Source organism: Eubalaena glacialis, chromosome 2 (genome assembly GCF_028564815.1).
Source record: "Eubalaena glacialis isolate mEubGla1 chromosome 2, mEubGla1.1.hap2.+ XY, whole genome shotgun sequence".
NCBI lineage: Eukaryota > Metazoa > Chordata > Mammalia > Artiodactyla > Balaenidae > Eubalaena > Eubalaena glacialis.
In genome coordinates, this window is record NC_083717.1 from 122,496,771 (window position 1) to 122,568,859 (window position 72,089).

A 72,089-nucleotide genomic window follows, 5' to 3' on the forward strand; every position below is an offset into this window, starting at 1 on the left:
TGGAGCAACTTCCATTTCTGCCACCTTTGCCGTTGGTGCATGGCCCTCAATGAGCTGGTGATGGATAGAGTCTGGCTACTGCTTCCCCTACAAGTGCCTCCTCACCCCCAGGAAGCTGGAGAACGGACACCGGAACAGCGTGGCAGAAGAACTTGACATTTCCATGGACTTCTTGCCCCAAAGGACTTGCTTCTATCTTTCAGATCTCTTCCAAATGCATCTAATATTTGAAATCTAATTCCCATCCAGCCCCCTGGTTGCACTAGAGACTAGAAAATGTAGTTTTTAGCTTTTTGCCTTTACAGTATAAAAAGACACACTGAAGGAAATCCAGAAGGTAATTAGCTAGTACCCAGATAGGAAGATAGCAGATTCACGTGGACCAGGGATTGAGATCAGGTTGTTCATCAGCTAAAGATGTAGAGTAGAGTGGTTACCAGGAGTACAGAGGTGAGAGAAGCAGTCAACAGAGATGAAACAAACAGCTTTGGGAAACTGAGTGGCACAAAGTTATGAGCTTAAGTAAAGGGTACAGTGAAAAGCTGTCACAATTCAAACAAGGAGGACCGTCAAAGACGGGTAGACCCAGCAACAGAAATGGAAATTGAACACAGCCACTTTTGGAGTTGTGGGCTTCTAGTGCTTGCCTTGTCCAGAGCCTCAACTTACCTCAAGTAGGCAGGCCTAAGGCTGCAGATGGACATAGGCTCATTTGGCTGGAACAGGGAAGGGGGAAAGGCAGAGAGTAAAGCAACCTGGACACCAAGTACCAGATCCCACTTGACCCTCGGAACCTCTCTGCCCCTCCCTGCCCACACTCCCCCCCAACACTGGCCAGACTAAGTTGGTACCTACAGACATCTCCATCTCTCCTACTTTCTGCAGCGCTTTCTTCAGGTTTCAAACTCTTAAATATCCTATACTGAGGTCTGCATAATTATATAAAAGCGGTGTAACTATGTTTTGAGTATACTGGGAGAAGGTGCTAAAAACAGGATTATATGTGAGCCTGACTCTGTGATAAAACTCCCTTATTAATATATTTATTTTAAGGAATCAATTTTATTTATTTATTTATTTTTGGTTGTGTTGGGTCTTCATTGCTGCACGTGGGCCCTCTCGAGTTGTGGTGAGCGGGGGCCACTCTTCATTGTGGTGCGCGGGCCTCCCACTGCGGTGGCTTCTCTTGTTGAGGAGCACGGGCTCTAGGCGCACGAGCTTCAGTAGTTGTGGCACGCAGGCTCAGTAGTTGTGGCTCACAGGCTCTAGAGCGCAGAATCAGCAGCTGTGGCACACGGGCTTAGTTGCTCCGAGGCATGTGGGATCCCCCGGACCAGGGATCGAACCCGTGTCCCCTGCATTGGCAGGCAGATTTCCAACTACTGTGCCACCAGGGAAATCCCTCCTTATTAATATTAACTACTTACTTATTAATGAAAACAAAATACTAAGCCCCTTTAAGAAGCATAATTATGTAAACATTTCCAAAGCAGTGGAAATAATTTATACCAACTGCAAAATAATAGTAAGCATTACAATGAAAACAGGAGATAATAAGAAAAAGAATACATATATACACATAGAGGTACACATATATAAGTACATGTCTGCACACACATACTTACACATATACACAGAAATCATCTTAAACTAAGACAAAGAAGAACAACCAAAAAAACCCCCCAAACCTCATATAACGTGAACTCTTTGCACTTAAAAGGTAAAAAGTAGCAAGCAGTACTCACAAGCTAAAAATTACTTCCTTGGCAAAATAAGGTCTTTTGTGAAAGGAGTTTTTCAGCAGACACATTTTGACAATTGACACCCCATGAACACCATTTGTTAAAAACATTTTTTTGCTGTAATTTGATGAAGCAGGAAGTGGAAATCGATAGGACGTTGCCAAATGCGTTCTTTGCCGATGCCCCGTCTTTCTCTCCTTTGCTATTGTTCTGTAGTAGATAAGAGATAGGAGGAGCCCAGAACACAATATATGGATTTTTTTTCAAACTAACACAGCAAAGGAAGCTACAGAACACTTTTAACTCCAGAAATGTTTTCAGCACCATGTTGCAGATTTGCTATGTAGCAGGACAGGCTGATTTCAAGCCCAAAGGTGGGTTGGGAGTTTATATGATCCCCCAGAACTTTAGGGAGAACCTTCCTCACTGGAGCACTCATCCCTACCTCTCAGCACTGCTGGTTTCCATGACAACCAGGCCAGTGTCTAGTTCAGTTTTGCAAATACTTCCCAAAGCTCATTAGGCCTAAAATCTTCTTTATAGCCTCTCAGATCTGCCTTATTTCATCCAACTTTCCTATGGCATCCACTCACTTTAATCTTCCTCAACTTGTGAGGTGAGAAATGCAAGATTCTATAGCAACAAATTTACCTAATAGCCATACAGAGACAGATATTAGAGAAAACCAAGGAAAAGAAGCTAAAGTAGTGCCCAGGTTACCTTCATGCCAGCTGCCTGATTGTCACTCGATTTCTCATCTTGTTTTAGACTCTGGGGTAATGGTCGTGTGCATATTTGCTTGGCTCTTCTGAGCCGATGTGCTCCAAGAGGATAAAATAAAAGTGATGATGCAACACAGTAGCAGGAACACTGTTCTAGGAGTAAAGACCTGAGCTCTGACCTTGAGTTTCTGTCTCAGTGGCCTTGAACTACTCTGGAAGTAAAAATGGGTTAGAGGATCTCTGGAGAAACTTCCTAGTTTTATCATTTTATGAGCTAGTGTGAGCAGGACAAGTCTTCCCACCTTCAAATAAATTGGTGTTTCCCTAATCAAATATTCTTCCTGCAGGGTGGTGATTAAACAGGCCAATCCTAATCTTGACTCAAGAATAAGACAGAAAAAACAATCTGTTACTGTTTAGAGAGAGAACTTCTAAGTATTCCTTCAAAAGGGCCCATTTTGTTCCACAGTTCATGGAGCAGGAATGGAAATTTTAGGGACATCTCTAAAGCTACAGTATTTCTCTTTCATTAAGTCTGTGCTCAGACACATGCTGGCATTCACCTGACAGCTTTATCACTGATTTAAATGTTTCAAAATCATTCTACATTAACTAAACTGTTCATGAAAAATCTTACCAGAAAACATTCTGTAAAACAAAGCTATATTAAGGAGTAGTTGGTCCAAAGTAAAGATATGTTTATTTCTTCTGCAATTCTGCTCATCCCAACATGTCAGACATCCTAATTATCTTCAGCCACCCACCAAACTCAACCCAAAGGCTAATCTAGCAAATGAACCCCCTGAGGGTTATTTATATGTGACCCTCATTTATAAATGACATTGGTCATTTATATATGAAACAATGCATGTTTGTCATAGCAATGTTATAAGATCATTTTCTTAATATCACATCAGATATTTAATTTTCTTACAGAAACTCCATGTGAGTGAGAGTTTCATAGTAGACCTGATAGAGATTACACCTGAGGGGTCTGGAGGAAAAAGTGTTATGGTGAAGGAAATTGCAGTTTTGAGGATGCTGGGTCCCTGGTGGGGTAGGAGGAGGTCTTCTTACTGAGTGCTATTTGTCCCAACTAGTTATGGTGAAGTCCTGATTTTTATTTTCCTTGGAGTTAAGGAAACTTGATTTTTTTAAATTTTGTGATTTCTGATTTCCCAGTTGCAGTGTATTGTATCAGGAGATACTATGAAACCAGTCAAATCATTCGTATGTGTTTTGTAAAATCTGCTAACTATGGGTGCTTGCAGGATATTGTCTCAGGAAGGCCTGGACCAGTCCCTTTTTCTAAATCTAGGCAACCCACACCTATTGATAGAGTTAATTTGATTGGATTAAAATTTGAGTCCCATGCCATCTTGAATGAGCCATGTTCAGATGCTTCTGTATAGTGTTGCATTTCACCATGGAAATGTTAGGTCACTGAGAGGGAATAAATGTCAGTAGATATAGAAAAAATATGGCCTTTGGAATCTTGGTGATAAATGGACATGTTTTCATTTTCTTAAGGTTTCCTGTGTTGCCTGAGAAGCAGGAGTTATTTTTGTATGGAAGATTAAGGATTTGGCTGAATGCTTTGCTTTTTCACTGTACTGGGTCCTAAGAACAGTCATTTCATTATATTTAACTCAGTTACTGTAGGCTTGGCATAAAACACAGTCATACATACACACACAAACACCTAAAAATACAAAGCCTGCAGAGCATTGTTCCAAAGTAAAATGAGATCTTTAAAAAATAAGCTGAAGGCTCAATAACTAATCAGTTTTCAAACAACTGCATTAATCCAGGAAAGAAGCCTTTTTATCCCTAATGTCCCCAAAGGACTTGCAGTGTTCAACATTCTGTCACCATCTTGCAGACCTTTGCCTTGGAAGGTACTTCCACAGTATTACTCAACATATTTGGAGAAAATTCAGGAAGAGGCTTATACATCAAAGTGCAGGAAAGCCAACTTAAGCTTTAGAATAAATACTCCAATCTCTTATCTTTTCATATTAGTTATTTGCTCTAATCCTTGCAAAGCAACCTCTAATAGTGAGGGGAGGGGCTGGGAAAAGAGGAGGAAGGGAAACTACTGGGTTTGAATATCTGATTGAAAACGAACAAAAATGAAAATTCCAACATTCTTAAAATGTGAATTGGAGCGTGCGAGTATGAAGAGGGAGAAGGGAAAAGTGTTCAAAATCTTTATAGTCTTCTTATCATAAAAACATATCCCCCCAGTGAGAATAATTTTTCACCAGGATTTACTGTAATTTAACTGGTGAGTTCTGATTACCATCCGGGAGAAATAGAAACTAAATCCTTGTCATTACACGCTCATGTTCGTGAGATAGAGAAACAAATAGTATCTACCACCTAAATTTGATTTTTCTTTTTGGTACGGATTAAATTTGGTTACTATATGTAAATTGTTTAGAATAGTACCTGGTGCATTGTAAGTCTTGTGTAAGAGTTTGCTATTACGATCATTATATCTAGTAATAATGGTAAGTAACATTTAACAGTCCCTTAATACAGGGTTTCTTAGCCGCGGCACTACTGACGTTTGGGGATGGATAATTGTTTATTGTGAGGGCTGTCAGGTGCATGGCAGCATATTTAGCAGCACCCCTGGCTTCTACCCTTGGATGTCGGTGGTCCCTCTACCCCATCCAGTTGTAACAACCAAAGAAGTCTCCAAACTGCCAGATGTCTCTAGAGGAGCAAAGTCATGCTCATTTGGGAAACCCTACCTTAATTTATCCCTGGCACTAAACCCGGTGCCTTATTTGTGTTACGCATTGAATAGGTACTATTTTCACCCCCATTTTATAGATGCAGTGAAACGTTAGGTAATTGCCAGAGTCACACAGCCAAACATGCTAACGCCAGGATTCACATTTTTCACTCTGACATTACCCACTACATTATAATGTGTGTGAAGCTCTTAGCAGAGAAAATTACAATAATGATTTATTATTATTTCCAAGGTAGTTTCTTTTTGTCATCTGGGATATTGGTGATGCAGTTAGTTGATTTCTAGAAAGAAAATACTTTTCATGCCCTGCCTCTTGTTACCATGAGATTCAACTAAAATACTGGTAAAATAATGATATGGATATATTAGAGTTCCTCCAGTTTCCTGTTTATTTCAGCTGTCAAAATAATGTCTTTTCATCACAATTAAACAAACACTAATTGTGCATCTAAAGATATGAGACACTGTCCTACAAATATCTTTAAAAAACTGAGAAAGACTGGTTCTCCTGTGAGAGTTTGTCTTTCCCCCATCTTTGTCTGTAACTAAGGAGCCTGCATGTTAGGATAGTGGGCCCCTTCCTCCTGGGAGCACCTGTCCCAGGCCAGGGCAGTGAGTCTGCCACCTGGGAATTTAAACCTTAGGATACCAGCGAGACTGTGTTCTCCCTCTTCTGGGGATGAAGGTGAGAGATAGAATCTTTGGGAGTTAGCGGTGGTAAGGCTTCCACCATGTGGAGAGAGGCAAGCTGCAGTGATGGATACCCTGATACTCAGAGAGAAGCAAAGATGAGAGACAGAGTCTTGGAAGTCTTTAAATACCTGGCTTCTGTTGTTTCTGAGGCTGAGCTGTACTTCTGAGCCCCATGTATCTGGATTGTTCAGCCCATCCTTTGATACATGTGCCAGTGAGGTTCTTTGGACTGCTAGAAAAAATAGCCTGTCCTTTACAACCAAGAGACTCAATTAATATTGCACCTATGGTCAAGAAGCTTACAAGACTTGAGAGATATTTGGTGGCACAGATCATGGAGGCCTGTGCATGCCTACCACCTTCAGGACCTTTCATGGAGATTTGATAACTCTTGAAGCATTACGAAGGCTGGATTGATGAGGTCATATATTGGGAACTAGGAGACCTCTTGGGAGCTACCTCAGACGTTCAGGGAGAAAGAAATGGGCTCTCAAAGTACAGATAAGATGAAGAAGAACTGAGATAAATCAGAGAAGAGCAGAAGATGTTGAATAAGAATCTCAAAGTACATAGTGTGATACAGGAATCAGAGAGTCGATGTTAATAACTGTGTTCCTTTGGGAACTTGGGGGTAACTTAGAAGCCAGCAAATCCTAGCCTGGCTGTAAGTAACTAGGGAGGCTTTATTATCCCTGGTTAGACAGAGAGCCACAATGGAGATGAGCAATGCATTTATTCACTCAACAAATGTTTACTAAGAGCTTACCACCTGTGGATGCTTTTCTAGGTGCTTGGAAAGATTAGAGGACCAGAAAGACAAAAATCTATGTCTCCTGGTCCTTCCATTCTAACAGGAGAGGCGGACAACATGTGCAGACTTGGAAGTGTCAGGGAATGAGGTTGGGGAAATTTGCAGTTTAAAATCAGAGAGGGCCCTTTGAAAAGATAACATGTGTTTGTCTCAGAGATGCATTTTAAACCAAGACTTACGTAGACATCAGGAAACCTCTATCCTCAGCATAGAATTTACAATTTTCTCACAATTTCGTCCTTCTCTAAACATAGCAGAACCACCCATTTTTATGTCTAAAAGGGAGAGAGATGCATGATGGGTACAGATGGGGTGTATTAGCTCACTACTGCAATCTTTGCCCTTAGTCCTGGAAGATCTCCATCTTCTTCCTGTGGCTTCCTGCCAACTGTCATAAGCACGGAAGGTATGCTTCTTTATCATCTGTCCTAGAACATGGGACTGCTCTCAGATTTAGGGTCAGTAGGTACATGTAACTAGAATTACATAGATCCCACATGACTAGCAGGAGAAAGGGAAAAGGCATTAAAAGACAATGCTGTAACCCAGGCTGTCACCCAGTATGTTGGTTTAATACATGTAAAATGCAGGCAGGAGCTTAGGTATTGCTGTAGACCAGTACTGCCTGACGGAACTCTCTACCATGATGGAAATGTTTCTCTCTGTGCTGTGCAATATAGTAGCCACCATTCGCAAGCAATTGAGAACTTGAAATATGACTAGAATGACAAAGAAACTATACTTTAATTTAATTTAAGTAGCCACATGTGGCTAATGACTACTGGATTTGACCAGTAGCCTGGGCCCTTGATTTTTACACAAAGAGTCCAGAATATCCTCTGAATCCTAACTGAAGCCACTGTAATATCATTAGCTATTCATTTTAAAATGAAAATTTCTAGAAGCTGAATTATACTTTTAGGGAAGCATCTCTCAGGAGAAATGGCTCTAAAGTTATCCTTCTGGATTGAGTGTCAAGAGAGAAATTGTGTCCCCCAGTTTATGCAGCTGCTAGAAAAGGAGGCATGTTTAGCAGTTTTACTAACAGCAAAATTGCACTCTCTCCAGAACCCATTCCACAGAGCAAATAGGTTCTTGGTTCCACTTCTGGTGAGGCCAAGCTATGCCCCTTCTCGGGGTTCCTATCTAGAGAGTCACCAAGTGGGAGAGGTATATGTGGATGGCTGCAAAGCAGGGTCTGTCTTTTTTCTTCTCCTGTTAAGCTGCCAAAGGCATCTCCCTGTGCTTACAATAGATTCCCCTACCTCCTCTCTCCTCTCTCCTCTTCCTCCAGGAGAGATAATTGGACTGTGTGATTTCCATTAAATGTAATGTAACACATGCAGATGAAACACAATAGCACAATGCATTAAGATAGAATCTCTTGGAAAAAAATGGTCTGGGTGTTTTTCCATTTGTTAAAATTAGCTACCCAATTATTTTTGTTTTGCACAATTAAATGCGAAGATTTCATTTACTCTTTTTAAAGGTTAGTTGCATTCCATACTCTTGTGAACAAATGATCTTGTTTTTATAAGAGAAACATTGCAATCATTTTGTTGTTGTTTTGCCATATGTGTGTATATGTAATACATCTGTGTATATATATTTGAAGAATATATGCAGATATTCACATACTCACCAACAGACCACATAGTGGTGCTCTAAACCTGCCAAAATCACACAGAAGAGCTTTGCAATTGTTAGGTGAAAATGCAGTGAGCCTGACTGCAGTTAGAATTCTCTCTGAAATGGACTACTGATAAGTTTCCTTTAAAAATATGTCTTCCAGCATTCATCATTTTGCAAGATAGATCCTTTGTACACACTCTAAAGTGACGAGTTGAACAAACAGCACTAAAGGAGAAAAAGCCATTTGAGAAAGCCCTGTCTCATCCATAAACCTGAAATAACCATTTCTTTTTCCTTCCATAATTATCATATTATTAGGTTTTAATTAGGTTCATGCCACAGCTCAGTGGCTAGGTTAAGAATCACATGCTCTGGACAAAAGGCAAAATGAGTTCAACAGTATCTATTTCAGGCACCTCATTTAATCAATCTCCTTGTCCCATCTCCAAGCACTTTTGGCTGACAGTTGTATTTGGTCGGCTGTGAAACAGTTCAGAAGGTCAAGGTCAGAGTGTTCTAGTACCAACATATGCTATCAGGAACTAAACAGTTGGCTTTATTCTTTGAAGATGTTTGGGTTTTACCAGTTAGATGGAGGAAACAAGAACAGTGAATTCTGTAACACAGCACACATGAAAAAGTGCAGTGTGATAAAAACAACATTGTTTTTTCAGCCAGACTGAATTGTGCTGGGGACTACTGTATGTTCAAAGCCAATTGTCTTTTCTTTCATGACTGGCCTTAGCTATGACACTACATCCCTGCGGGGCACTATAATTCACATGTAATTTAATTTTGTTTAGAATCGTGGGAATGTATGATTGGGGATGACTAGAGTAAACACTCTCTTTGCTTTCTTCTGGTGATTCAGGAAAAGTGTGGAAATTGTACTTCGGTAGGCATTTAGAAAAGATTTTGTCTTATATTTAGGTTATTTACAAATCAGATGGTCTATGTATCAGTTGTCTATTGTCATGTTAAGGGCTGTGTAACAAATAACAACAAAACCTGGTGGCTTAAACAGTAAGCATTTCTTTATCTCATGAATATGCAGGTCTGCTGGGTGGGTCCTCTGGTTTTAGATAGGTTTAACTCATCTCAGTTGGGCTCCTTCCTGTGACTGTAGTTAGATGCAAGTCAGCTGGGTGCAGGCTGTTTAGGATGGGACAGCTGAGATATCCTCCACGTGGTCTCACATCCTCCAGTAGGCTGGTCCAGGCTTGTCCTCCTGGCAGGAGCTGGGTTCCTAGAGAGGGGGAGAGCAGAAGTATCCTAGGCCCCCTGGAGACATATGCTCAGAGCTTGCACATTGTCACTTCTGCCACATTCTGTTCACCAGAACAAGTCACAAGGCAGCCCAGATTCAAGGGATGGGAAATAGACTTCACCTCTTGATGGAAGGAGAATCAGGGCCATTCAATCAGGAGAATCATTCATTTTGTGATGAATCTACCATAATATGTGTATTTTTACAAAGGTAATAGAACTGAACTCTAAAAATATATTAGTAACAAGCTTGTGAGAAGTCTAACTTAGTTTGAGATTTAAACCCTGCCCACTGCTATCAGAGCATGTGGGGTACGTAAGAAATAAAGATGAGTAATCTAAAGGAAAACAATTGTAAAACTTCACTTGTTTATGACATTGATCACCTCAATTATTGAACTAGAGCAATGTTTGTCCATCTTATGGAAAAGCCTGAATGAACTTTTTGGCCATCCCAATACACTGTATTTCATACCATCCACAGGCTAGCTCAGAACTCCAGTGAAACCAATCAAAGTGTTGTCCATTGAAGATAAGAATCTATAATACATGATTAATTAAACCTGTATAGTCATAATAATGGCTATTTCTTTGTGATTTGGAAAAAATACAAACAGAAAACCATTAAGCTAGAATATTTGCAATGAGATCCTTCCTGAAGAAATTTTTAGAATCCTGTTGCATCAAGCTTTATGTAACACAGAGATTCACATCATAACCCTCGTTAGCCTGTGTGGCAGGTGTTAGTCGTGTTTACCAGTGGATAGAGTTCATTATTGTATTCATTTCCCTTCTGTTCTGAACATAAAACCATTCAAATTGCAACACAGGAGCAAAAAACAAAACAGACAGTCATTGACGTCTCCAGCAAATCTTTGTTCTTGTTATTAGATCACAATTCTTCATATACAAGCTGCTGGAGGCTGGTGGGTACATGTGTGAGCTTCTACTTTTTTGCTGTAATTGTGGGATGTCTAAAATGAAGACAAATGCTGGGATGATCCCTTTGGTCATTGGTTTTCAAAATCGGTAGCACATTAGAACCATTGGAGAATCTTTTAAAATACTATCTTTTCCTCACCCAAGGTAAACTCAGTCTGAATCTCTGGTGAGGAGGGCCCAGGCATCAGTATTTTTAACAATTTCCCGGGTGATTCTAATGTTTAGCTAAGGTTGAGAACCACACTTTAAGTGAATGATCAAAGGATGCGGTGTTAATTTGATTCAAGATTCAAGTCTACTCTTGTACCCGTTGCTTTATTCTTGTCCTTTATTTAAGTCTGTAAATGCACAATGTTGCTTGAACATCTGTATTAAAAGTTAAAAACTAAATCAATTGTCTTTATGTATATACAATTGATTATTTTTATCTGGATCCTTAGGTCTTTGGAGACAGATGTCTAAGTATATCTAGTGTCTCTGGCAACTTATGAGTTCTTATTGGGAAGAAATAGGAAGATTTGCTGACAACCTCGTTTCAAGCATAAGTAAAATCCCAAGTTATGGTTTTGACTACATAGACCTAGTCTGTTAGGCCTGAAGGTAGTGCAAGTTCTCCCTTATTACTACTCAACAATCCTGAGGAAAGATGAGAAAAACACACCCAACATCAAAATCTTCTTTCTCAGCAGCCTAAGACCGAAGATGAAAAAAGACCAGAAAGCTGGAGGAAACGTTTACCCTCCTTTTCTTTGTTTTATTATTAAAAGTTTACTTTGAGTCTCCTTTCTGTCTCAATCTACATGGAATGAAAGAAGGAAAAATGGGTCAGTAGAGGTTTCATTGTCATTGTCCAAAGTTATGAGAGAGAAAACTAGGCTTAACCACATGAGAGCTCCCTGAGCTGGAAAGATGCACGGTCTTTTCCCTTCCAAGTAGCTGGGGATAGACTAAAATCCACTGCTCAGGTATGGTATTGAATGAACCAGACAGTGTATTCTTGCAGCCTCCTTGTCTAACAGATTTATTCATCAGACACTTAAGTCTCATAAACAGGGACTATCCGAGGATTGCCGCTCCTTCTCAACCACTGGTCATTTCTGACTTGTTCAATATATGATGCATATCAATGGAAATGGTAGTTAATGGAACAATTATTGTATGCCCTGGACTAAGCCTGTGCTAGGTACTTTTTCATAAAGTATCTCATTTAATTCTTACAGCAGTCCTGTAAAATAGGTACTGTTATTATCCACCTTTTGGAGATACTGAAATGAACAATTAAGTTCAAATAACTCTCCCAAGGTTATTTAACAACTCATGTATCTGGTGAGTATGTTGGGTAACTGAATCTGTATTATTTAAAATCATTATATAGTGTATCAGGTATGCAAATAGAAAGTCGATTCTGTCTAAAATCCAAGAAAACTTGGGCTGGTGTTGTGACTTCTTTAACATGTATTATGGCAGTGAATGTGTTATAGATACACTCATACACACACACACACAATTACGCCACAGTTCCTTATCCTTATAGATACACACATACACACACACACACACACACAATTATGCCACTACTTCCTTCCCTATGACCAGAAAAGTTAAGTGAAATTGCATTTTTATACACTGTCACCTCTCCATTATCTTTGTTCTCTCCAACAACAAACTATTTTTCGTCAGCTGAGTTCTGTTCCTTCTGCTGTCTTTGCCTTCCAGAACTGAGAGGATTGAGAAAAGTTGCTTTAAATATATGCTGTAAAACTTCCAAGTCTATTTCCAGACTTATAAGCATTGAAGAAGTTTGGGTAGTTAATTTGGTTTGGTACCTTCTTTTTGTCTTTAAGCAAAACTGGTCTCCCGTGAGATGCTCTATCTCCGTTTCCCCCGTAGTTCCAATACAGTGAGGAATTCCTTTTAGTGAATTATACTTTTTCTCAATTCTAAGAAAGGCTCTTGTTTCTGGATCCCCTGTGGTTTCACTTAGGCCAGGTTGGATGGCCCACCATGCTAAGTTGAACTTTCTGGAACAGAATTCGCTCAATAAGCTGTCATCTCTCTGAAATTTTGGATGTGTTTTCAAAACAGCACATGTGTATTTTGGGAGCCAATTTTTGAAAGGTCAAAACATTGCATTTTCAAAATCTGGACTAGATTTTTGTTTCCACACACTTGTTCTGGCACATTTAGTTATCTGTAAGGGTAGGCAAAGAGGTTAGCCATCTCTCATTAAATTGCATATATATATATATATATATGTATATGTGTACATATATATATACACATATATGTATATATGCCAAGATATGTCTAGAATATAGAACATAAACGTTTTAGAAGGAAAAATATCAAACCAAATTGTGCAATAGCCAATCTATTGGATATTTACAGTTGGAATTTATTTACAGTTGGAATACAACTAGGCTCTGCTAGTGAGAACTCGTTGGTACACATAGCCTGGTGGAGCAGGAGCTAAGGTTGTTATCTATGAACAGCTGTTGGATTGACTGCATATCATGCCAAGTTTGGTTTTCTTCAACAGTCAGAATGTAGTTGCTATATTGTACTGTAAGCTACTTTAACTTGACTACACTAAGATCTATTAAAGAAAATGATTATATCAACATGCATCATTTGGAACAACAGAAATGAAGCTACTGTATTAGAACGTTTTCTTACAATCAGTGTTTCTCAATTTGCCTCGACATTTACTTTCAATAAGTGTCTAGCTTTACCTCGGCATTTATCTAGCAACAGCGAACTATTATTTTATGACAGTGTTCCAGCCCAATGACATTATCTCTCATATGGATATTTTGAAAAATACGTGCGGTAATGAGAAGCATATTAGGAAGAGGCAAAAATAAAGGAAATAGCTAGGTAAATGATAGTATTATTAAGATTCATATTCAGTAAGATAAAAACAAAGTAAAAACATGAAATGTATTTTGAAATTTATACCGATAACTTTGCCCAAATGGCCCTCAATACCTCTTATTTAGGTCAAATATTTTCTTGTATTTCTCCTTCCTTCTATATTTCTCTTATCTGCCAACAATGAGAGCTGTGGGAGTTTTGATTAAAATCCTTAAACATTTTATGATGAAATCCTGAGAATTTATACTTCATCTCATACTAGGTACATTGTACCAGAGTATATACATGTATAACTATTTATTTATCCTTGGGGAAAGGACCAAAAGCTGGCTCGTTTCAAATACGCAAATCTGTAATAGCTTCAAGGGTCAGTCAACTGGAAAGAAGATTCTAGCCTTTGCTCATGGATGGTGACACCTAGAGGGTATTAATAGTAGGGTTACCTTTGCTTATTCCATCCCTCTGGCCAATTTTGTCTTTAAAAAAAAAATCTATTATATTTTTCTGTTTTTTTGAGAGTGATAGTTTTCCTTTATCATAAACAAAGCACATACACAGTAGATTCTGAAGAGATGTGGGTTCTAATCCACATTCTACTACTCCTGCTAATCACCTATGGAATTTTTGGACAAGGCACTGCAACTATTTGGGTTTGATTTTCCTCATCTATCAAATGGAGAACCTTAGTCAACTTGATACCTTAAGTCTTTCCAGTGTTATCACGCTATTAAAACATCATCAAAACACCAAAATTATAGTAAGTCAAAAACACCAACATTCTGGTAACCTAAATTGTTGTTTGCATGACCTTCCTTGAATTCTATTAGTTTTCAAAATATAAATCTGTGCATTCACTCATTCAATCCTACTGCTGGAGTCAGACCAAAGTATTTTTGCTACCCAAGTTTTCACTTTCCATCTCCCATGTAAATGAACTATCTGTATAGGGCATTGTTTTCCTCCGAGGGTCATATCCCAGGTTTTGGTGGTCAGGTTGCTGTGTTCTGTATCTTGTGAATTTGATAGCTAGGTGTGTCTCCTCCTGAGCAGTAATAACGCTTTATCGTAGATAAGTGGCACTCCATGTTTGAGGAAGAGAATCAAGCCCAGGATTTTTGAGACCCTCTCATTTTTCATGCAGATGCTTGATCATTGCTCTTGGCTGAGATAATCTGCCAAGTTGAAATAACAGGGCAGGTAATATTGATGGGGCTATGATATGATTAATATCACCCAAAGTATCATCATAAAGTAAAGAGAAAGAACCATGCTGAGTTAAGTCAAACTTTTCATATGTATTCCTTTTAGAATACACTTTGAACCTTGGGCTTTTTTTTTATTAGAGGGGAATCTTTTACCAGATGACTTGACCATGACTCATTAAGAAACTTTGGTGGAAATATTACTTGAGTCAGTGGAAATAATATGAATAGAAGTCTTGTTTTTTTTGAATGGAAGTATTTTGTTAAATGAGAAGCATTTCTAGAAGGATCTCCTTTATTAGAATTAAAAAAACCCATTCTTAAGTAATAAAGATAACTTAAGCAGGGTAAATAGAATCAATTAATTCTCCTTTTATTAAGGCAAAATAATGCATCATTCTGCACTCCTGTCTCTGAGCATCTAATTCCATTGTATTTTTGTTATCAAACACATTTATTGAATTGTATACCTTTATAGTTTCACAATTTATCTCAAGATAAAAACAATTGGAATATATTAATTAGAGAGAGACCAAAGTAGTGTTTAATTGTAAAAGAAAATTGAATTTACCCTGATTTCAAATCTCCTATTTGCTTTATAATCACCAACAGAACAGTTCTGTAAAATCATTCTGTGGCTAATGACTTTGGGGGAAGTGTAAGGTGAATCACCTAATAGCCTCATTAGCTCAAATCACTGGTTAAAGCTACCCCATGTTCAGATCCTAAGGCTTTCAGTACCTTACACACTAATCTTAAAAGTCATAGTTTCCCATAAGTCCCCAAATACGGTCTTAAATGTGATTCAGTTCATTTCTTTTAGATAACTTGTTAACCATAGTCAAATCAAGAATTATCTCTTTTGGATTGAGCAATGTTATTAAGATCAAAGGAAAAAACTAGTCATAACTCATCATATTGACCCACTAACTAATCCATATGTGTGATATCATCCAGCATCTAAAGCTGTTGAGAGAAGAGCACAGGCAACCTGCTGGTAAGCAATTTTGTTCTATCTGACTCAATTTGGCAAATATTTATTATAAGTATTTTCAGGGCTATAAGAGATAGAAAGATATATAAATTCTAGAACCTATCCTCTAAGAATCTGTAATCAATTTGAAGGGATATTATCAGTATATGTGTGTATTTATATATATATATATAAAATGGTAATTCAAAGTAAAAATATAAATGCTATAAGAGTGGTAAAATATGAAACAAGAGTTCTGAGGAAGGAATAATGCCTTTAAGTTGGATGGGTCAGAAAAATTTCAGGTACTAATAGGATATGATAGGCAGAAGTGGGGGAATAACATTAGCAATGGCAAAAGTGGTGTGGATCGAACGTGGGGAGCAGATTGTAATTCCACTTTGGCAATCGTCTAGAGCAGGGGTCGGCAAACATTGTCCATAAAGGGCCAGATAGTAAATGTTTTGGGATTTGTGGGGCATATGATCTCTGTCATCACTACTCAACTCTGCCTGTGTGACATGAAAGCAGCCGTAGACAATACATAGAGATAAGAGTGTACATGTTAGTAGTAGACATAGACAGTAGTATTGAAGGCTAAGTTTGGAGCTAACAATACATAAGTGAATGAGTTTGGCTGTATTTCAATAAAACTTGATTTACAAAAGTGATGGTCTGGATTTGGCCTGTGGAGTGGGCTGTATGTAGTTGGTCTTTGCCTATTTTAGAGGCTTAAACTATGTGGCAGTGGGAGATAAAATAATATGACCCATATTGCTAAGCCATATTGCTTAAATCTCCTGGTGAGGAATTTGTGCCTAAGTCAGTGGTAAATAGAGAACCCTTGTTAGTTATTGAGTAAGCAGAACAAAACAAACACAAACAAAAAGCTAACATTTATTTCATGCTAATTATATACTAGGTACTGTGATATTTACTCCCTAAAGATGGAATTTGAGACAAAGTTGACTGGCTAGTGGGGGGATTTTCCTTGAGTTAAGGCATCCTTCTAAGGACCCCTTATATCAGAACATGAGCAAAAGCCTTATATGCTGGTACTAAAGACTATTTCTAAATCTGCCCAGAGGACCTTGTAACTCATTAACACAAAACAAATCAATTAAATGAGCATTTGTGATATTCTACTGTGTGCCAGATAATGGACTGAATGCTGTGTATGCAGAGATGAATAAAGCATTAGTCCACGCTTCCATGGAGCTCACAGTCTAGTAGAGTATAAAGATATGTAAATAAATTATTATAGTTCTAATGGACATATAGCAGGATGTATAATCTAAAACTGTACTAATTATAAGTGAGTGATTCTATTTAAGGAAGTCAAGAAAAACATCACAGAAGAAGTAATATGTAAGATGGGTGTTGAAGAATATTTAAGCATATGTCTCCAGAGAAAAAATGAGACTATTCCAGGAGAGGATACAAAACCACCAAGGTGTTAAAGCAGATTAAACATGGCTACTAGTTCACTGCATGTCTTAATTTAATGTAAATAATTTTAACTAGGCATAACATTGTTAACTAGGTAATGAAAGGCAAGAAAATAAAAAGAACAATAACTTATTACAGAGGCAGTAATCAGAGCAACCAAGGCTAGGGGAACAATGGGAAGAAATTGGAATTACTAAAACCTAGAAGTCTGGAGAAGAAGCTGTGTGGGACTGGGGCTCAGACATCTGAGGAAGGGGAGCTAGGTGCCTGGTACTGGTGTCTCTGAGGGGCCCACTATGAGGCTGGTTCTGCAAATGATAGAAAAATTGCAAACAGAATTCAGTTGCTTATATGGGAAGAAACGGCTACTTCTGGGCCAAAGAAGCGTTACTAGGATAATGTTCACGGTAACAGGAAGTAAACAGGAAGCACACAGGAAACAGGAAGGAATTATTCCTTTTTTCCTTCTCTAGCCTTGCAGCCTCCATCTCTCAAAAATAGGGAGATGTTAGCAATGCAGAAATGCTATTTGCAGAGCCCCAGCCTCAGCATCACAAAGCCAAGTATAGAGAAGGGCGGGTCTGGGGCTGAGAGACAAAAGTGTAGTAACTGGCACTTTCAGTATATCTAGCATATAAGGTATGTATTTGAAAATTAGGCAGGATATGTAGTTTCATACCAAGTGAGGGGGTCTGTTCTTTGTTCTGTAGGCAATGTAAGCCACCCAACAATGGATGGAAGAATTAGTGTACAGCATCATTCCTGGTTTTATAGCGCAGTGTATTCTCAGTCCTGGCAAAAGCTTGCTTAGTGTTGCTTAGTGTTGTCTTCAGAATGGTTTGGTAATGGTAACGAATGTTCTGTATGTTCTTAAACAGTTACCACTAATAAGTGGTGCCAGTGCTTGGCATAACAATGGCTTACTCATATGTTTTGGAGCTATTAGTGACTATTGTATTAAATTTGTTTTTACTAAGGGAGATCCACTGCTGACTCAGTGGAGTATATATGTGTGTGTGTGTGTGTGTATACAGCTTTTTCCAATTCAGCCTTTGTTCTTCTCTGTGTAAATTGAAGCTATTTTTAGCTTATCTGTTTTAGAAAATTGAGCTGAGCATTCTCTGTGCAGGGTGCTAAATGCTCAGGTTAGGCTGTGAATTCTCTAGACCAGGCAGATGAATTATAAGAACAAAGGAAAGGAGAGGTGAGAAAGTCACGGGCAGGAGAGCTGGGCATATCAGAGATGTGTGGTCAGTAAGTGCCCAAAAGGATGAACACCTTTGTTTGTCTTCTCTGGAAATGTTATGCTGCTGGACCAAGAAAGACTGAAACATTGAAAAGTGTTCAGAATTGAGCAGAGATATTATGCTGGACCAAGAAAGACTAAAAAAGACTTAAAAGAGTAAAGAGTGAGGAGTGGGGGATTTCAAGGGGAACTGTTCTACTTAATTCAGTGCATAGGGATAAATCCCATTCTCACTCATTAACTTGAGTTTTTAATACCTTAAGGTCTTCATATAATTTTAATAGGGGCATTTAAAATGTGATGGGCTAGAGGAAGATTGAAACTAATAAGTAAATTCAGAATTGTTAACATAGACACACTGATGGGCTTCCTTAGTCTCAAATGTTTGCCTTATTCTTTTCTGTGACAAATCTTTAAAAATAATTATTAATGCTTCCAAATAATTTTAAAAGAACTAAAAAACTGAAGCAAAATTATTTCTTCAGTATAGAATATTTTTCTATGCCTAGTGTGTCATCATTTAATGGACTTGATATTAATAAATTATTGCAATAGAATCTAATAACATTGGATTCTTATGTGACAGAAACAAATTTTCATTGAAAGTGAGAACATATATTATGATCAGAGACAGGGGGCTTGAATTGAAGATCACCACTCCATTAAAATAAAAAATAATGAAAATTATACTAGAAAAGAAAAATATGTCAGGTGGAAGCATGCTATAAAGTATAGATTGTCAAAAATTTTTTCTATTAACTCGTCACGTGACTATGGATTTAATATGTCAACATTTACCCCTAAAAAATACATTATATCTTGTTGGGCGATCTGTCTTGGAATTACAAGTAATTTGGCTTGCTTTGATTTGAAGTCTTTGATAATAAGCCATAGATTTCTTATAGACCAATAAATACCCCAAACTACAAACCCTCATTAAAATACACAGGTAATAACTACAATATTATGCTATATATATAGTATGAGAGGCTAGTGGATAAGAGACACCACTAGCCTGTGGAATTTAGTAAACTTATAAGAAGCAGTATAGCTGGAACCTAGGAGGCATTTGTCCATAATGTTTGTACCCTCTTTGAGAGACAGACCCAAAGCCAGGTGGGATAGTGAAGCAGAAGCTTCCAGGAAGCTCCAGGAAGCTCTGGGTGAGGACTGGAACGTCTGTGATGCGGTGGGTCTGCACCTCCATGGGGGCTTCACAGCTGTTTCAGTGCAAGCATTCCCATTCCTGATGCTCTTCCCTTGGTGCTGTGGTCTGAAGGTTTGTGTCCCTCTCCCAAGTTCATATGTTGAAATCCCAATGCCCAATGTGATGGTACGAGGAGGTAGGGCTTTGAGAGGTGCTTAGGTCATGAGGGTAGGACTCTCCTGAATAGGATTAGTGACCTTATAAAAGAGACCTCACAGAGTTCCCTCAACCCTTCCACCATGTGAGGATACAATAAGAAGTCTACAGTCTGGAAGAGGGTCCTCCTTGGACCCTGTTGGCATTCTGATCTCGGACTTCCAGCCTCCAGAACTGTGAGAAATAAATTTCTGTTGTTTATAAGCTGCCCAGTCTGTGGTGTACTTTTATAGTAGCCCCAATGGACTAAGACAGTTGGGTTTACTGCTGTACAGAGGCAGAATTATTCACCTACCATGAAAAGCAAGACTGGTTAAATAATTGATGGACCCAGTGCAAAATGAAAATGGGGACCCCTTGCTCAAAAATGATTAAGAATTTGAAAATGATGACCACAGAGCATTAAATCAGGCATGGGGTCATTCTAAGTATGGAAATCTGTGAAACTGCACTGGTCACACGCCCATGAAGCCAGCCCTACTGGAGATGGAGTTAGGATTTGTTCTTTCATTTCATTAATTCACTCATTTTGCTAGCATACACTTAGCATCTACTATGTTGTGGCTTTGTGATCAGTGCTAGGGGTACGGCAGGGAACAAAACAGACAAGTGCTGTTCTTAGGAAATTTGTGTTTTGTGTATGTGGTTGTAGATATTGGGAAGATTTGGCAATGGGGTTCTGGTCTTTCTCTAAACAGTTCCAAATCATCTTTCAGAAGTCTTGAGACTAGCAGAGTCAACATAGGGTCAAAAATTTGTGGCATTATTTTGTATGTAAATAATATTGTCTGCTACAGCATTTATTCCTCTATGGTCATTGTAGAAATCTGTCATCCTAGCAAAAGAAAAATTCTAAACCCTTTCTAGTCTCTTGAGCCCATCTAACTTTACTTACTTACACATTTGATGTCTGATCATAGGTTCCTTTCTTTCATCTAGAATCCCTTCTGCAGGCTAGAATCAGAAATAGAACACATTCATTTGAGTTTGAGTTCTCAGGTCCCTAGAAATATTAACAGAATTGATCAATCAACAGGGATTTCTGAGTACCTGTTCTGTGTCAGGCACAGAGGACAAGATCGGAACCACAGAAAGGGTAACACTCACTCATGTTGTAAGTAAGGCAGTAATACCCTTATTGAGTATTGACCCTGTGCCATGCTTGGTCATAAATGTTGTCACCTACATTCACATGTTCAATCTTCAATCCAGTGAGATAGCTGGTATTACTAACGATCAGAGAGAAAAATAACTTCTCAAGTTAAGACAACTAACAAGTGTCAAAGTGGCATATACCTAAATGTTAAGTGGAACATCTTTTTGAACTAGCTTAATTGGGAAGATCTTCAGGTATGAGGTGCCACTGGCATGGAAGGATGTCTCCTTCCCTTGCCCCCTTGTCTGAGAACTGCCTGCACCCCTCCCCAATCCCAATGTGTGGGACCATGTTTGTGGTAGGAGATTCCATGTGCCTTCCATGACCTTAGTTGTTTGAACTAAATGTTATACCTGGATCCATTAGATGCTCTCTTGGGTGCCTAAAATCTGGACTCAATTTAATTATCCTTTGTTCTCTGGGAAGTAATGTAAATAAGGCCTAGGACTTTCTTGTTTGCTTTTGCGCATTTGGAAGCAGAAAAGTCAGTCTGAGGTAGGGACAGAGAAGAAGGGGAGAGTTAGAGCCTTGTTAAGACAGAAAGGAAGAGGGAAGGCGAGAAATAGCAAGACAGAGACAGACACACAAACACACATAGACACACAGGAAAGCGTAGAAAAGACAGAGATACATGTAGACTCACATTGCACTGAGGAACAGAAAGATTGAGACAGAGAGAGAGACAAAGAAAAAGACACAGAGAAAGGAAAAGGAGAGAGAGAGAGAGAGAGAGAGATTGAGAGACTAAGAAACAGAAGTGCCCTTTTCACTGATACAGACCATATGTGACTCTATTGTCAGCTATCTGGATGATGACCAGGATAAGATTCCACTACAGAACCAAGGAGTTGTTTATTTCTCTGTTCTTTTAACCCCACAACCCATCACTCCTACTTTCCAATCTTTTGGATTCATTTTACACTAATGATGTAGCAGTGCATTCTTTTTCTTCTTTCCATATTTTTTCTGTTCCTAGATAAACCTGCACAGCTGGTATTTATTTGGGTTTCCTTTTATAGCTTGAAAAATATTTAGGCATGTTTACCACAAGTGGGAATCTGGAAGCAGTTTATGTATACATACATATTGGCACATTTCTGTTTTGAAACAGGTTGATAATAAACACATTCATTTTTAAAATATCAGCTGATTAATAGACTATAGCAGTTAACAGTAAGTCCTTTCTTTCCGTCAGGCTCTTCCTGCTTCCAGCTCCCAGTCTTTGAAAACTAATGCTGGTTTTTGAAAGAAACATTTAGGAGGATGTGATTAAGAAATCAAATGCTGAATATCTCTGCAAACTCTTTAGTTTCTATGGAAATAACCAAGTAAAATTTAATTCCCTTATCAGGCACTAAAAGCTTAAAATGATTCCTATTAAATTGACAAATGCAGTAGCGGGTGCCTCTTATCAGAGGAGAGCATCGTCCTGTTGCCGTTTCATTGTTGGAATCTCTCTGCTTTGCTTTATGAGTGCATTCCCTGGAATCCGGGGATAGAGCTCTTTGTCACTCTTCATGGCCTGGAGTATGGGCCGTGGCTCCTTACCTGGTGGAATGCTGCCAGTACAGCTTCCTTTACGACTGAAAAATTGATTGACGTAGTTCTCAGAACAGTGGTGTGAGAATTCAGACTAATTTTGCATCATCATGTGTCATTTGTGGGGACCTTACATTTACTCCTTGCTTAGTAAATATTTTGTTGTGTCATTGTTGGGCATGCTCTGGTTTGGTCTGTGGGTCTGATTTATACTAAATATATCACCCAAACTTTTCAGAGGGATCCAGTGAAAAGATCGAGGGTCTCTGGAACAGCAGGAAGGTTACCAGCTCTACAGGGAACCCAACGTTGTTGTGGTCTAGAGGAAACCCTGGAAGTCAGGGCATCACATCTCGAAACAAACTGAAGTTACTGTCTGTGGGTAATAACTCCAAAGTCAGGTGAACTATCTCTAAGTAGGTAATCAAAGGATAAATCCAAATAGCTCCAAGGAGAAATGGAGAACAGAGACACAATTAGACAGTTGACTCTTGAACAACACAAGTTTGAACTACAACTATCCACTTATAAGTGGATTTTTTTCTATAAATTCTACAGTACTCCACTTGGTTGAATCCGAGGATGCAGAACTGCGGATACAGAGGGCCAACTATGGGACTTGAGCATCCTCAGATTTTGCAGTCCTTGGCAGGCCCTGGAACCAATCCCCCAGGGATGCTGATGGACGACTGTATATGGCCTTGATCTGAAGGTTCAAGTGTCTCAGAAGAGTTCTTCACATCTAATCCCAAACAGCCCTTCTGGATCCATTACTGTGTGTTATGCTATAGTCTGTGGATTTCAAGAGTTGATAATGTGCATTGGATAACCTTGAATGCACTACGTATTTGGGATCTGTTATACTTCCAGCTAGAGTTATGTTTCTAGAATTTGTCTTTCCCTCTTTTTAATTATTAGAACCACTATATTTTAGAATAAAAGCCAGTTTCATAAATTATATCTCCCTTCTCAATTGATACAAAACATTTGTTTAAAATGTTCAGAATCCACCTGTTTCTGGTGATCTTTTTCTTTTTGTTTTTTTGGTTTTTTGTTTTTAAATTTTTGGCTGCTTTGAGTCTTCGTTGCTGCACGCGGGCTTTCTCTAGTTGCAGCCAGCAGGGGCTACTCTTCGTTGCGGTGCATGGGCTTCTCACTGAGGTGGCTTCTCTTGTTGCGGTGCATGGGCTTCAGTAGTTGTGGCGTGCGGGCTTCAGTAGTTGCAGCACATGGGCTTCAGTAGTTGCTGCACATGGGCTCAGTAGTTGTGGCTCATGGGCTCTAGAGCGCAGGCTCAGTAGTTGTGGCGCACGGGCTTAGTTGCTCCACAGCATGTGGGGTCTTCCCGGACCAAGGATCGAACCCATGTCCCCTGCATTGGTAGGCAGATTCTTAACCACTGTGCCACCAGGGAAGTCCTTTTTCTTGTTTTAGACATCATAGTGTCTCCTCCCTAACCAGTGGCATGGGCGCACTCAAAAGTAATGTGAAGCATAAATAAAACCTGTGTTTATAAAGTCAGATGTGATGAAGAAAGGGAGAGGTACACTGATCAGAGAAAGCCTGGTCACACCACTTTTACAGGTGTCGGTAAGTATTACAATTAACGATTTTTAAAAGTGGAAGAGGACAATATTTCCTGTGTGACAACACTATCATCACTTCCTGTCTCCATACGTTTATCCATGCTCTTACCTCTGTCTAAAATTCTCATCCCCATTTGATCGCCCTGTTGACGTCTGTTCATTCTACAAACCTGTATCAATTGTTACTTCCTCTGTGAAGCTTTACCTAAACTCTCTAGAAAGTGGTTGTCACTCTCTTCTGGGATCAGCAACCGCTTACGTACAGTGTGATACAAATTATTTAGGCACCGTGGTGATCATTTTACTCCTTGAAGTCAGTGAATGTTCTTTAATCATCTTTGCTGCATCAGCACCTATAACAGTGGGTCCCAAGGTAGTTGCTCAATATATATTTATTGAATAAATACAAAAGGAATTCACTAAATAAATTATGATGTGGACGTTATAGAAAACTTCACAGGTATTGGGAATCGTGGGGGATATATTTCTAATATAATATCAAGCGATGACTGCAGGTTATAAAACAGTATTTGCAACATGATACAGAATATGTTCATGTATACATATATATGGACAGAAAAAGATCCTAGAAAGATATAACTACACTAAAATATTGCAGTATTCATTTCTTGGTGGTGGTGTTACAGATAATTTCTTTATTTTGTAATTTCTACACTGAGTGTGCATTTTGTAACCTAGGAAAAAGTTAATTATGAGAAGAAACTCGAGCCATTTAAAAGCTTCCTCTGACTCTCTTGACAGAAGTTCCTTCCATGCTCTTACTCAGTTGTCATTTTTAATCCCATGTAGCATTTTTCTTTTCTTGATGGGCTAGTATTTGGGTATGGGGACTGCCATTACTGGCCTAGAAGCCAGTTGTACAAATAAATATCCACTCTGAATTCTCTCTAGTTTACAAATGGTTCTGAACATAAACATAAATTAGGATGGAACATATGGGTATCCTGCTGACGAGCCCAGTTTCAGTTGAAATAAAACAAGTGAAGGCACAGAAGAGAGGGAGATGAGGGGGTCATGGCATCACTCAGGTATTTTAATGCTTCTTTGATATTTTAGTTTTCAACTTTCCAATGGAAAAAAATCCTAAAATTAAAAGCAACAGTCTCCACCCTTCTATTTTGTGCTCTTGCTTTGACTGTTGTTGTTTTTATAAAAATTGCATTCTCGCCTTTTCAGAGAAGGATTAATACCTGCAAATCTCGTTATTGTGCAATTGTCCCCTGGTGGTTACTTTGTTTGCACATTGTAATTATGGATAGCATTAATTGTTCATGAAACTACCATTTTTTCTATTTTTGCATTTATTTCAAATACGCATTATAACTTCTCCATCTGCTGTACAGTGACTCCATCACACGGCGGCATGACGATGCATTTATCTTTTGCACTGCCCTGCACAGGGTTGGTGCAATTTGTAAAGAATTCATATTATTATTTTGGAACAGAGCTAAGTGTTGGGTTCAGTGTAAATCTCCTCAAAGCACTTCTTGCCATAATAGCAATATTTTTTTCCAGAGATGCCATAATTCTGGGTTGCATTTGTTGCTTCCTTTGGCAACCAAATGTCCCATCATTGCAAATTGATGGCAGTAAAATTGACCTTTATTATGGCCTTTTTATTCGCTTAACTCGGAAGGATTTACAGCATTATATTTTGTTACCACATTGACTGTTAATGGGAACGATAAAAGAACGACTGAATTCTACATATCCTTTTTATTTTCTAATGGCCTTGGCATTATTTACCAACTAGACTTTCAGATTTTAAGATTTCTCTCTTGGACGATACAGGAAGGGTTTTGTAAAACCAAACCTTCTTCCTTATGTGAGATGCACATTTCGCTACATACTGTCAAAATAATTAAATGCTTGTTGTAAATTTGGGCACTTAAAATGACAAAACCATTGCATGTAGAATAATGGAAGAAACAAAAAATTCTGAAGAAAAAACCCCAGACACCTACAAGGTAATTCAAACTGCTTCATCTGTAAATAATGAGAATTTAATGAGGCTTATATCCCCAAATCTCTCTTTTCTAAGTGCATAATGCATTTATTGTCATATTAAATGTCTTTCCCATGGCATCCTTAGGATATTGTTTCCTGAGGAAAGGTTACATTCTTTGGCCTGAAAAGTGATGGCCTGTGGAGGCCCAGCCTGGGGATGCTCAGGACTCCTTTCAAAAGGAAAGGAAGATTCTCTGGATTTGAAAGCCTCAGCTGTGAGGGCTGGGTCTTCACGTGTGGTTATCAGAGAAAAGGAGGATAATTGTTCTCGGAGGCATGGGAGTGATGTGAAGACCTGGGTAGGATTTGCTGCCTCAGTTCCTTGCAGCTGGTTAGAGATGGCTAGAGAGGCCTCAGCATGAGAAGTTGTTGACCATAGACAGGGGGGAAAAAGTGCAGATTTAGTCCACAGGCTCTGTCTCTGCTAATAAATCTGAGTTTCTGTCAACTTGCTGCCATTTTAACCAGTAACTATTTCTCCAGTTTCCAAAGAGGCAAATGTTTTAAAAACTATCTTCTTTCTCTCTTTCTCTTTCTTTTCTACAATGGCATTTCATTGACTGAATCTTTTAGTTTTAAAATAGAATCTGAAATACTACTAGATTGATCCTTGTTTATGCCTTTTAATGGGTCTTTAGATATTTCATGTTATGCACTTTAGTTTTTAATTTAATTTTTTAGTTTGGAAATAGTAAAACATGTGCATAGCTTAAAAAAAAAAAACTGGCCTGAACTCTTCAAAAAGTCAGTGTTATAAAAATTTTGTAAAAGCCTCAAAACTCAAACAAAAACAAACACAAAAATCCAAGTATATAATACTAAAAAGTATCAAAACGATGTAACAGGAGAAATGCTGAGAAGCATGACTCTCATCTCTACCCCTTCTATCTCATTTTCCAGCCCCACACACCTGAGAGATAATTAATAGTTCATATTTGTTCATGTATATGTACCCTAGTTAATTTAACTAGCTCCAGACTGAAAAACACTGGGCAATTTCCAAATGTTTGATTACAACCAATATTGCAGGAAATAGTTTTGTGTATACATTATTTGTCATGTGTGCTACTGTATCTGTAGGATGAATTCCCAGGATTAGAATTGCTGAGTCAAATGCTAAATGTATTTATCATTTTGTTAAATATGCCTCCAAAATACCCTCCGTAGGGCATTCCCACGAATAATGCAGGAGAATGCCCTTTTCCCTATAGCCTTGCCAATGAAGCATCTTGTCAAAATGTTGGTTTTGCAAAATTGACAGGTAAAACTGATATACCAGGGTATTTGTAATTTGTATCCTCTTAGTATGAATGAGGTTGGGCATATTTTTATACTTGTAAGGTTCATTTACATTGTCTTTTTTTGTTTTTGTTAATTGTCTGTTCATAATCCCTGCCCATATTTCTACTAGGTTGTTCCATTTCGTACTGACTTCTAGGGTCTCTTTAAATATTGGGAATATTATCCCTTTTAATATCATGTGAGTTGTTCGCATTTTTCCACATTTATCATTTGACATTTGTCTTTGCTTGTAGTGCTTTTTGTTTGTTTTGCCAAGCAGAAGTTTTTAATTTCTGTGTTGAAATTTAACTGATTTTCCTTGTGTTCCTTATAATTTAGACTTAATTTCTTAGCTGGTATTTTTTTTTTTTTCCTATTTCTATCTTGAGGTCTGTTTGTTTATTTCATATCTTCCTGTTGGCGGAGGTTTAATTCCTGATATCTTGTATCTTTTACAATTCCAATAACTTCCTTAAGATTTTTCTTAATTCATATTCATAACTTTCATCTTCTCTTTGACAAAATTTTTCTAGTGAGTTTTCATCCTTAGGAATATTGTTTTGCTCTTTTCCATACTTTTATTTATATGGAATACGTGCCTTTCTTAATAGTCATTGTTTTCCTGGATTACCAAGAGAAGGGTTCTGTGGTGTGGGAGTGCCCAGGTACTTTGAGGGTTTACACCTCAGGGAGTCTACTTCTATTGCTCCAGAGATAAGAAAAGGGCTCTCCTTAATTTATGGAGAGAGGACGACTTGCAAAATCTCCTCCATCTCCCTCCCCGCCTTTTGGAGGCTGTACAGGATAGAGGATCAGAGCATAGAATCTGGAGCCAGACTTCCTGGGTTGAGTACTGGTCCTGTCGCTGATTAGCTGATGATCTTGGGCAAACTTGTGCCTCAGTTTTCTCATCAGTAAAACGGGAATAGAAAGAGAACCTGAATCTTAAGATTACTGAGATTAAATGAGCTAATACATGTAAGTGCTTAGACCAGTGCCCAGCACATAGCGTTTGCACTTGCTCTGCAATGGCGAGAAAATGCAAATGAGTCCAGTGGTTTCCTTCTGCCCTGCGTTTGCTCTCACTGACCACAGCACCTCTGCCTGCTTCAGGAGAGCCCAGGGCTTCCTTGCTTCTTCACACTCTCATAGGATACAGCCCTTGCCCACCAAAGGGAGCATCCACTTTTAGAAGGTATTTTGGGAGGTTCTCTCAGGGATCTGCCCTCAGTGGGTTTCCCTGGACATATCCTGGATCGTCTTTCTCTCTTTCCCTCACTGAGAGTGCCCTGTGCCACCTCAGTTCTGCTCACAGCAGCTTCTCTCAGGAGAGACCCTCTCCTCTGAGACACGTCATTGGCTGGAACATTCTGACCTCTACCATCACTAGACTCCCTCCAAACACCTTATTTTTCCCCTAGAGCACACGCGTAACTTCTGGCATAGGCTTGATGGTCAGATAAAACTTGAGCAATACCAACTCACGACCTGGAGTTTGTGGGTATTATCTGAACCCCAGGTTCACTGAAAATTTGTGGGTTTCTCCATTATCTTTGTTTCTCTGGATGATTTCCAAGAAGTAGTGGGAGATTCCAGACTAAGCTTCCACTATCTTCCTACTGGAACTGGTGTGTGTTGGTTGGTTCTCCCCCCACCCCATGACGCCCCCAGGTATTTCTTTCAAGAACCTGGATTGGAGTTTTGATTTGGGGCATTTACCACAGCATCCAACATAGTGTAAGAGGAATGCGTGATCGAGTGAAAGAATTTCCATGAAAAGTTCTGACTGAGAGCACGACCTCCTCCAGGTTCAGATCTTCTACAGCACAGGCTTCTGAGGGGCTACTGGGTGTCTGGGCTCCCCAACGCTTTGCAAGGCGTCCTCTCTTCCCTTCATGCTGCGGGAAGCCCTCTCCCCATGTGGCTTCACAGAGCCCCAGGACCACTGCAGAGCAAGAACTCATGACCTGGAAGTGACAAGAAATTTTCTATCTCTGTGATTTATTCCAGTTTTGGGAAGGAGGGACTGCCAGGGCATCGACTCCTCTGGGAATTCAATGGGTTTCACAGCAGTATTTGCATTTTTCATTTGTCTTTTGTCTCCATCTAAGATTTTTGTCCATTTACATTGAGCTAGGCACTGGGCTGCAAGGGTGAATGCTTTACGTCACTAACTAATGTTCTCTTCACAGCCGTCCTCTGAGAGTTGGCTATGATTATATCCATTTTATAGATAAGGAAAGTGGCATGCAGAAATTCATACTCCTTTCCAAAGACATATGACTTACATAGCAAAACTGGGATTTCATCTTTGACAGTCTGACTCTTGAGGTCTGTGGTCAACAAATGTTTTATCCTTCGGTATCATTTTGACACTTAAGGGAACCTCGGACTGCATAAATAGTGTCGAAATTGCACTTTATATTAAGCAAGTGGATAGGAGGGCAAATAGGATTCTAGAAATCTCAAGAAAGCTCCGTTTGGGTTAACAGTAGCTGAGGCAAATGTCACTTGGTGTGTAGTCAGGAAAGATGGGTTGGCAGTGGACCCAGCCTCAGTAATAATAATAATTAATAGGTTGTAAGGGCTTAACTATATGCCTGGTAGTTTTCTAAGCGTTCATGCATTTACTAACTTCACCCTGACGATACTTGTAAGGGATGGGCTGTGTTATTATGGCCTCATCAGATGAGAAATCTGAGGGCAGGGGGAGCAAGTACCTTGCCCAAGGACACGTGGTGGTAAGTGGCAGAGCTCAGAAAACAACCCAGACGGTAGGGATCTGGAGCACACGTGAGCCTTGCCCTGTGAGGGCGGGTGAACATGAATAAGCCCCTGAACCCAGTGGTCTTCATCCACCCATTGTGGACTGTTACTGATCAAGAGATCTGATTCACAGCCTTGATTGGAACAAAACCACTCTCCATGTCTCAGAAGAGAATTATGAACACTTAGAAAATCACAACCTAGAAATGTGTATATTTTTATAGAACATGAAGTAATTCTCAGGGGAAGAGTAAGACCATGATTTCAACTGGAGTTGTTTAGGAACTGCTTTCATTTAAGAGCATCTTCACCTTTCAAAAAGAGTTACGTGTACAAATAGTAGAGACACAGCCACTTATGGCACGATACATTATATACAAATATTTTTATCATCCTCATATGTCCATAACCTTTTCCTCTAAAGCATCTTCTCAGGCTTTCAACCGTTAATGATTTTCTGTTTCCACAGCAATCATTTCAAAAAACAATATGCTTCCAGGAGGTGAGGTCAAGGAATATTAGTTTATTTTTACTTCAGTCTTTTATCCTTTGTTGGTTTAGTTTATAGTGATTTGTCCACAATAACAACATGTGTGACTTGGAGAATATCTAAGGAAGAAAAGAACCTGAAGACGGTTAATTACTAAAACAACCTGTTTCTTTTCACACTGAAGAAAGAATTGTCACGCAGCGCAGGATGGCAGAGATTAAAAAAAAAAAAGTATGAAAGCTGAACACATCTGTTTCTTTGTTTGCTTTAAGAATAGAAGCCTCTCTTTTTTTTTTTTCCTGTTGATTTCACAAGGTAAGGCACTGAAGGAGTAGACCCAGAGAGGCTTCATAAAGTAGTTCAAAATTCAACACGTTTTCTCCCCCTCCACTATTGTCCTGTTCTCTATTCAGCCTGCAACAATTAGAAAGAGCCTTTTGTGTTATGAGCACTCAAGTTGGCCTTTGTAGATCTACCCAAGAAATATGGACTCTGTCCTAGAAGGTTTACAATCTAAAGCTGTAGAAAGTTATACTCAACTAACTGAAATGTAAAAAATTCAGAATATCTTCTATAAGTTCTAAACAGAAACAACCATCTTGACATGAAATTAAATTGGCTGATTTAAGCTCAACACGTATATATATTTATGTATATCTGTATGTATGTATGTTGTTATATATTATTAAATTGTCAAGGGCATTCTATAGCCTATGGATACAGGGCAAATCAATTCTGGGAAAAATATCATAACACTTGCATCATCACGTTTAATTTTTTAAACTACATTAGTGTAACAGTTGCAATATTGTTGTTATCTTTGACTGTGGCTGATAGAGTGTAAGCGAGGGTATATTTAATAAGCAGTATTTCAGGTAAACTGAGGGTGAAGTTAAATACTGAATTTTTTATATATTTCATTTTCATCTCAGAATATTTTCTGTAAATTATCCCTTTTTATCAGCAACCCTGTCGTGATGTTTAGATAGGTATTGATAAGCTTTTCTAATTTAAGTATATAGCACATTTAGAAAATTACTGGAGGATTCCAATTGGCTATTGACTAGTAGAGCCATCTATCTATTCACACCTCTGACTTTCAACCACATTGTTTATACATAGACACATAGAGTCCTCTCCCTTCTCCTTTTCAGTACCTTTCTTGTCTCCATGCCAATCCAGAGTACCCATCCAAAGATAACTAACAAAAACATTTGAGGAAAATCTAATCAACAGACCAACTCTAGGCTTACTCAGATAGTGGGGTATTAGGTACTACAGATATTACAGAGAAAATATTTGTAGTCTTTTTCTGCTAAAATATACCTAAACAAACAAAAGTAGTTGGAGAAACAGTACGCTTTGCAGATGAACAGGAACCAGTAATTCAGTATAAAGCTACAAAGTGCCGGCTGTGGTGTAGATAAGGTGTGGGTGGGATCTGCTCAGAGGAGGGCCAAGGCGCTGTGACTAGGGGATGAAAAGGCCAGGGAGAGCTGCTCAGAGAAAGAGGGGCTCACCCTGGGTTCCGAAGGAAGAATGGGATTTAAATGAGAATTATTTTCACTTCATTTAGGCAGAAGATTAATTTATGATTTATACTTGTAGACTCTTTCATCTCAGTACAATTCTCAGTGCTTTAAATGTTCATTTTCATTCTCTGTCCAGCCACACCAGCCTCCAAACTATATTGAATCAAAAGAAAGTTTCAATCTTTGTGCTCTTGCATTATTGAACACTCTGAATATTCCCCAGGCCTGCTCTTTCTGCAAACACTTTCCTACCATAGGCAACTGTCTGAGAAAATCTGCTTGTATGCAGTAGATTGCTGTTATTCATTATTCATTACAACATTATTTAGTTGAACAACCTACCAGAGAAAAAACTTGGTTCTGTAGGGGGAAATGTACAAACTCAGAGAAGTAAATTATTTTACTCTAAATGCTTTAAAAAGAGCAAGCTTTATGGTCCTCATTATTTGGTCTGTGCTGAGGAAAACAAGTTTTCTCCAATGGAAAGTAAGCCATAAAGGACAGAAGCTATGTGATCCAATGTATTCAATAGAGGTTGCAGATATAGCTCTGCCAGCAACGCACTAAATGAATAAAGATCATTAAAATGTTTACAATCCTTAATCAAATAATAAGCATTTATTAAGTAGCTACTTTGTGCCTAGGACTTTTCTTTTTTTTTTAAATTTATTTATTTTTGGCTGTGTTGGGTCTTCGTTTCTGTGCGAGGGCTTTCTCTAGTTGCGGCGAGCAGGGGCCACTCTTCATCACGATGCGCAGGCCTCTCACTATCGCGGCCTCTCTTGTTGCAGAGCACAGGCTCCAGACGCGCAGGCTCAGTAGTTGTGGCTCACGGGCCCAGTTGCTCCGCGGCATGTGGGATCCTCCCAGACCAGGACTCAAACCCGTGTCCCCTGCATTGGCAGGCGGATTCTCAACCACTGCACCACCAGGGAAGCCCATGTGCCTAGGACTTTTAATTTCAGGAAACACATTTTACCAGCCTGGTTGTCATAGTGAGATGACTCTTACATTCCTTAGCATGTTGGGGTGAATGGACTTCTTTGTGATGACCGTCCCTGCAAACTTGCTGTAGCTTGTTTTTCCTTACATCAGGAAGAAATCTTGAGCTTTTCTAGTTACTCTATGGTAATAAAATGTCCAATTCGGTCTGTTACTCAAACTCTAAGCCATCATCCAAAATAAGATGTCTCCCTTCCCTCAGCTCTCTACTCCTTACCCTATCTTCTCTTCCACTTCCTATGGTCCCTCTGAGTTGGGGCCTTGGGAGGTCCACTATTCTCTAGGATGACGCAGTCTGACTCGCGGGAAATTCACCATCCTTTGCGTTGACCACTCAGGATGAGCAGGTCATCCCAAAGCAGCTGCTTTTCTTTGATCTGACATCAGAGCATCTTGAATGTGTCAATACCAGTTCCTGTGTTCCTCAAAGACCAGAGGACCCACTAAAGAGCTCTGAGTAGTTCTCTCAAAATATCCTTCACTTGCCTTAAGAGCTCCCCCTTTACCTTGCCACACGGTAGGGGACAGGGCTTCATGAAACACTCACAATTCTTCCCACAGACATCTCTTCTACCAGCCTTTTAGCTTCCCTTGAAAACATTTTATCTTCTATTATATAGCCCAATTGTAGGTAATGAACTGATGGTTAGAATTAATTTCAACTCTTTTAGCATGTATTTTATAGGTGAGCTAGTACCTCAATTAGGATTTAGGTTGGGGGGATATGCTTTATTATTCTTGGTCTTGGGACAAAAGAACACACAGTTTGCATTTTTCCTCTTAAATAAATGGATACTATCTTAATAGCTAACTCTTTATGGTTCTTTGTTAATGAGATGGGGCGTAACCACGAAGATATTTTGCACCAAAGTTCACTTTTGACCTTAAAACAATTACTTAAGTGTTGTCTGACTTAAATATGTTAGGCAGTTTCCCACTAGTACAAAGAGACGTATAGACTATATTGGCTGTGAAAAGCATCTATCTGTCAGTAATTTATTACCCAGCAGATATTTTTGAAAAAACAAACTCATTGTGTCATGTTAAAGTGACATATTAACAATTATTAAGAAATTAACGGTTTTGAAAGAATTTGCTGCTGTGGAAAGAACGCTCTGAATATGAGTTTTTTTCATTTATGCTTTCATTCTTACTTTATATTCAGGTTATACAATATTTTGTCAAAAGCAATATGCATGCCATATATAATAATTTTCATATCTGTTCACTTAAATATTTAAAAATGGAATTTTCTAACTGGTTCTGAAAATCTTCCAAAGAAATAGATTTTTGTGTGTGTCTGAACACCTTTGTTAAAAATGCTGTATCTTATTAGTTTTCCAGTACAGCTGAGTGACATCAGGGAAGATGAAAATTTACAAGCTGAATTTCACAAATACGAAATTGGCGGAGGGGATTGAAAAGTGATTGTCATGATTCAGTAAGCATAGCCAAAGGTGGCCCTGTCTTGGCTCTATGTGTTTTCGTGAGGTTAAACATTCAATTAGAGTGAATTTCGAATCAGAGTTTCAAATCACTGTCTCCTAAAATGTTAAACAAATATTTTCAAATTAATAAAATATTGAATCACATATTTTCACTAAAATATTATTATTAATGGTAATTTTTAAGTGGCTGCAAAGAGTTTTTTGAACTGACAATGAAATAACATTTAAGATTAAAATAACTGTATATTATTATTTTTAAAGCTTTTTAATGCTTTTACATTGGTGTATTATTAGTACAACCATGTAAAAAATAAATATACAACAAATAAAGGTATATGCAAGCATGGGGTATGTCCCCCACGTTCATTAATGTGGTAGGTAATAAGGCAACATTTGGAGAGCCGTGGTCTTCATTAGCTGCAGAGACTGCTCTGAAATGTAAGCATGTTCACCCCGTGTCACTCTTGATTTCTCATTCTTTGTGGTTCTCCACTCCTTCCAGGATGGATTCCAACTCTTTAGCAGGGCACACTGGGACTTTTCGTGGTCTGACTTTTGCTTATTTACTCCACTGTTGTCTCCGGCCATGTTCTCCCTGTCCCCTTCCTTGCAGATACACTAAGCTATTTGTAGGTCCCTAAATGGACAATATGCTCTCATATCTCTAGTCTCCACAGTTTTGCAAATGTTGCCACCTCAGCCTAGAACTCACATCTGTACCTTATCACTCTTTTCTCCCTCACACCCCAGACTCTTTCTGTGTCTGATTAACTTTGACACATTCCTCAAGATGTGCCTCACATAACATATGTGCTGTGTCTCTATACCTCTGGAAGCTTGGCTGCGTATATCAATATTTTATAATAATAATAATAAAACATTTGCTGAGTATTTACTATGGGCCAGGTACTTGACATAAGTTGGTTCATAAGCCTCACAATAGCTCTAAGGAAAAAAAAAAAATTATTATTAACCCCATTTCACAGATGGGGAAACTGAGGCCCAGAGGGGATAAATAACTTACTCAAGGAAATACTGATATTAAATGGCAGAAATGGGGATTAAATTGGACAGTTTAACTGTAGAATCATGCCTTTATAAATCTAAATGTAGTGGGCTGAATACTGTCCCTAAAAAGATATTGCCCAAGCCCTAACCCTTTGTAGCTGTGAATGTGACCTTATTTGGAAATAGGGTCTTTGCAGATATAATTAATATAAAGATCTTATACCATCGTGAATTATCGTTACCATCCTGGATTATTGTGGGCCACAAACCTAATGGTGGATGTCCTTAGACAAAAATGAAGACATTGAGAGATAGAAGGGAGACCATGTGAGGAGAGAGGCAGAGATTGGAGTTATGCTGACATAAGGCAGGGTATGCCAGGAGTTATCAGAAGCTGGAAAAAGCAAGGAAAAATATTCCCCTGGAGTCTTTGGAGGGAGCATGGCCCTGCCAACACCTTGATTTTGGACATCTGGCCTCCATAATTCTGAAAGAATAAATTTCTGTTGCTTTAAGCCACTAAGTTTGTAGTAATTTGTTATGGTAACCCCAGGAAACCAATAGACCAATCTATTTTGCTTTTTAAAGCCATTCAGTGAATAGTTTTGAATGAATGAATGCATTTATTGAATGTCTGTTGTGTTCCAGGCACTGTGGTGAACACTGGGAATAGGAAGATTATTAAAACCTACTTGCTTGTCTTCAAATATCTCACTATCTCGTGTATTCAAAGTCTTTCTCTGTACATTGTTTCTCTCCTGGTTGAGCTCTGCGTTACCTTTTGCCTTGTCCAATACAAGGACCTGCTAACAACTCTCTTTTTCTTCTCTTCCAATTACCTTCAATATTTCTGCCAGAGTACCCTTTCTAAAAATATTTAAACTCTGTAGGAAAAAATTCTCCTAAAATATTTAAATTCTATCATTTCTTTCCACTCTTCAGAAAATAAAGTCTAAACTTGTTAGCATATCATTCAAAGCCTCCTTCATCTGGATGTTTCCATGACCTCTCTCCAGGCTCCCTTTAGTGTAACCACATGGATCTAGTGCTCATCTGGTCCAAGCCACCTTCACCTTGGACCTGGATCACAGTTGCCTCCTAACGGGCCTCTTGCTGCGTGAAGACATTAATTCAGAGCCTGTTACTCCCCTGCTTGAAACCTGCCAGTGGTTTGTCATCTCACTCAAAGTAAAGCCCCAGTCCTTTTCATGACCTGTAAGCTCCTTCTCCCACATGATCCCTTAGACCCTCTGCTCCCTGGCCTCCTGAGAGGTCATGAAAGTACTAGAGACAGTCCTACCTTGGGGCCTTTTCACTTGCTGTCTCATTGCCCATATTGATTTTCTTGAGAAAGCCCCCTGGTAACTTCCTCGTGTCCTTAGGGTCTTTACTTAAATTCACCATCTCAGAGAGGTTCCCCTGGCCTCTGCATCCCCATGACATTTTATGTCCTCCTTCTCTGCTCATTTTTTTTTTTTCATAGCACTTACCACTATCTAATATACTATGGGTTTTCCTTATTAATTATACTTGTTGTCTGTCTCTCCTATAAAAATGTCAGCTCCATAAGGGAAGGGTTTGTGCCTGTCTTGTTCATAGTTGTCTCCCCAGAAGAGGGCCTGGCACATGACAGGGCACAATGCCTACTTATTGAATGACTTATGTACTTGATATTTTGAATAGATCAAGGTTCATCGTACCTCAGAGAATACCTCAGCACAGCTCTGTGAACGAAAGCAGAATGGATTGAAAGAGGAAAGGGCTGAGTCTTAGAAATGGAAGCCCCCCGGGACTGGTCTAGTTCTGCTGGGATGGACTTGATCTAGAGGCTGAGGAGGTTGAGACTGATGGATAGCATTCTTCGCCCAAGCATCTGCCAAGAAACAATTGGGGGGAGTCCTGGTAGGTCCTGATGTCTGCAGAAGCATAGCAGCGGTATTCAGAGGTGGAAGACACATACAGGCAGTTGGCATCAGGGAAATCTGTCGGTAGGGGGCAGTATTCACTTCATTAGGCTGGGGCTTGGGCAACTCCTCAGGCTGTAGGTGGAGGGGAGAAAAAGAGAAGGCAGAACACGAATTCTGAAGGGTCTCTGTAACTGTGGTCTGGCTGGATGACTGGCTGATGACAAACCTAAGCATTAGGAATGCATTAGGAATTCTGTTCTAAAGTCTGGGATACTTTGAGGGGAATAGGTTCAAGGTGAAGTTCTGTTTTCATCCATGAGGGAGTAAGGTCGGAACTCATAGGAAAGAAATTTGAATGATGGGTTCCAGTATGGGAAGCTCAATTCTTCTAAACACCTTTGACCTAAATCCCAGAGGTTATTGGATTAAGATGAAAAGTGTGCCATGAGAGGAAGGTTGGCAATCAGAGGGCAGACACGTCCCTGGCCCTTGCCTTGCTCTGCTTCTTTGTCAGCAGTGCTTTCTTGATCATTCTGTTTCTAACTAACTAAAGTGCGTGTGACCAAGGAAGGTCAAATCAGACTCACGGCTATATTTTGGTTTGTCAAGACAGTTTTAAAATTGACTTTGAAATCTTTTCCATGCGTCATTGATGGTACAGTTTGCTGCCAGCTCTAGCCCTCTAGTGTTCCTCAGATTTTTGTTACCTGGCTGGCCCTCAAGGCATTTCTTTCTGCTACCTCTAATTGTTTTCCTTACCCTCCAAGGGCCAGCCCAAGCCTTTTCTGACGTCCTTCCCCTCACAATTAATTGCTCTCATTACATATTATTGTGACTTTATTTCGCACATTGTGTTTTTCTTTGCCTTATGAATACCTGTTTACATATACATCTTCTGCTTAAGATTGAAAACTTGAGGCCAGAAACTAAGTCTGAGTCATTGTGTGCTGCTTCAGTGTCTAATAGAACATCTTGAACTTAGAAATGTTCAATAAATATTTCAATTGGATTTATTACTCAGAGTAAACTTTGCACATCCTGGAAAACAAGAATTCTTCAGAAAGTCACAGGTTTATCCAGTTTTGCATCACATTTGTTATTTATGTCACCATTAAAGTTAATCACAGAGAAAAAGATCAGTTTGCAAATGCTCAACCCAGTCTGCCTGCTTCATGATTCAGATAACTGGATCATGCTGGTTAAAGTCAAATGATTAAGCTAATTGGATTGAGTGACCACTTCTCAAGTGAGCAATCCCTTTCTCTCCAGCAATCTTTAAATAGCTGATGCAATCAGTTGTGTATACATACAAATAATTGCAGCATCACGTGACTTCAAAATGAAACTATATTTTGGGATTTGTGTAGATACAGTTCTAGATTTCTTTGTTATTTTCTATTTTTTAAGGGGGTTGGAGTAGGGATGAAAGAGAAGGGTATATTGGCAAAAAAACTGGAAGCTTTGTCCTGGTCCTGGATATCTGCTAACCTGGTGCTGGAATGAGTACAAGCGAGGTTTTGGGGAAAAAAAAAAAAAAAAAAAAGAAATCTCTCTGCTTTGATAACAAGGTAAACCTGTAAATCAGAAGAAATGCCCAAGGGGCAGCTTTGATCTGCTTTCTGCTTTTAAACTGGGTGGGGATGACGTGGGTTGTGTTCCTGAGCCCTGCACCTGCAGCTGCCCTGTTCTCTAAATCTAGTCTTTTAAACTCATATTGTTCTGGTGACAACTAAATGAGTCACGGTATTAACAGCAAGAGTTACACGGAGGCAGAGACTAACTTATTAGTTAATAGGATGGGAACAATGGGAGGTGTCAGATAGTTACCACCTTCTAGATCCTTCAAGCTTAATTGAACCATTAGTGACTCCTTTCCACCCCCCACCCCCACTGGCTACTTTAAGGGGAAAAAACCCACCTTTATAAATGTGAAGTCACACTGTCACCTCCCAAAGTGTCAGCACATAATATTTTACATGACAAACTCTCAATTACTCATCCAAAGAATGGATATATTTCAAGCATTTTTGTTTTGGGGATGAATCACACATTTTCCTGATGCAAGTTTTCCTATTAAGTTTGGCTTAGACTGGTAACAAACTCGAATTCCCTGAGCTCCCCACCACTGATGATGGTAGAAGACAATCTGAATATCATGTGCTAGGTGGCAGGGGAACCAGCCTGGCTTAACATAATACGGCGATCCCGTATTAAGGGATAGGCAGTTGACTTGTTTGTGTGTGTGTGTGTGTGTGTGTGTGTGTGTGTGTGCATTTCCTATTCATGTGTGCTATGGTTAGCTACTAATCTTTTTTCCTGCTAATGTGTTTCATTACTGTGTGTTTCTGTACAAGGTTTGGTATGAGAGCCTTCTTTATTCCGTGGAGGAAAACTGTAGCTGTTCATTTAATTGACCTCTTGAAACATAATTTTTTCTTTCCTGGCGAAAGCAGAAAAGGATAATGTTATTCCATTTCACTTATTTCCTTTGGATTTATTGGCTCCCTTTTCTGTCCTCAGGGATCTGCCTGAAATCTAGGCAACTGTAGTTGTTACAAGGCTTTGGGGAGAGATCAGCAGTGGCAATGGCGATAATCATGCAGTAAATAAAAGTACATTTTGCCTTTCACGTAGATTTTTGATTTGCTGTGTATGAATAAAGGTTTGAAGTACGAGCCAGGATGGAAATCAATTTCAGAGGTGACAGCAGCTGCTGGGTCTTTTATTGTTCTGGGTGTTCATTCCATGTCTTTTGTACCAAAATGTGTCTAAAATTAATTGAGATAATACTACAAAAATGTGCCTTTTGAGGGTGAGGGGAATCCTCAGACTTAGAAGCTGTAATAGCTCTTAAAGACTTTCCGATCCAACTACAAATGAGCTTAAAATGATACTCAACATAGTTTCCCAAAGTTACGCAGATTAGTGAGAATGTCAGGGCTCCACTGGATGTCTTGACACCGAGTATGGTTCTAGTTCTATTTCCCCAAGACCATGTTTCGATATCCTGCTGTATTTCCCCTCAAGGAGAAATACACAAAGCCCCAAAGTGGGTCACCTTTGAATAAGCAGATATCAGAAGGTTGAAATGAACCGTGTGATGCCAGGAAACAAGGGGTGAGCTCAGAGGACCAATCCTGCACACCCTATCCTTCCTTCACCCCCGTCACTGTATCCACCAGCATTTACCATCTCTCTATGGGGCTGGGTTATGTGCTTTCTCTATGTAATAGGGAATTGGTCCCTGTTCTCATGAAGCTTCCCTGAGGATGAAGATGGGAATACCAAGGGTCTCGCCTTTCCCCAGAGGGAGTGGAGATGCTACTGGCCTTTCAAATCTGGGGGTCCTACATCTGCCCTTTCTGTGGCCATATTTTCTGCTTTGTAATCTTCTATGCCTATGGCATTAACATTTAAAAAAAAAATTCACTTCTAAGAGTTTTAGAGATAGAATCTGGAAGGTTTGCAAACCTTCTCCTTCGGGACTGCTTATTCTGCCCACTTCCCTAACTCTTTTGGCTGGTGTAGCCATTTGACTTTTCTGTTGGGCAGGTAGTAGTAATTTGAGGGGTCCCTAATTAGATTCCAGCAGCTCAATTCCCTGGTTCATTTACCCTGAACCACCTTCAAATTGAATTGGTTTTTTCTCACCGCCAACCCAAGCAGGAGTGGATCCTGGGGAATTACGGAGAAATAACAGCCTTCTTCTCCCCTTCCCCAGCTTCTGACTCACTCGCCTGCCCTTTTGTTCCTCTCTTCCATTATGCCTTCACAACCGCATGCCCTGTGCCTTCTGCTTAAGCTGTCTGAGCTCGTTGCCTCCATGAACCATCGTGATGTACAACACGTACAGTCCCAGGGCCAGATGAATGGTTTTCCATTAGAAATACACTGTGCCATCTGGGGCACCTGGGAAGATAATGCCACAAAGACGCCCCCATCTTTCAGACACTCGGAAGGGAAGATTTGTACCACTCTGCCCAGCTCGCCTTGACTACTGCAAATATAACGTGCTGCTCCTCAGTTCCGAAATCTGCATTTTCTCTCCCTTCCTCTTTCTCCGCAGTATCTCAGGGCACGGCGTGGCTTGGGGAGGGTGGTCTTAGAATGCGATTCTGTGATTCTGTGAGCACCGAAAGGTAACACACAATGACAGTGCGAACTGTCGACACAGATAAAAGGAGTCCCTCCGTGAAAGCAATCAGGTGAAATGCTTGCTTTTAAAAAGGGGCTTAAAGAACAAGAAGACTGTTTGGTTTTAAAAGAGCCAGGCCCTTCACTGGGCCACAAAATGAGCGCTCGCTTATTTTGGCATGTTTGTTATTTCTTCTGTGATTGAAAGTGATTGGTGGGGAGAAATCTTGGTTGTAACACAAGCCTCCTTAGCTGATTTCTTTTGTGTGTGTGTGTGCGTGCCTGTGTGCACCTCTCTTTTTTTAAAGCCTGTTAAGACAATGCAGTTGCCTTTTAAAAAAAAAAGTCCTGATTTGTATTCTGCATGAGGTACAGTCTTCATTGCAGTAGATACATAAAATCTATCTTCACTTTCACCACCTGTCACCTGAGAATTTTCGAATGATCTAGCTTTGAGATTGCAGGAAGCAGCCTTTTTGATTCTCATCTTGGCTCGCTACCTTCTCCACCCACCGCAACCCTTGCTTTGTCATTGGCACTGCATCTACAGTGAACTCCAGTCCATTTTTATTCCTTTGTCAAATGCTTTTATTCATGGGAAACTGAAGGCACATGTTTACTAGGGGATAGAAATAGAAACACCATAAAAACCAGTTTGATAGATGATCTAGCCTATTCTTCACCCTTCCCTGTTGTTTTATTGATTTACAGAACACAAAGACTAATCCGAATTTACATTGCTTGTGTTTCCCCTGATCTCAGAGGACTTGTTCCCCTTTGCTCAGATTAACCAAGCCAATTTTGTCTTTGTATCCAGTAGCCTCTGTGACAGTCGAATAGCCCGTCAACTAATCAACGTATGCGGCAAAAACTAATTTTACTTTAAACAAACATCCGAACATGGTGTTGACACAATTAAATGATTTCTGCATTCTACCATATATCTGACACACACCCCAGGGAGCAGGTAAGAGCTCCGGCTGAAATCATGCACACGCGCTCCTGCATCAAATTAAATATTTTCCCCTTAATCCTACCACCAGCAGCTGTTAGGTACCATGGCTTATTGCATATGGCCTACATAATGAGACTGATCCAGGCGGTTCCGGCTTCTCCACTGAATGCTGAGTAGCTCTCTTCCCCCCAAGGACATGAAGAGTTACTGCTATTGAAAGAAGTTCCCATGCCGATGAAGTGTCTGGGCATACATGTTTGGAGATGAGCGAAGAAAGCATTTAAAACCGGAGCTTCTACCTTGATTAAAATAAAAGGGATTGGCGTTCTGCAAGGACTTGAATGAAACTGGCAAAGTCCCCAGAGTTATGGCAGGATGAAGAGGAAGACAGGGTAGGTACGGCAAGAGAGGAAATCTTTACTGTCTTCGAAACCTGTCAAAAAATTAGGTCAACATGATTTTGTATTTTAATGAAATAACTTAAGGGTAAGCCTGAGACTTGGAGGCCGCTAAGATTTTTATGCTAGAGTGGCTTGTCATGCTTGACGTAATGTCTGTCTCCGTATGAGAGGTAGCGAAGCTAATGTTCTCCATGGCTAATCGGCCTTTAGCTGCTCCTGTCCTTTTAAATTCTCAGTAGCTGGAACATCAATACGGAAGTGCCTGTCTCTCACAGTCTAAACACGGGGCAGGCTGCACATCATCATTTCAATTGTCAAAACAGATGAAAGGATTTCTGATACTCCAATTAAACTAACCTGGAAAAATCATTTTAAAATATGCTCCATCAAATAACCTGAATGTTAAAACACCAGAACCTTCCAACCGTTTCCTCCGCGGCATCATTAGCATCCCGCCGCCCTCCTCCCCAACACAGTCCTTATCTGATCTGATTACTTTTAGAATGAATTTGGTTTTGAACATGAAAGCTGAGGAAGCTAAATTGGAAGAATAATGGCTCGGCATTTTATGCCATTGGGTTGAAATTGCAGGCGTAGGAGTCAGGCCTGTTCTTCCGACTCGTGCTTGGCTATTTCTCCTTTAATTTACCGAACTTGAAATGGATTGCCGGTTCCAAATTACACTACACTTAAGGGACTTGCAAAGAATGCTTGTGATTTAGGATCTTACATTATTGCCTTGATGAAAAATTATGCAGACACACTCACAGCCCTACAAGAAAACTGCTTCTTGTAAAACAAGAGTATTTGACAAACACCAGGAAGCTGAAGATGTTAAAACACGTTCTAAGCTCCTTTTCTTATTAATCAAGAGGGGGGTCCTGTGTTAATGGCAACCTGAGGTATTGAATGGGAAAGAATCAGTGCAAGAGGGTATATAATAGAGGATCAAGGTGGTCAGAAGGAGTAGCATGGTCTGGATGACTATATTAAAATTCTCTCATTTGAAGCCACATAGATTAAGGCATAATTTCTCAATACCAGGATTGCAATTGCATTCAAGTGCCCAAAGTAACTTTCATTACAACCAACACTAGTATCTCCAAGTGGAAGGGGCACCGTTAATGAATGAGCAATACTCATCTTTATCAGTATTACTTGCTTAAAAGAGATACATACTTTAAGTCCAAAGTTTTGCTTTATACTCTGGCTTTAGCCTATCTATTTTAATATTAATTTGTACGTGTAAAATTGATACACTAGAAATGTTACATATTTTAGATAGTTCAGAGACAAATGCGAGGTTGAGTATTTCAGGTTTCAAGTTAGTAACTCAACCCTAAGCATCCTCTTTAAGCACCCACGCTCACCCCCCTGCCACTCATCCTGTGCCTGAAGCATACCAAGGAGATAAGGAAATAAAGCTGTGTTGTTTAACCTCCAAATATGGCCCAGAATATGGTCAATCTTACAGATATGCCGAGTACACCTGAATAGAGGGCATATTCTGCTGTTTGTGGGTAGAGTGTTCCATAAAGGTCATTAGGTTAAGTTCAATAATGTTTCTCAAGTCTCCTATATCCTTGCTGGTTATTGACCTATTTGTAGTATCGGTGACTGTAAGAGGAGTCTTTAGGTCTCTGAGTATAATTGTGGACTTGTCTATTTTTAGTTCTTTCAGTTTCTGATTTATGTATTCTGAGCTCTCTGTTGATAGGTGGACATGCATTTAGGTTTGTTACGCTTCCTTAGTGAATTTTTCCTTTTATCATTATGTAATGTACTGCTTTATTCCTGGTGATTTTCCTAATTTTGAAATCTGTATTTTCTCACATTAATATAGCCAATGCAGCTTTTTTTTTTTTTAATAGTGTTTGCATGGTATCTTTTTCTATATTTTTAGTTTCACTGTATCATTATAATTAAAGTGGATTTTTGTAGACAGCTTATACATAGTTTGATCTATCTTTTAAATCCAATCTGACAATCTCTGTCTTTTAATTGTTGCCTTTAGACCATTTATATTGAAAGTAGTTACTGATATATCAGTATTTGTCTATTCTTTTATCATTTTTCTGTTTGTTCCCTCTGAATTTTTTTTTCTCTTCTCTCTTATTTTGTAAATCCTCTTTTAGTTCACTTGAATATTTTTAGTATCTCATTTAATTCATCCATTAATGTTTTGACTGTATCTTTTTGTATTAAGTTTTATTTGTTGCTCTAGGGATTATAATACACATACCTCATTTTCTAGTCTATTTATAACTCATATTTTACCACTTCAAGTAAAATATAGAAGAAGCCTTACAACAATATATGTCCCATCTAGCCTGTCTTTATGTTGTAGTTTTCATTTACGTTACATCTACATACATTAAACCTTTCCCCTCCAGATATATATTGTTTTCTTTCAAGAGTCACACATATTATAAAGAACATAATAGGAGAAAAATAGTCTACTACATTTACCCAAATATTAACATTTCTGTTGCTCTTCCTTCACTCCTAAAGCTCTGAGTTTTCCCTCTGATACCACTTCTCTTCAATCTGATAAAGTTCCTCTAGCATTTCTTTTATAGCAGGTCTGATGGTGACAAACTCTCTTAGTTTTCCTTCATCTGAGAATGTTTTAATTTCCCCTTCATTCCTGAAAGATATTATCACTGGATCTGGAATTCTGGATTGATAGATTTTTTTGTCTGGTTGTTTGTTTTCTGTTTTCAGCACTTAAAATATATTATTTCCACTCTTTCCTAGCCCCCATGATTTCTGACAAGAAATCTGCAGTTATTTCTATCATTTCCCTATATGACCTCACCATTCATTGTCTAATAGGCGTTCCAACTTAGCACATCTAAAACAGAACCTGGATGCCAAGCTTCTGCTCATTATCAAATTTCTCCTCCTGCAGTCTTCCTAATCCACTAAATGGTACCTCCATTCTTGTAACTGTCCTTCAAAAGATAATTCCTAAATAATAGACATTTCATCCCCTATTAACAAAGGAAAGTGAGACTCAGAGACGTGAAAGGTCTTTGTAAAGATTACACAGCCATTAATAAGTAGTGTCAGGGTCGGACTTCCCTGGTGGCACAGTGGTTAAGAATCCGCCTGCCAATGCAGGGGACATGGGTTCGAGCCCTGGTCCGGGAACATCCCACATGCCGCTGAGCAACTAAGCCCGTGCGCCACAACTACTGAAGCCCGTGCACCTAGAGCCTGTGCTCCGGAACAAGAGAAGCCACCGCAATGAGAAGCCCACGTGCCGCAACGAAGAGTAGCCCCCGCTCGCCACAACTAGAGAAAAGTCCGCGCACAGCAATGAAGACCCAACGCAGCCAAAAATAAATAAAATAAATAAATTTATTAAAAAAAAAAATAGTGTCAGGGTCAAACACGAGCTGGTCTGATGCTCACTGTCTCCAGATGTTTCCAGTCTTTAATAAGATTACATTGAAGTTTTGTGCTCGTGTCAACAAAATAATTTTTTTTAATCTATGAATATAATTCAGGAAAATATAGGCCTGTAGCAGCAGCCTCTGATAAAGGACTTGGTTTAATATCAGTGTCTTTCTATAGGAGGTAGCCGCTGGAACAGGATACTTTAATTCTGGGCTGTGTTATTTGAAGAGTAGTTTTTAGGTTGATGGGGTTGCCAGTACACTATACTCTGTACCTGTAAGAACAGAGGTGCAATATTGTTTTATTTTGGGGACAACATAACTAGAAAGAGATGACAAATAAAAGTTGCTCAATGAGAAGGCATTGGGATGATAAGGAAGTTCAAAGTCATGACTAAAGAGGAATTCTTCAAGGCCTGGAGAGAATATGGCCTGGCAGACACTATTTTTCGATCTGCATTTCATTTCTATTTAATAAACCTGAATGAAATCCTACTATGTGTCAGTTGGGCACTGTCACAAGCACTAGAGATACAAAGATTGAAAAGCATGGTCCTTGTTTTCCATTATCAAAGAATAGGTGTAGAAGTTATGGAGAGACAGAAAGATTTGTCCTTTAGATTGAGCCAAAATCTAATGGAATTATTCAAGTATGAAATGAGGTAGCCTTTTGCCATCACTAAAGATATTCAAGCACATGCTGGAAGTCTACTTGGTGTAGGAAGAAGGCTATGGAATTAACTTAACCATCATATGAGTGATTGAACTATAGGACCTTTAAGCACTTCCAACCCTGAGATGCTATGATTCTTTCATCTGTGCTATCCCTGTCCTTTAATACCATAAATAATTGAGACATAACTGCAAAAAATTGCATTTACATGGCAAATGTAAATTGTCCACCTGCTTGGGTAACACTTGTCCTTCCTATTTTAAGCTCACATCACTTCGTGTGTCTTTCTTCTGTCCTAGAGAAAATTATAGGAATCATAAACTGAAACAGGTACACCTATCAAAGTTATGAATGAAAGAGGTTCAAATTTATGAACGTCTGTATGTGTTTTGTATCCTAATTGCATCTAATAGAACCAAATTAAAAAATATGTAGATAAAGGATAAGCCTAAGGTTCTTGGAAAATATCTTTTTTAAGTTTATGTGACAATAAACTAGGGTCCAGTATAATTTTAGCATTTAATTTTATGCCACTGAAATATCACTGTGCTCTGATCATAGCCATCTCTAGTGTTGTCATCATTTTAGCAGCAGGTGAGTCCATTTCTTTTTATGAATTTTATAAGTTAAGACATTCTGTACATTGATTTGATCAGGTGGGAAAAAAGCATGACAGTGAACTGACAGAAGAGTTTTGAAAAGAGTGTGGCAAAATTTGATCAGTTTCCATGGTTTTGTAAGAACAAAGGAAAATGCTCAGATTTGAAGTTTTGAGAAAAAATGATAAAGGCAAGAAGAGAAGGGCAAGGAAACATTGATTCAAGATACATCTTCAACTCTTTTGAATATGATCATTCTAATAAGCCACATACGCAGTTTCAGATCCTAGTATGCATTATTTCACAAGGCATTTTACAATGGCTGCATTACTTTTTAAATCGTCTCTTGGTTGAGGAAGGTGACAGAACTTCAAAATAAATTCAGGCCAAGCTACTTGGACAGTGATTCAAAATTGACCAATAGCCAAGTGCAAATATATATGCATTATTGAGCAACTCCTATACGCTGCTACTTGCAATTTCATACACCTCCAAGAAAAATTCTTGGAAGTTGGTATTGCTACTGCAGTTTTACACATGAAACCATGTAATCTTAAACAGCATGCCACACCTAGGTTTTCTGATTCCAACTCTGCGGATCATTGTACGGAATCCATGATGGCAAATTATGGCATAGATTGAGAGTCAATTTAATTTAGTGCTGATATAATTATTGAGGCATTTTACTGCTTCTGATACATAGGCAAACAGGACTGGCCATATTCCTGCAAGGATATAAAACAAACAAAAAATGTGACCAACAAGTCAAATTGCCTGCCCCTGAAGGAAATTTAGAAGGTCCAGTGCTTTGTCTCATCTCTAGGGTGTTCTGGATTTCAGCCCACAGGGCAACACTATTGCTGGATTTGGGGTGGGGAAGGTTGGTTATTAGGTTATGAGCTGGTTGAACTGGGGAGGAACATATCACAAATAAACTGAGAGCTCCTTAGGAGAATCCAAAACTGGATTTGGATTCAGGCCAAAAGTTACAGACAGGGATAGCTACATACTTTTCAGCACAAAATGAAAAGGCAGGGTCCCTTGTTAAAAAATCAGGAAAGAAGCATCATTAAAAGAACTAAATACAAAGATTTTTCCTTTGTTCTATGGTCAATCTCTTGACTTGTCATAGTATTTTTTATTAGGTATTTAAGGTTGTTCTAAGTTTAAAAAAATTAAAATGGTAAAATTCATGCTAATAATTTATCTTTATATTGTGGAATGACAATTTAAATGCAAATATAAGGGCATTTAACTTATATGCAGAATCACTGAAACTACACAATTCGTATATGCATGTGTATTTTGTTCTTACCAGAACAGTAGAAACTAACTCAACTGTTCTTGTTTCACTTCTTTCTTTGCTCACATTCTACCCATACTCTCTAGTTTTCCTCCTCATAAATAAGGAAGGACTGAAAGGAAAAGGAACTATTTTATAAAGGAATTTTTTACCTTTTCCTTTTCTTCTACGTCATCATTTTCAGTGTAAATTGTTGGCTGAAATAGGGAAGTAACATGAATAAGGATATAATAGTTTTCCTTGGTCATTTGTGTTTCTTAAAAAACACCCTTGCCTTCTTTCTGTGTTCAAAGCAAGTTCCGGTCCTAACAGAAAGTATGGCTTCTTGGGGATGTCAGCACCCCTGCTTACTTAGTTACAGATATAATACACTTACCTTCTACTTGCATTGAGACCCACTGACTCCCATGCACTGTGCACTCATGGAACATCATGAATGCTACATGCTAAAGGGGGCAGCAAGGAAGAGTAGTGCACAGGCATGTGGTGTGGATCTCCTATGTTCATGCACATGCTCCATTATCCCATTGAACTTCGCTCATACAAGTTCAAAGATAAAATCACCAAGAATTTCAAGATGGCAACGATAGAACATTAACCCAAGGCTCTTCTAAGAACTGGACTCCACATGACTGCTCTGATTGCACAGTTAGGAAGCTGGCCTGCGTTGTTGACAGATTTAGGGAAAAACCTGAGATTTCTGGTGCCTACCAAGATGGAGGAGGGCCTCTAAAATTTACCTTTTCCAGTGACCACGACTAAAGACTGGCTAAAATACCAACATCAACTGCCTAAGGACAGAAATGTAAACAATAGCAGGTGGATTGAGGAGGAAAGTCAAACATGAAGAACAACTGCTAAGGTAGCTGTGAGTTGCCCTCCTTCACCAACTCCTTTATTTCCAGCTTTGACCCAAGAGCAGGCCATATCAAGGAACTGTGCAGTGGTGCAGGCAGTAAAATCTCTGAGAGAAGCCAGTCTTTCTAACTAGAGGACTGGAACAGGGGCTCCTGTCCTGCCAGCCCGAGAGAGTGGGGGAGATCTGTTTTTTCCCTCCTGTTTTTTTTTTTTTTTTTTTTGTCTCTCTTGGGCCTGCTCCAAGGCTAGCTCCAGCCACAGATCTGCATTGCTGTGGTGGCAGTGGCAGCTACACTGGCACCTAAAACCTGAAGGAAAACCCATCCTTCCAGATTGGATTAAGTAGGGGAATGTCCTTGTTTGAAGGAAATATACACTAAAGTATTCAAGGATGATAGACCATCATGTTGACAGTGACTCAGTCTATATGTCAACATTTATCTATGTGTGTGGAAAATCTGCGTTCACATGGATGCATCCAATTCTAATCCAATACCACATGGTTTATTCTAGTGTCCTCTTTTTATTTGTAAATTCCTTCTTCATTATTGAGAAATCTAGTTCCCATCAGCCTTGATATATTCACTCCTTTGATCAATCCCTCTGTCTGTAATGCCCTACTCACCCTGTTCAGTTTGTGACATCCTCACCTGGAAGCTCTCCTCACCCACTCATACTCCGACACCCCGTGACAACTGCCATCTCGAACCTTCCCTTTCTCATTCTCAAGGGCTCCAACACCAGCTCTGGGAAATTATGGATCCCCCTGACTGGCAGCATGGGTGATCCCACCTAATGGCTTTTGGATTAAATTTTCCAGGAAAGGAGGGAAAGGAAAGAAGAGCTTTAATTTTCAAATTCTCTCTAGCTTTCTTTCTGTCCTCAGGATGATAGGTATCCACACAAATACATAATTTCTCTGGTTGCTTTATAGAGTCTCACTGTATTTACTGTAGTATCCCAAGTACCTAGCAAAGGGCGCAACATGTAACAGCCACTCAAAAATAGTTGTTGATTCAATTAATGTTGCCATGACCTGACTTTCATGTTAGCCTCTGCTTCATGTTTAGATTTCTAAGCTGTACGATCTGTACTGGATAGCAATGATAGCAAACACATAGCTTGCTATGTGCCCCACATTCTCCTAGTGCTTTCCATGAGTTAATTTATTTAATCCACACAACAGCCTATGAGATATGGACCATTAATATCCCTATTTTACAAATGAATTTGCAAGGCAAAGAGAGGTTATATAAATTGCCCAATATCACCTAGCTAGTAATTGGTGGGGTTAGGATTTGAACCCAGTAAGAATCCATGTTCTTGGGCTTCCCTGGTGGCACAGTGGTTAAGAATCCACCTGCCAATGCAGGGGACACGGGTTCAAGCCCTGGTTTGGGAAGATCCCACATGCCGCGGAGCAACTAAGCCCGTGTGCCTCAACTACTGAGCCTGCGCTCTAGAGCCTGCGAGCCACAACTACTGAGCCCGCGTGCCACAACTACTGAAGCCTGCGCACCTACAGCCTGTGCTCTGCAACAAGAAAAGCCACTGCAATGAGAAGCCCGCGAACCACAGTGAAGAGTAGCCCTCACTCTCGCCGCAACTAGAGAAAGCCCACAGGCAGTGATGACGACCCAACGCAGCCAAAAATAAATAAATAAAATAAATAAATTTATTTAAAAAAAAGAAAAGAATCCATGTTAACTACTATGTGAGTAACTATGGCTTTATTTCACCCCTTCATCCCAAGTTGCTCCGCTACTCTTTCTACTCATACAATATCTTTTGGATATTTATGTAAATCACGTGGTTGTTGGACTGCAGTGCTGACATTGGATATGAATTTCACATGGCTCCAGGGTTATGATCTTCTTGTCTGCTCTCAGTACCTGATGACACAATCTCTCTGGTTTGGTTAAAACTCAGGAATCAGCACTAAAAGCACTGGGTTTGCTGGGATGGCAGAATGCTTCTTAGTAGCCACTAGTGCTTGCCCTGTCAACCCCTCTAGTAGCCACCAGAGAAGTGGGGGTGGAATGGATACCCCCTTTGAGACAGTATTGAATAAGACTTACTAATACTTCCTTCTAATGGGCTGATTTATAACCAATAAGGTATACATTTCAACTAGTGCTTTAGCCATGAATATCAGATCATCAAATCTTTATGACAACTATTTTTTATTCTTTTGTATTTCTTATCTCAATTTTGTCTTATATATCATCCATTAGGCCTTCAGTATTTATTGCAACTCCCTTTCCAGTATTTTTTCATCTAAAATAATTGGATATTTTTTAACTCTATTGTTCTTTTTTTTCGGGGGGTGGTCATACATAATTCCTTCCACAGTAACGGCTATACAGTTAAATCTGGGAGCGTTCCTGTATAATTATTTTAAAGTTGTTTTGATGAGCTCAACAGGGAATTCCCATTCTAATGATATATAACCTGCTTAGCCCCAAACCTGTTATTTCTAATGTGTATATTCTTCTTTCAGTCAAAACCCCAGGGATCATTTGCAATTAGGAATGAATGGAACTCCCATTCCTCTAAGACTCTCATTTTCGTGCCCAGGACTTTCAAGTTCCTAGGAACTCATCCTACATCTTCTTTGGAAGTGTTAGTTCATTTCCATGTAGGGTTTGGCACCAAACATACAGTGGAATGTATTTCACAAAAGTCTCTTTACGTGCCAGATGCATAGATAGGCACTTAGCACACCATCCTGTTCCTCAAAACTTGATTTTCTTTATCTATCATAAGTCATTTCTGTCTAGAGCTAAGAGTAGTTTTGTCTTGTTACCTTGAGAATTCTTATTGTTATGAGCATCTTCCCTAACACATGAACACATGCTTGGGGAAACATTCCTTTCTGCCCCAGGCATGGTCTGGGTGCAGCACACAGGAGTTCTCATCAAGCCTGAGGGCTGTGGAGCACATAGCCCAGAGGAAGGGAGCTGAGAGGCAGCATCTTATAGAGATGAAATAAAAAGCAAAGGAGACCATCAGAAGAATTTGTCAGCAGGAAAGGGATAGACAGGCTGGGGAAAGCCAGATCACAGCTGAGATGAGCAGAGGGTGGGAGGAATTGTCTGCGACCCCGCACAGGGGTTTTATCAGGAGCGTACAGGCTCTTCAGATGAAGACAGGACGGTTGTTGTTCAAGCTGCTGGCCCAGTGTGGGCACTCATCAGGTAGCTTCTGGGGCGCTCAGTTTTTTCCTCTTTTCTTTCTGTGGCCATGTCACTCTACTCTCCAGGCTCATGACTGATTTCTCTCCATTTCCTCGCTGTGGTGTTGTGGAACATGGGTGGTTGAAGTAAACTTTAATATCTTCTCCTGCCTCAAAAGAGTTCCTGCTGCTTAATCCTGACCAGCTCCTTGGAGAACTCAAATGGCCCCCTCTCTGCCCAGGACGCAGCTCATGAAGGTCTGCCCTGTGAGTCCCTTGCTTCATCCACATCCTTCATCCTGAATCACTCGTCCTGTCCCATTTCACACTCACTCCCATCTCCTGATGTTATTATTTTCCATTTCTGACCTGGTTTTTCCCCGTGGGCCTCCAGCTACAAACTTTGCTTCTTTGCTTGACTCCAGTGTCACTGCCTCCAGGAGTAAACAGCCATCCTGGTCAGCCCAACCCCAGAGATTGTCCACTGGCACAGCTCCCACGGTCTCTGTGTCCAGGGAACCCTCTTGAACCCTCCGAGGGGAACCCAGCCACCACTCTCCTACCGAGAAATCTGTCATCCTCTCACATTAGTAGGGGTGGAGCGAGGGACTCTTCAGAGGGATCAGCTATGGCGTTTACCACTCTCATGGCAGCTGCTTGCCTCCGGCAAGAAGACAAACATAGCACACCCTTTGCAGGGCATTAGAATGGACTCCTTCAGCTTCTGTACCTTTGTGTGGCCAAGTGGAATTACTGTTCTTTATGGTTTTCCTTGCTGGCTCATTTAATGGACTTCCAGAAAACTAGCTGTATAGTACAATGCTCCCGCATCCTTGCTCCTGTAAAGAGTTAGCTTTAAAAATTTTCTTCTTCACAATGTCTCTCATTCCTTTTTCTATTATACAGGGACAATTTAAGGGGGAAAACGTAGCAAATTTCCACAATTATCTTTAGCCCGCTGATGTATTTCAGCAGGCCCTACATTGTCTTCTATCAACAATGCAAAGAACCCGAATGATCTTGGAAATGCATAGAGAATCCACAATCTTTATTTTCCGTTTAGCATTTCATTTTTTTTTTTCAACTCATGTCCCATCTTAATGGTGAATAAGAAACAAAAAGGAAGTACTTGACTTTTATTTCACTTCCCATCTCATTTATACTCTTAGATAGCGAGAGAGATAAGAAGGATGTGTGAATTTATTCAAGGAAACTTATTGTGCTTCTCCTATATATGCGACACAAGGCTAAGAAACAGCTTCACAGAGCTGAGAGAACAGTGTCTGTTTTCCACTTCATGGCCCAGTGGGGGACAGGGAGCTACATACAATAAAATACAACATAAATATTGAGAGAGGAGTATTTTAAGGGCATATGAAGAACATTTAAAGCTACTTGAGGGAGAAGAGGGCTTAGGGAAAGCTTCTGAAAGGCAATGGAGCCTGTGCTGAGTCATTTAAGGATGAGAAGGGATTGACCAGATAGAGAAGGACATTGATTTCAGAGAGAGGGAACAGCACTGACGAGGGTTGGAGGCAAGAAGAACTGAGGACTCTGCTGGGATTTCAGGAAATTGAGCGTGTCTGGAGCAGGGGGAATGTGGAAGTGCTGAAAAGGAGTGAGGATGGGAAGAAGAGAGTCTGGGGCTGGGTCATGGGAGGCCTTACATGTCTTCCTACAGAAATCGAGCTATAGTAGGTGGGCTGGAAAGCCACTGATGGAACTGAAGCAGGAGAAGGGCATTGTGATGTTTATGCTTTTGAAGAGAATTTTGGCTCCAGTGTGGCTGATGGTTTAGAATGGGGCAAGTCTAGAGGCAGGAAGATGATCATCAAGTTCATATGGGGAAGAGTTCTGAGGGTCTGAATTAAGGCAGAAGCAATGAAAATTAAAAGGAAAGATCTGAGGAGGGTTAAGGGGTTATAACTGAAAGAACTTGGTCCTATTCTCCTTGTGTAAGGGTGACAGAGATGGAGAAATATAGAATAATTCCCAGATTTAGCTTCTTCTACTTAACTGGATGGACTTCATAATAATAATAAAGGGATTGTATTGTAAAAAAAAAATAGCTGACATTTATTGAGCACTTCTATGGGCTAAGCAACTTATGTGTATTGCCTCACTTTATCTTTAAAATAACACGTTGGAGTAGATATTATTAAGCACATTTTACAAATAGGAAAATGGCATGGAAAAGGCAGGTATCTTTCCCAGGATCACATAATAGTTGGCCAAACTGGTGTGGATGCCTCCAGAATTTGCTGTTGGAGCATTATCCTATTTTGTCCACAGGAGATGGATTCTATTCAGGGAAGAGGTGATGAGTCCTGTTTGGGATATGCAGGTGGATTTCTAGCAGGCAGTTGTGATGTGGGTCTGAAGATCAAGTGGGTGATTTGAACTGGAGATAGTTATCTAGGGAAGGAGTCCACTGAATTATCCAACCATGACCTGCTATGCTCCTTAGTTTCCTACCTTTTGTTACTGCACAAAAGAAGGAAGACACGATCATCTTCAGCAGGGTCAGACCACACTGCCACAGCCGGCCCCTTAGCCTCAACCCAGCTCATCACCGTGCCTCTGTGACAGGAGAGGGTTAAGTTTGCTCCACTTTCTCTTTTCCTTATGATGATTCTTATCATGAGAACATTAATCTTGTGCCATTTTCTGTTTTCATTACAATCTTTGTCACACAAGTGGAGCCTCAGAATGTTAATGCCTCCTATCTTCTATGAAGGATAGTAGAATTCTCCATTGCTTTGACCTTTCCAGTGTTCTGTATTTCGATTGGGTCTGGAAGTTGATGATTAATGATAATTACAATAATTACACCAAGGGACTCGAAATATAAATTACCAAATGTTCAAAGGAAACCACTTGAAACCTTTAATAGAATTTTGAACAATCTCTGTCCAAATGTTCCCACTTCCTCCATCAGACATCCCTGAGTGAGTAGGTTGGGAGAGATTCAGCCTAGGTTGCAGTCAGAAGAATAAAAAGCTGTGATTTGTGAGCCATGTTTTAGTTATATGAAGGGGGAAAAAAGAAATCAATTTTTAAATCAATAGAATGGTCCTTCGCCCAAACAGCTTTGCTTAACAAAGAGTGAGCATTCCATAAAACAAGACTTCGCTTTCGATTCAGATCATTAACTACGATTCCCATTAGGCGGGAGGTGCCACAGGGAAAGGGGATATTTACTTGTCTCCTCTGCTCTGGTTTCTTGGCTTTAATTTTAGGGAGGTGTAGCTTTCCAGTGTGGAGGGGTTAAGACTCCATACAGCCTTTGCACCTCTGCCCACAGACGACACCCAAACTCAGCACCAATATTAGTACAATCATATTCTATGTGAGCCTTTGCAATGGGCAAGATCCAGATTCCCTGAGGCTTTCATTTTTTTAAAAATAAGTAGTAAGAAGCATTGGAATGAGGGTTTCATTCTGAGACCCCTGGTTATTTTTTTCCTGCTGCAGTAAATTCTGCCTTATGTTGTGGTACCAGTGTAGCATATAGAGTATCCCAATCTCTATCCAGAAGGTTGGAGGAGTTGCTGTCATGCCAGGCTTCCAAAGGGAAGAATTTATGATGACAAGACATCTGAAGACATCTGTAGGTGGGTTGCTATGGAGTGTATTCTTATATGATGATAGGATGGAAAGAACCATCTCTTCCTGCAATTTTGACACACTTGAATACGGGCATCGTGTCTACTTTTGAATATGTCAGTATGTTATGGTATACACTAATTCTAATTAGCATTAACCATTAGCATTAGACTCTTAGCATTTAGTAATCTATGAATTGAAAATGATGTGGGAGAGTAGAGGAAAGTCTAGGGGAGAGTGATTGGCAGTCGTCATGGTATCATTCTCCAGACGTATACTGGACACTGAGAGTTTTCACTGAGGTCAGGATTGACTGAAACTGAGTGTTAATGTGAGAGCCTTTGCAACAGGCAAGATGCAGATTCCCTGAGTTTTGTTGAGTTTTGAATAAGAATAGTAAAAGTTATGCAGCCCAAGGTGGGCCTTCTGGCCAGTAGACAGCAGCCCTCCCTCTTGTTTTTGCTCTGGGATCTCCAGGGTCCTGAGAGCACCATGGGTATTGCCAGCAGCACACCACAATGGTGGCTTGGAGGATTCTCAGGTCTGGGTAGGCTGGCCCCTAGTTCAACTAATGGCTGTGGTACTTCGGGACATTTCCTTTTTCCAGAAGATCCTATCAGATCCCAGAGGTTTTTAATGCATCAGTCTGGAGCACACCTAGGCAGTTTCAAGTAATACCTAACTTTTAAGAGTATTTATATTCATAAAAACATGGTGCTGAATATGTATGTGCACATGTGTGCATCTGTGTGTGTGTTGCATGCATATTTCTACTCATCTTAAAATTTCCCCTTTGAGAGGTGCCATGCTTCTTTTTGGCTTACATTATACCCCAGAGGATATAGGTATGAGATAGGAGTTTTAATCCATGATGTTAACTGGAGTGTGACCATCTGAATCAAGTTTTGTCATCTTTGTTACCACTTCTGTCCTGTACTTTGCTTTGGTAGCAGAAACAGAGCCATAGAAGAATAACTTAAACTCAACCTGGATGCCTGTTCAGTTAATAAATCAGTCTAGAAGCATTTGGTAAGTTCCTCTCTTCAAGTGAGGTAGGTTTCCTTGAGCTTTTTGTACTGCAGAGATATTCAGAGCTTGTAAACATGAACTCAAGAAAATTCAGACTGTGACAGTTGATCTTGTAACCTGGGCAGTTACTACTATATTAAACTGCATCCTGATTATTTGGAAAGCACGATGCTTTTGATCAGCTATTGAGGTCATGTTTGTAGGGTCAAGTAGCTCATTACACTTGTATTTTCTTCCAAATGAATTTGTACCTTTACTTTAGTCTACTGGTTGTTTTTCTGGCCTGTTTTTACAGCCTATTATTGCAGCCTTAAAAATAACTCCTATTTCCGCTCCCAGAAGTTAAAAGAAACATTCCTAAAAAAATTAGATCTAATGAAAAAGCTAATATACTAGTTTCCCATTCTGTGTGAATGTGGTGTGTGTGTGTGTGTGTGTGTGTGTGTGTTTTGAGAGAGAGAAAAGAGAGTTAGTTAATATATATTTGTACCTGAACTCAGAGTGATTGAAGACAGATTCTCTTGCCTTAGCAGAGTGGAGAGAAAGATCCACAAGGTAAAAAAGTATCAGTACCAGAAGGAATAGATGGCAATACTGGGCAGTATGCAAGAAACCAATGCAAATGCTACAAATCAATTATTATTTGGAGGCTACCTAATGAGTTTGGAAAACTACCCAACTTCTAAGTTTCTATAACTGTCTCACTTAGCTTTGATTTTTATAAATAGTCACATTTGTTCCAACCCCTGTCTCCACTCCTGTTAGTAACATTGGTCAATTTATATATGTGGAGTGGGAAGTACATTAATTTAGTTTCCCTGAACATCTGCTGGTCTCTAGATGGATTTGAACCGAAATTAAAATCATTGAGTTATTCACCCCACAAATATTTACTGAGCGTACTGGGGCCAATGCAGGCTGTCAGGGGCTCCCTCAGCAACTAGAGGCACACTGCGAGAGGAAACGCCCACGAGAATTGTGAAAAGGAATAAAAAGTCAGTTGAAGCTGGCCCCGGAGAATTCACTCATCCCTCCCTTTGTGACTGTTACTGTTCCCGAGACTTTGATCTGCTGTGGCACCTAGATTTGCAACTTGTATTTGAGACTGGCTTTTCCGGGTTTGTTTTTCCTTTGCTTGCCCACCTCTTGTTTCTGGATTCATTCCTCCTTCAGGTACTGTACGTTTCTGTTTAGACCCATTTGATTTCCTGACTCTCTGCTCCAGCCGTGCTAGCTTCAAACCCTACCTTCCACGTCTTCATCTTAATATGTGGAAGCTGACCTGGGATTGGAAGGAAATAAGACAAAGTCCTCCACTGTCAGGTAGCTATAGACTAGGTGCTTTTTATCATGCAACAAAACAGACTCACATTCTAAGTGAGGGAGAAACAGCCGGGCTTGGATATCCTTGGCTTGTTCTGAGGTTATGTCAATTTCAGTGTTCCTGAAAGATTCAGCGGCTCCTTCCACCATGCCCCTGTGAAAGTCAGTGTTGATGGTGTTTGGGCGTGACCGCAGTCCCTTGCTGGGCATAAACTAAGCTAAATGGAGCAAGAGGATGAACTAGTTTCCAATTCCGGCTCTCTGCAACTCTGCTTTCATTCTTTCCTGCCCGTATCCTGCAGGGTGTGATAATCACTTGCTGATCGATTCAACATCTTCTGGTGCTGAGTGAAAGCGATTGTAATAATTGAGGTCATGAGGATTCTATTGGTGTTCCACTGCAGCAGCCTCTGAATGATACCCAACCATGAAATAGTTAATTCAGCTGTCGAAATGGCCCCTCTTAAACTGAGATAAACTAACTCATTGTGTTTCCTGGTTTTTTCTTTCACGTGCGCTATTATGTCAATCACCCTGAAGTCCCTTTTTTAAATGATTACCGCATGTCAGCGCCAGTGTCATGTTTGTATGCATGACAGCCACATTTACCCGTGTTGTAACCTTTAAAATGTACAGAAGTTATGCCATGTGTGCCTTTTGTGTAACAATTGTGTTTTGTGGATCCATAATAAATATGAAATAATCACCATCAGTAGTGAATCCTCCAGACCCAAGTTTGTAAATGAGATATTGACCTTCCAGATTTGTATAATTTATTCATTTATAGGGCTCCTGATAACTTACTTCTTCCATGGCATTCTTTAGTAACAACATTCACTTTGTGATTCCTCTGAAGGCTGAAAACTCAAAACACTGAGCAAACTGAGAAGTCAAAGCCAAAGCCCCTAGTCCTCTCAATCATTAATCACTGGCTGGGTGTGTGTGTCAGAACTCTGTGCAGCTCTGATTTTGCTCCTCTGCCCTTCGGGCAGAAACCTTGTCTTATTTGTGTCTTCTGGAGCACCCAGTACACTGCCGGGGCTCCATAAATAATTAATCTCACCAATAATAATGGGAAGCAGAGGCTTCCAGGAGCCTTCCTTTCCCCTGTTCTGTGAAACTCTGGTGTTATGGTATTTTGACTATCAAAACAATGATTAAGCAGCTTTGGCACATTTTATGTTTGGGTTAAATGCGATTTTGCTAATGCACCATCTCATTCCTCCCTCCCCCAACACTCGTATTTTAATGATTTCTAATTAATATTGTAATATTTCTTGAATAATTCATGTTTTTAAACAAGAAAGGCTGGCATAAATTTATGTCAATCTGTTTGTGTATTGCAGCGCTGTGCATAACAAACAAACACAGTCTGCTTCCCTTGGAGACTCGGGGGAAGAGGCAACAGAAGAGCAGCAACTGAATAGGGGGCTGGGATTCACTGCTCCCCAGAAGGGAGAGGGCCCCCCCCAGGTGCCTTCTGAGGTTCCCAGACAGACACCTTTGTCTTTGCTATCACCCCCTTGTTGGGTCGTCTCTTCTCCTGGCAGGTGCCCGAGGCCCTGAAGCTGCCCTTCATTACCCAGAACCCTCCTCTCCTCCCTCCCCAGCTGTTGCCTGACTCCAAGTCCCCTCGCCTCCAGCCCCGTCTCAAACTTGTCTTCTCGCAGCCTCTCTGGACATTGCTTTGGGATAGGCATGGACTGTAATCTGATAGGCTAGTCAGGGCTAAGTGGATAACAGTTGGGGGTGGGCTTATTCATTTAACTGACAAGTATTTAATGGGCACCTGCTGCCTACTTGGAACTGTACAAAGCCTGAGGGTACCAGACAGATTAGTTATTGGGTCATCTTGGCCAAGTAACCCAATGGCTCCTTTACCAGGGCTCCTGAAGAATCCATTTGGGATGCTCTGGAAGGCTAAGGGGGATTTTTTTTTTTTTTAAAGACCTTTAAACCCACCTCTGTACAGATGCTGAAAGGTTTTAGGATAAAAGCTTGGCCCCATCCTGCCCCTGCCAACCCTCCAAACTCCACCTGGTGGTAATCTCCTTTATTTTGTTCAGGACGAAGTTCACATTCTATTAAATTTCAACATAAAATTGCTCAGAGATCCAGAAGCAGGAAATCACTTTTGTACAGCACTTTCTCCTTCTCTCAGGTTTGGGAAGCCTGCTGCTTTAGAGAGTCGTTTCCATAGGATATCTGCTGTCATGTGACTTTCATTTCCCCCCTTCTTCCTTGGGGCTGGAGAGAAGACGTCAATATCCATCATTTCTGCCTGCATTACAGCACTATGAATGCTGTGTTGACTCTGATGCTGGGGCCATTAATGTGTGTCACTGTTAATTAGCAGCCAGTGGAATACCCAAGCCAGTGACATGGTTCACCGAGGTGGATATGGTTGTTTGGATTGCATTGCTATTGTTAGGCGAACCATCATTTGTACTAATGATTTCCAAGTAGGTAGCAAAAGGGTAGGAGGGAAATGACTTAATTTGATCCCCCCACACACAATCTGTAAGAGCAATTCTAGGGGTGAAAACACTCTGGGAGGCAATAGCACCTGAATTCAGTGTGGCTTTTACAAAGACAGATTGTTATTAACCGACCGTATCAAGATAGGGAGTGTCGGCGATGATGTATCCAGTATCATCTTCCTTTAATGGAGAGAACATACCTGCCCTCTGATGGCCTGCAAGTTGCCTCTGTCTACAGGATGACACAACCATCCTGTAGACAGAAGAGGCGCCCATTGTTGTCACTCGTCCTAATGACACTCGAAAGTGGAAAGGGGAGTTGAAAGTAAATGCAAAGTAGGAGGAATATGCTGCTGGTAGGAAGAAGAGAAATTTGGCTCGTCTCTGCCTGAGGGCATAGGAAGTCAGGATGGAATTTAGAGAAGATGATTAAATCTTCTGGAGGGAAATTGAGTGTCTTAATAACTTTGAAAATTTTCAGAATGCATACTTTCCTTCTTTTCTGCTCCAGTGTCCCCTTGATACTTGGGTATAATGTTGCTGCATCCAACCCCTAAGGCTAGGATTAAGAACGGACATCTGCCTAAAACTAGATCGGAACCAGAAACTCATGTCTCTAAGCTCAGTTATCCTTCAACATGAATGGGCAATTTTTGTACATGTGCTTATCTGTGCATTTCCTGTCCTCAGCCGTTGCATTCAGGGACTCTTCCAAACGTCTGTCTTCAAACTCTGTTCATTTGCCTTCTCTCTCACTTCTAGCGTTTAGCTGTCTGTAAAGAACACTCTCAGATTCAACCTCACTGTTTAGAAACATCTAAATTGGCACACATCTTCCACCTGTTCAAGACCATTACTGCCTCCAGGGTTTGGGAATCCTCTCTTAGCTCCTTTGGGCTATGCTCCTTTTGCCATTTTCTGTCTCTCCTGGATCTTCAGCCTTGCCAGTTTCATTGGTCTCTCTCAAATTTCTCTCATTATACTAAGAAAAACCTTAATTTTACTTTCCATGTTCTTTGAGCTAAAAACCTGTATTTCTCCTTCCCTTCATAGGAAAGTGCTTTGAAATAACAATCTACACTGAATATCTCCACTGCTCACTTTACGTTTGTTCCTCAATCAGTTAGCGCTAGGCTCAGCCTCTGTCCCTGTCACTCCGCTAACCTGCCAGCAAAGACCACAAACAGCCTTCTTGTAGCCACAGTGATGGATGTTCAGTTCTCATCTGACCTGGCTACTCAGTGGAATTTGACCCAGTTGACTACTCCCTGTTCCATGAGGTTCTTTCCTCATTTGGATTGGTTTCCATGATGCTTCTCTCTCCAGGGTGGTTATCTTATGCCTCTGGTGGCCCCTTCTCAGCTTTGTTTGTGAGATGTTCATTCTATACCTATCACTTAGATGTTGGAGTCCTTGAGGGCCCTTTCTCCTGCTCTCTTGTATTTTTCACCCTCGTGGTCTTTCGGAGAAATCTTATTCAAGGTTTTGGTTACCACATACAAGCTGGCGTTGCCCTCTGGCCTCACCTCTACCGCTTTTTAAAATCTTTGACTCTCTTCTTAACATTTTACCTAAAAGCACAAGACTTTTTCATCAGGCCCCAAATCTTCTCCTCTGACTCATTATATTAAAAAACCAAACAATCATTCTTTTCTCGGAGCCCAAAATCTGATCTCCCTTCTATATTTCCTGTCCAAGGACTGACAACCATCTACCCAGTTGTTCCAACTAGAAACCTGGCCCTATCTTATCTCTTACTCTCATCCATCACACCCAGTATAGAACTAGTCCTCTTGACTCTTTACTTCATCATCACCCTCACTGTCACAGCTCTAATTTGCATCCTTCTCACTGTAAAATAATTTTTCTAACTTGCACATCATTTTCCTGCTCAGAATTCTTGAATTCTCTCCAGTTTCTCACAAGATAAATAGCTGTTGGGTCTTTTTGACCTCTCCAGCCTCATTGCTCACCATCTCTTCTCCCATATTGTGGCCCCACCAGGATACTTGGTAGTTCGTGGCTGATGCCAGACCCTTTCATTCCTCCATGCCTTTGGCCATGCGGGATCCGCTGCCTGAATATCCTTTTCCTGACCAGCTCCTGTCCTTCCATGTCCCAGCTAAAAAGCTACCTCCCCTATCAAGGTTTCTGTGACCCCACGGGGAAGACGGAAGGCTCCTTCTATGTTTTATTCTCCTCAAACTCCAGTGTTATTGTTTTTCTTTCGTTTTATGCACCTTTCCACCTACTGGACTTAAGGCATCTTGAAAGAATGAATCTTTCTTTTTATATTTGTAACACCTGCTCACTGCCTAGCATGGTATAAATCCTAAATAAATGTTTATTGAAGTTACATAACTATTCCACCCCTCACTCAAGGTCATGCTGTGTTTTCATCAGCACTGAATTCACATTTTATTAAGATAAGAGCAAAATCACCTACAATTCCCAGGTACAGAAAGCTGGGTTGTGGTTCTGTCCTTGTAACTTAAAAGGTATGTTACCTGGGATAAAAGATTTGATCTTTCTGGTCCTCAGATAGGGGGATAGCATAAGATCAAGGTTTTTCTCTTGAGGAGACCAGGGTTTCTTGAAGGAAAGAAGGAGGATGAGGATGAGGGACTCTGGGACCTTCTTACTTCTTTGTTTCAAAGAACAGCTCCACTTTCATCAGTTTTATATATTATGATCCCATGTAGAATTTTCTTTAAACCAAAGATTCCAGTGCTAAAATATAATTTGGAAACCACTTCACAGGGTTATCTCTAATTCTCCTGTAGCTGAAAAAAATGTCTGTGGTTCTGTGAGCCGCATAGTAATACTGGCCTGACGAAGCACATCTCCCAGTAGCACAATGGAAATGCATTACATAATCTTTGTATAACCATTCCATTTTACATGTTCTACAGAAAAGAGGGAGGAAAAAGGGTAGGGGTATAAGGATAGAGAGGGGAGCAAAGAGGAGGAAAAGGGGAGTTAGGAGGTTGGTGGAAGGCAGGGCAAAGAGAAAGAAAAGATGAATTAACTGCAGGCAGAGGCGTCCATTGCTCTTGCACTCCACGAGCATCTGCCATGGAGACAGCGTGCATCTCAGAGCGCAGATGAGCCGCGAGAAGAGCACCTGCTCTTCCCGGAAGCCTTCCAGAGCGTGAGCATCTCACAGTGCTGAGTGTCAGTCTCGGATTCAAAGATACACATTCTTCATTCAGTACAGACCCCAAATGCAAGCCAACAACTTCATTTGGTGTTCAATCAAAGAAAAGATGGTTCTCTTCCAGAGCTGGAGGACAGACTGTGTTGAACTTCGAAAGACACTGCTGGTCTCTAAAATGATGTTGCATGAACTGTGTTTTATGTGCAGTTTAAGGGGTGTTCAATTTTCTGCGTAGAATTGAACATAATACAACTCCGCGATATGACAGGTTTGATAGGAGTTGTGTGGTTTTTCTGTGTTATAGTGAATAACCATGAATCTTTTCTATGAGGAAACTGCTTTACATGTAAACTAGAACAATGTTTGTTTATTTGCTTAGTGTAATAGTGATTGGGATAAACAATGTAGAACGTGCTGGAATCTGTGGAGGAGGTGCATAAATACGGGACCAAGCAAAAGCTGCAGACAGCTTTCAGAGTGTCAGCCCTGACTTACATCATTACATTTAAATGCAAGAAGGAATGTTGACTCTGAAGAAAATCAAATACATTAAAACAAAGCTCTTTGCATTTTTAGAGCCATAGACAAAACAAGCCTGAAATCTACATTCTGTTCAAATGTCCTTGATAGAAAAGATAGAAATTCTGCCTAATCATGGAATTGAGGGGAAAAGAAATGCATCTAGATACCAAAGGACTGAAAAGGAAATGCTAAAGAAGGATTTTATAATACAGAAATGTTTTTACTCAAGAAGTACATCCCATTGAAAATGCCATATTAAGTTGATTGTCCTCAGACTTTGAAAAATAATATGAATGTTGGCTGTAATTTCAGTATGGGAAATAGCCTGTTTTTTAGCAACCCAATTTTATAGCCAAACTCTATTGCACACCTTTCTGAGGTTTCTACCAGCCTTTAAAAGACTTATGTGTTGTCAGTTCCAGTCAAGGCATGTACCTATTAACACTGTCCTTGGAAAGTCCAGAATAGTTAAACAATGGCAGATTTGAGATGTATCATTTTGCTCTGTAAAAGTTGCCAGCTGAGAAAGTGATGGGGCATGAAGTTTCATTAGCGCAGTTTATGTTTATCTTTCTAAAGTCTTTAGAATGTTAACATACACCGAACCGGAAGGTCAGTCAAGGGAAGACCTTTCAGAAGCAGAAAACCAATGTACTGTTTGCAATGCATAAATCTAACTTCTTTTGAAAACAGTATAATACATTGAAGAATCATTTCCCTTATTTTTTTAATTGGCAAAAGCCACATTTCAGAGCCTTGATTTGCTCAGGCAAAACTAATGTGACACAAAAGGTCCAATTTGGGGAGCATAGGAGAACTCATGTCGGTGAGGGGGAGTCTGCATTGTACTTGGCCCTCACAAGTCCATCACACCTGGTTTCTTATAATGAAGAAAGCGAGTCAGTTTCTCATGAGTAGACAGACCTTGTTCTAAGTAACAACGTGTGTGTGATTCCTCCTGAGAACTGAGGTCAGGATATGTCACCCTTTCTCTCTCCTGCCTCCGAGGCACTGCACATGCCATCACACCATTTAGAGCCTTGTCTCTCAAACCTCACCTTTGCTTCCTCCAGTACGCTAATAATGACCCAGGTTGTTGGAAGCCTTTTCAAATTATGTTTCAGGTTATATTACTTCTCCTTTCTAGTCTGCTGTACTTCCCTGCTTTCTCAGCACGTGAGTTTCTTTGTAAAATAATCACTGTTGGATTGTCTGTCTCTAAAGGGTATACATGAGTTGTTTTGCTCCTTATTATATTTGTTTGTTATTATGTTTATGCTGGAAATTCCATTGTATGAGAAACTTTTCCAGGACTGGCATTCTTCTCTTTCCTTTAGCAAGGCAGAATGTATAATGCATAGAGCATGAGATTGGGGTTCCAACCATCCTAGTTCAACTTCTTAGTCATAACTCAGATCGCAGATCTCTATGTCCTCAAAAATTACTCCCCATTCTAGAAGAGGTCCCTTTGCTCTCTCAAAGCACTTGTCACTGGTGTGACTTTATATTTACTTGCATAATTATTGAGCAATGTCTGTCTTTCCCACTAGACTCTTAGCACCATGAAAGCTAAGACCATGATTGTTTTGTTTGCCACTTTAATCCATTCTGCATCACAGACCCTGGCACATAGTAAGTGTAAAATAAAATTAAATTAAAACTAACAATGTAAAATAAAATATATAAAGATTTCTCTTACTATTTCATACTTTTCTATAACTCATAGGGCAGTATGCAGTCAAGATTATTTGGTAAAATAGTTCTGAACAAATATCAGTTCAGTGCCTATTGAGTCTTTTAGAATAGTTTCAGGCTTGAAGATGACCACAGAGAAACAAACTTACAGAGTTGTATTTTAAATTTTCCGGTGTTTCCCAATGTATGGAGCCCTTAGTGAGAGGGGACAGGTCCAAGCAGTGAGGTGCAGCAGTAAAAGAGAGTCATCGGGAATAGGAGGGGTAAAGAATGGGGTTTGACATGCAGTGCATCACTCTTGCTTGAGAGAGATGGCAATCTCAGATCACATACACAATGTTGTGTTTATTTGTGAGCATTAAGCTTTAAAAGGGATGTTGACAAACTAAAGCATAATATGGAGACCATAAAATCTAGGAATGCCATTGAGGAATGTTTGGAAAAAAAATATATTAAAAGAATTAGGGTTGGGGAACAGGTATAATTATCTCCAAATATTAAAAGAGTTAATATAAAAGAAGGATTGGCCTTCTCTATGGTCCCTAAAGCAGAATAAGAAACAATCCATGACAGTTAAATTGAGTAGTTGGAACTGTTTGAGGATGGAAGTGAAGCCTTGTAACACAGTGAGCTTGTTCGGCTGATGTTTACCCAGGGTCCAGGGGGACATCTGCCATTGCACTGGGAGCAATGCCAGCCTAGATGGGAGGCTGGGTTCTGGGGCCCTGGGGCACCTGGGCAGAGTCCTGCTTTTGGCATTAGGCACCTTGGATGGCAGTCACTGGACCTGCCAATACTCAGTTCATACTCATCTGTAAAATGGGGGATAAAAGCACCACCTATGTCACAAGGCTCTGTGAAGATACAATATGATAATTTATAGAAATTTGAAAGTTCTTTATGACTTTAAAAACTGTACTGGACTAAATAAGCATGAGACATTATTAAATGAAGATAAATCTATATTTTTTCCTTGATTTCAAATTTTGACTGTTGCATACATACAAAGCAGGCATGTCATTTTCTCCTTCCATATGCTTTTTAGTCCCTTCCATCCACAACCTAACCCGCCATACACACCCAGACACTTGGGAGAAATGCTTTTTTAAAATATTGCATTCTGCACTCCAAATGTACAAAATATCAGCCTGTGCCAAAAACAGTGTTATGTGTTTTCCAAATTGTTTCCTAGTCCCCTCTCTGGGCATAGAGGTAGACGTGGAATTAGGTTGTTATTTTCTGATTATATTTTGGTCAATGGAATATGAATGGAAATAATGCATGCCATTTCTGGGCCTGTTTATAAACCTGGCTCATTATCCATGCTTTATAGCTCTCTTTTTTGGAAATCTTGGAGGCCAGGTGTTTAAAATGACAGTCCAACAATATGGAAAGATCTAGATCCCTGTGTCTCCATCTGGCGAACCATCACCCCAGAGAGCCACCTGACACACATCAGGCTATGACTTGAACAAGAATTAAAACTTTGCTGTATTAAACCTCTGAGATTCCAGTTTTATGTATTTATTTACCACAGAATAACCTACTTTATCTTTACTAATACAGAACTTAGTACCAAAATAAGAGAACCCAAAGTGGCTAAAACAAAAACCTTAAACATAAGAGATCGGTTTAGTGTTGAAGGTAGTGGCCCTGATATGAGAGTTTATCATTCTTATAATCTATTCCATGCCTAGGCCCCCATCCTGGGTCACATTATCATTTTCAGTCCCTCAACTATTATTAAGGTTAAAGGGAGACTGAAATTAATGATAAGTAGTATTTATTGAACTCAGAGTTCAGGTTATGGACATGCATGACCTTAATTAATCCTCACAACTTTACAGTGGAGACACTGTTATTTTCCCTTGTTTCAGATAAAGAAATTGAAAAATAGAGAAGCCCAGCTTCCATGTTACTAAATCCACAATGGGGTACCTGGAAAGTTGAGTTTTCTTTACTCTAAATTGTCTGGGAATAGGCAAGAAGAATGTGCTAAGAGAAAGTACTTATTAACCCAGGTTAAAACTTAATTTAGTAAGTTTGAAAGGAGTAGAACTCACCGGAAATAGTTATTATCTCAGTAAAGCTATAGGTACATTACTCGGACATGCTTCAAATTGGAGAAAAATAAATTGCACACAAACAGACACAGACACACACACATACAAGCAACGAATTAAAACATGATAGAAATCTCTAAATTATGCATTAGAACACAAGTAGTTAAGTATGGGCCCCAAATCACATAGGATTTAGGGAGAATGGGCTTAGCTACAATCGTGGTCTTTGGGCCAGAACTGTGCTATCCAATATGGTTACCACTGCTACGTATATCTCCGGAGCACTTGTAATATGTCTAGTTGTAATTGTGATGTGCTGTAAGTGTAAAATACATACCAGATGTTGAAGACCTAGTACAATGTAAACTATATCATTAATATTTTTATATTGATTAAATATTAATGATCTTTTGGGTACATTGTGTTAAATTACATGTAGCATTAATTTCACCTGTTTATTTTTATCCCTTTAATGTGGGATAAAATTTAAAGTTACGTGTGTGGCTCACTCTTGTGGCACACATTTTATTTCTGTTGGACAGTGCTGTGCTAGAGCGTCAGGAATTGGGCAAGCCAAAGTAACCTGCGGAGAGTGTTTCTGTTCTAGAAACAGTTTAGATTCTAGTGAAAGGGATACTTTGGCTCAGTTTTAGAGAAATTTTTCTGAAATCCTTATTTGGTCTCTTGGTGTATTCTTCTTGAGCACCTCTCCTGGTCTCCAGCCATACAAACTTTGTCAGAACTTCTTATAAATAATGCACTTGCTTCATATGGAGAGCTCCATCAACCCCAAATGTAGCTATGGCCAGACCAGTGCTTCTTAAATTTAAAGTGCAAAGAAATCATGAGGGTGGGAGGAGTTCTTGTTAAATGCAGAGTCTCAGTTATTGGGTCTGGGAAGGGACCTGAGATGAGGCCAGGCCTTCAGGTCTGAGGACCACACATGAAGAAGCAAGAGGCTAGGACACATTAGACCCAACAGACTCAAAATTTGGGAACAAAGAAGAGGGGTGAGGTGATTGTCATAAAGGCAGAGAGATCCCTCTATCCTCTCTTAACTTACTCCCCTTTCTCCTCTCAGATTGAGCTGTATCTAGAGAAGGTGAAATGAACAGGCCACAGCACAACTGATCTGCTCAATTCTACTGTTGCAGAGATTGATGGAGACCATTGTTTGATCAATGTGGTCATGACAACAGGTATCAGGCACGAGCATGACTGAAATGAATGGAATCACTTTACTCCAATCTGGTTTGCTTTTATTGCGTAAACTTAGCTGATCCCGATGGCTTGGGGTCAGGGAAATCAGTGTTACACCTAAGTCTACTAACCTTCCTGAGATAATTTATGGACAAAAAATCAGCATATTCATGCATATTAGTTATTATAAGAGACAATCAATCAATTTGCCTGTTTTACTCATGTTTTCTTCTCAGAGGATGTACTTATTTTCTGTTGAAGTTAGAAAGTATCACAATTTAATATTTGTAAAAATGAAATTTTGTTATAACATAGTGGGATCAATCCTCTAATTTATGAAATCAGCTCAAAAAAATAATTTCTCAAGAAGAGTCAAGGAAAATGTTTGGAGCAGTTATACAATATTCAGTATGAATTTATAATCTCCCAAAATGGCTGCTTGGAAGAAAAAGCCCTATATGATTTTGTAATTTTTAAAATATTTTAAAATAATCTCATTAATTAAGTCTTAATTTATACTTCTTTAGAACATCAATGCAGTGTGGATATAGAGGGATTGTTAATCATGTCGTATCTAAAAAATAGATTTTGCATGACACTTTGGGGTTTTTGAAGTTCTCTGGATAGAAACTTTAAATTCCCATGACCTTGAGTCTCATTTTCTGTCACTCATAATGTCAAATTACTTACTGTTGATTCTTTCTTGTTATTCCTTCAGTGGTCTCCTTATTTGAATTCAGATCTGGTTCAAAACATTGGCTGCTACTTTGACCTACACTGACATTTCAAAGGCTGAAGAATAATTAGTGAAATAAAAACCTCATAATTACTTTCTAACACACACCCACACAAAGCCTTTTGTTGAGCTGGCAGAATGGATTGGGATTTTTGTTGTGTTGTGTTTTGTTCTAAATGATTGAGCATGGAACTAAAGTGAAGTGACAGACATTTCTTGAATGCACAAAATGATCCGAAAGCTTAAGATACTCAATGTTTTACCTAACAGTATTGAAATCTTACTCAAGAATCAACTTCATTTAATATCTGATTTTAAACTTAAGCTCTAACAAAAAGAAGTCTTTCTTTGGAAATAACTTTAAGATGGCATATGATACCATGTTAATAACAACAGTCTGGTTAATTTTTTTGTTGGCTCTTGGTTAGGTTGGAGATGACTAAACAGTGAATTGTTCTGATTCAGATATTAAGATATGGCTCCAGCTACTAGTTCAATCATCCTAGAAAAATGTTTCCTATAGTATAAGCACACATAATGACTATGTGTGTATTGCATCTGCCCTTTCCTTTTACTCTGATTTGTTGGTTGGGTTTAGGCTTGTGCACATGGATCTATCCATATTTGTTGGATCTATCCATATTTGTTGTAAGAATGAGATCTTGCTTATACCTAGCTTCCTCAGTCAAAGGAAGAGAAAATCAGATAGGTACTGCCTATTTGGGGTTGGGTTCCATTTGAAAGATGCATTATTGGGTTTTTGTGGTCCACATGTTGTTTCCATAGGGAAAAAAAATACAATTTTGAATGCTAGACAATTATCTTATTAAAAAACCTTCTACTACTACTTTACTCATCTCTAAGTCAGGCAATCTGTCCTGTGATTCTTTGTAGTACAGGTTTTGTTTTATTTTGTTTTGGATATTTTTTATTTCTGTTACTTGTACTATTTGCAGAGCATCTTTATAATAATAGCTAATGTAACCAATACGTTGAATGAACACACTCTTTTGTAAACAAAAAAAAATCTAAAGTGGTATTTCTCAAACACTTTGATCTTAGTGCCCTTTATACTGTTACAACGACTCAAAAACCCAAAATGCTTTTTGTATGTGTGTTATATATCTATTGATTTAGGAATGAAAATTGAGGAATTTAAAACAACACACATACGTGGTAACACAATGATATATTTTTATAAAAAATATTGTTCAAAACAAAAAAAATAGTGAGAAGAATGTCATTCTTTTACATGTTTGCAAATTTTTTAATACCTGACTTGATAGAAGACAGCTGGAAGATAAAATAGGTCTACCTCTGGAAAATTCTACTGCATGGGATAATAAGACAGAAAAAG